The sequence below is a fragment of the Cupressus sempervirens genome, chromosome 10, assembly GCF_028749045.1.
Source record: "Cupressus sempervirens isolate cs-2001-9-10 chromosome 10, ASM2874904v1, whole genome shotgun sequence".
In the NCBI taxonomy this organism is placed as follows: domain Eukaryota; kingdom Viridiplantae; phylum Streptophyta; class Pinopsida; order Cupressales; family Cupressaceae; genus Cupressus; species Cupressus sempervirens.
In genome coordinates this window covers 191,666,180-191,738,268 of record NC_143127.1, presented here as the reverse complement: position 1 = coordinate 191,738,268, position 72,089 = coordinate 191,666,180, and the positions used below count along the sequence as shown (strand labels likewise).

The window sequence follows — 72,089 nt, the reverse complement described above, 5'->3', positions numbered from 1 at the left end:
TAATTTGAAGCTTGAATTGGAGAATGAAAAGAAAAAAGAGGAGCTTAAGGCAAGGATAATTTATAATTTGTTGAAGGAACTGGGGAATGAGAATAAAAAAGAGGAGTCTTGTGCAAACACAATCCAAAATTTGAACAAGAAATTGGAGAATATGGAAAAAAGGTGGAGGGTATGTGTAGGATCATGGTCAACCAAACTATGCTCTTAAGTGGCAATAAAAAATTAGAAAATTAGGGTTATGTCAACTTGACGTGCAATTTTCTACTTGTTATTAACTTTATATCAAAAAGTTGAGAGAAAAGAATCTCTAGAAAATTGAATCTAGTTTCTAAACTTCTAGGACTTATCTCAAAAAATTAAAAATTGAGTGGTCAAAATTTGGAATTTTATTGTAATATTACAAAAATTTCAGAACAAAAATAAGAAGTAGACGTATGTCTAATCAACTTAATCCAAATCAAATGATAATATTTTTAAATAATATTGTAGATATAAGTACTAGACTCATACCTAGATCTGACACATATTTTTGGCTATTTTTATTCTAAATAAATAATTAATAATTAATTCTTGACTTTAGTATTTTTGAAATTAAAAAACTCTCATGTCTGACCATCCTAACTAATTCAAAACTCTTCAAAATTCAATTTTTCATTTTTTTTCCTTATAGTAGAAGAAACATAGAATGTGATGCATCTTTTGGATTTAAAAAATGTTGTACCAGTTGAAACTTATAATTTTTTTTCAAGTAGTGTGTCAGTCAACACTTTATACGTAATTCCATTAGAAAATAAGTAATAATTACTTACTATACTCATAATTTGACAAACATAATATTCATGGAAAGATAAAAACATTCTTAAGAAACCCTTTTCATTTAATGAAATTTTGGTGGAAAAAACTTATTAGCTACATGTTTGAAGTAAAAATCACATAAAAATATGCCAAAAGAACATTTTTAAGATGTTTTTAAAGTTGACCATATAGGTTTGGTATCAAAAGATATAGTAGACCTTATAAAGATATTAATTGTTTTCATTTAGTATCAGGATGGATGGGAAAAAAGTTGGAATAGATTTTGAAATGGTTTGAGATATTTCGAAACTACAAATTTTTCAAATCACCACTTTTTGACACACCATGATCCTACACATACCCAGGAGTCAACTACAAAAACAATCCTTGATTTGAGGAACGAATTGGAGAATGCAAAGTAAATGGAGTCTAGTGCTACTACAAGCAGTAACACAATCCACCACATGAGGAGGGCATTGGAGAATGTAAAGAAAAAAGAGGAGTCAGTAGCAAAAAAATTTCTAAATTTGATGAAGGAACTAGAGAACACAAAGAAAGAGGAGTCTACTCAAACACTCCATGATTTGAAGAAGGAATTGGACAATGTGGAGAAAAAGGAGGAGTCCACTGCAAAGACAATCCATGATTTGAAAAGGGAACTCAAGGATGAGAAGAAGAAAGAGGTAACTACTTCAAATATAATCCAAGGTTTGAAGAAGAAATTAGAGGATGAGAGGAAGAGAGCATCTAATTGGCAAGGGAAACTAGAGGAAATAAAGAAAAAGAGTGAAAAAGAGATGTCTAAAATGAAGAAAAAGATGGAGAATGTTATTGCACAAAATAGAATGACATCTTCTAAAGACCATCATGTGAAGGATACTATAATAAATATGGTTAAGCTTATCAAAAAAGAAAATTGGGACAAAATAATGAAGAACAGTGATAGTTTGTTGGAATGGCTTGATTTAAATAGCAATCTTAGACTTCTCTTTGAAAATATAAAAATAGATGTTTAGGCTAAAATAGGAATCTTCAACAATTCTATAAAATTTCATGCCAAATAAATTTTGAGTAAAGAAAGAGGATCTAGTGACAAGGATTTGGCAAACCATGGAATAAACAACCATTTGAATGCCTCTATAATGTCCTTTGTTGTCTATCATAGTTGTGAACAAGTAATGGAAATAGACGAAGCTCTCAAATCTACTTCCAAAGACTTGATGAAGATGAATCACAATATACTAAACTTGCTAAATGTTAGATTACCAAATCCAGCTAACTCAAAGGGAAGATTCATTAGAAAAGAAGATTACATGAAAATGTTGCAGAATACCATGAATTCTGATTTAGGCAACTTTTCTGACGAAACCACTCTAGAAGGAATTGGAAGTTGCATCAAACCACTATCAACAATGAATGCAGTTATAGATAAATTCCTTAATTCATCTAAAAATATCTATCTAAAGTATTCATTATTGACAAGGTTACAACTATTTAGCTACAACCTCAAAGAAATGGAGCTTCCAAATGATGTAGAATGGAGGGCCATAAAGAATTTCATTAAAGCTCGGTCATCTTCTCAAACTATTATTGTTTCTATCAGTGGTAGTCATAGTTGATGGTACTAAGAAGTAACAACTTTGTAAGTGAAGTACTATAATCATTTTGTTACGTGTTTCATTTTAATTTCAAATTTTGGATTTAATTTCAACTTTGTTTAATGTTAATTATTATAAGAATCAAGAGCTAGCATATTAGGATAGTTGGATAGCCAAGCACTGGCATATTATTACTACACTGATCAGATGAAGAAAATTTCCCTACTACTACTTGAAATAATTGTAAAATTGGCAATATGATTGTACACACATAATGTATTATGTAGTAATAATCTCATTATATATACAATTACAAATTGACCTGGAGCTATTGTTGCTCCCTTATATCTACAAAAAGGAATTTAGGGTCATTTCAATTTGACATTGAGTCATTTGCAAAGGGTTGTAATTGTTTATAATTGTTAAATGTATTATGTTACAAGTTGATTTATAATTATAAATTATAAAACATTTTTTTAAAAATAGAGTTTATTTTGTTAAATGCATTATGTTACAATTTCTTAAAGAAACTAGAATCAATGAAAATCTAAAAGTAAAAATGTCCAAAAACTAGAATGAATGAAAATATCAAGTTCAACATGTACTATTGTATTAAAACTAAAATCAATGAGAATCTCAACATGTGTAGACTCTAAAAGTAATAACTAGTTTCAATGAACATCTCAACATGTTATTTTGTAACATTAACATGTTCAAAAAAAAATTTATGCATCTATAAAAGGATAGTGAATGAAGGCTATAAATTAACTTTTAAAAACATAATTAATTAGTAGATAAGTCTTAGATCAGAGCTACTAGCCTACTACTTGACTCATGTAGAAGTTAGAGCTTAAAGTTGAGAAGCTACTATAGTTTCCACTCTACCTAGACTGGATCAGCATCAATATCATCAAAATCCTCCTCATTTATTGCATATAACATTTCATTGTTCGTTTCATTTCTTTAGATACACTATCAACATTCGTATGCATGCCAAAGCAAACATCATCTTCATTGCTTCCAATATTAGGACATGAACCACTACCACTACCACCACCACTTGAGTTTGAAATGTTGAAAATCCCTCTTCTTTGACATTAGTTTCTCCAAATTCTGAGAGCCCTGTCATTAGGGAAACTATCTACCTCATACCTAGAATCATAGAGCCCCAAACAAGTATCCAAATTTTTGTCTAATTTGTTTCTAACCTTTGAATTCAAGAAGCCCAAATTACTAAAAACTCTCTCATCCTCCACTGAACCCAATATCATTGTTAAACATAAATCAGTAAGTTTGAAATATTCTACTATTGACTCTTTCAACTGATTGCTCTCACCAAGATTTTTCCAAAGCTTTTTTACTACTCCCTCTTCATTTGGGTTCTCCATAAGATCATATTGTCCCCTCATTATGTTTGCAAAAGAATATGATTGATCTCTCAGTCGAGATTCATCTAAAATTCCATTTATAGTTACTCCATTGATTACTTTAGGTTTGCAAAAATGCTAAAACAAAGTCATCATCCTTCTTCCAAAATTAGTCAGACAGTTTAGAGACCAATATTGTGGAAAAAAATTGACATTGCTAGGAGCAGTTCCTCTAGAGGGAATCTAAATCTAATTTTTGACAAAAGATTCTAGCAAACTCGTTTGATAGAGTCAAGTATAGAGCTAAACAAATATTGTAAAACGTGAAAGTACCTTCTCTGGTTCTGATTCAACTTTGCTTCTTACTTCATTGGGGTTGGAGTTTGGGTTGACATGGGAATAGTACTATATTGGTATGTCAACTCCACGTACCTTGGCATAAACCTCATCATTTGCACCAATATGTAAAAAGTTTTCAGGATTGTTCAAATCTATGATTTCTATCCACTTTGCAAACTTCAATTCATCTAACGGTAGTAATCGATATAGAGTATCCAGGCTATTACATCTCATTTTACGCAGCTTATTATATTTTGTAATGTGCATAGCTCTTTGTTGAACCTTTTTAATAATATTTCTCATGTCCTATAGCATGGGGAGAATATCTGCTAAAGTTAAGAGTATCTTAACATTAGTTAGACTTGAATATAGCTAAGGGAATCTATTTTGCACATAGTGGATTAGTCTAAGCAATGATAGATATTTAGAGATTACTTGATGCACTAGTCCATCCAAAGAGATCCATCTATATCATTGTCTTTAAGAAGCTTCCTCCCCTTAGTAAATCCTTGACCAAATTGTTGAAATTCCCAAACTCATTTTGGACTTCAACAAAAGTATTGGTAAATCTCTTTGATTAGAGATTCCATTTTACTTATACAACCAAAATTGCTAACAATTCCAAAAGCTAGATTCATTCGGTGGGCCATGCAATTAATGAGAATAGTGTAGGGTTCCAAATCATTCTTGATCTTTTTGCAAAGACCACCTTTATGACCTTGCATAACTGAAGCTCCATCAACTCCAACACAAACCACCTTTTTGGCAATGTCCATGTTATCCAAACCTCCACATTCAATTAGGGTAGTCTTTAATAATTCATATAATTTTTTAGCTATTGTACTACAATTCAATTTAGTAATAGATAGTAGAAAGGGTTGATGAAAAAAATCATTTATAGTATAAACATGCATGCACACCTAGGAAGTGTTATAAATTGTTGTAACTTCATCTATGGACAATGCAATGAAATTTGAGTGTTTTATTTTTTCCTTCATATCTTCTTTTCTAACTTGTGCAAGACATCTAGCCCATTCCCATCCATTGTTTACTAACCAGTGACTATTCAGATAGTTTCAAAATTTGAAAAAGTGCAATAAGGTAGTAATAGAAGGGTAGTCCATCAAATGATGTCCTCTACTCAAAATATAAAAGACCACACTTAATTGAAATATTTTTCCCATATTTTTCACTTCCATTGCTTTCTCAATGAAATCTTTAATGGAACCTTCTACTATAGAACACTTCTCTCATAATTCCTAGTGTAACTTGTATATTTTAGCATTCCTGATATGAAAACAATTGTCCTTTATTTTTGAAGTTAGCATGGATTTTTCAACTCCAGCTATAGTTTCCATTTTGTAAACTTTACCGACATGCTTTTCTATGGTGTCAAGTTTAAGTTGCATCTTCTTCTCCTTCTTTGTTATCTCTTTGTAAATCATACATCTATATTCTACAAGAGGCTTACCATCAATTGGATTGGCCACTGGTTCAATGAACCATTAATTTTCTACCCATTCTAACTAAAAATTCTTTTTGAATAGATCCCAATGAGATCGATCTTTCTTTGATTCCAATTTTCTTTTCCCCTTTTGTGCATGAACATGATTTATGGAATCACTTTTGGTTTTCTCACCTGACTGGCCCAAGATGAACTCCAACTCTATAATATTAGGTTGTAACTCCCTACTTAGGTAAAGTGCCTCCAAATTGTGTTCAAGTTCATCATTCACTAAGATATCAGGTTCACCAACTTGAACTTCTTCAATACGGTCTGAGTCTCCAACTTCTGATGAATCTCCTTTTCCAATAAGCATTGAAGATCTAACTTGTGAATCTTATAGGTTGCCAACATTTCGACCACCAAAATATGTTGCTATGGTTTTGTTTTTTGGCAATGGTGGCCTCTTTTCACTTTCAGGGATCCTACTAGAACCCCTATTACCCCTCTTGTTTGACATTGCAAGTCGGTAAAGGCTGCAAAAAATAAATCAACTTAGTTGTTGAGCTAAAGACTCAAATAATGATGACTCAAAGACTGTGAATAATGATAGTAGACTACTTAGACTACATATAAATTCTCCAAAAAAAGGTACTATTGCTATTGTAGTGTAGTCTACGGTACTACCCAATATAATTTGCAAAACTATAGGCTATCTTAGCATGTGAGATATCCAATCACTAGTGGATACTAGAAAGTAAAACTAAAAAATAATCAGTACCACTTTAGTAGTACTATAGTACCACTATCGACATAAAAAAAATAAAAAAATCACTTGCCTTTTATGAAAACTAGGGTCTACGAGTCAATGGGCAATGTAATCAGCACTCTAAAACTTTGGCAGTAAAAATAAATGCTAGTCTCTAGACCAGAAAAGAGTGAATTGTGTAGAATAATAATATCTTATAGTGTAATCAAGGTTGGTGTATTATGCAGGATTAACAAGTGGGAATGTCAAATGCAGTGTGAAATGCACCTTCCTATGCAAGCGCATAGTAGGAAATAGTTGGCTAAATGGGGTTGGTGGTCGAAACACATTGGGAAAATGGTAGGTGGTGCCCAACCCAAGGGAAAATTATTTGGTTGTAATAATGGTGAAAGAACATGGGCCAATAAGAAACAACATGCAAAGGATGGCGAAATGTTTAAAATAAATGTATCCAAAATGTATTTTGCATTGGTGATTAGACTGATATTTTTGACCAATCATGTGATAAGTAATGGGCAACTACCATAGGCATTGGACCCAAATTTGATAAATATCTGGTGATGCGGTTGACCTATGTTGCATGCACTATTTTCCAAATGATGATCAACCCATGAGATGAGATCACCAAATGGCTAAGATTTGCCACTAAAATAATCTCTAATGATTACAAATAATGGAATCCTCAAAATTTCTTCAAAATTTGGCTCAAAAATTTCATTGTATAATGTTTTTTCCATTTTGGATGAGTTGATGTGGGAGGTCAATGAAAATGAATTTTTTTCTATTTCATAGGCACTATATAAGGGTTGACTCAAAATGATAAATTATGCTAAATCATAGTCGATAGTTAGGAAGTCAAGTGAAAAGGTGATATTCTCTATTTTGGAAGGTGATTCACACCAAGGGTGTGAGTCATGATTTCTCAAAAGGGGAAGAACCTAGCTTATAAAAATAAAAAATTTAGAACTTCGCGTGTGCTACTATCTAGTGGTTTAGATATGACAATTTTTGAGATATTAGGGAGCATGATCAAGGTACCCCAAAAAATGTTGATACCTCACCAAATAACAAGTACTGTATGGGATGTGCCTTGAAATGGAAAAAGAATTTAATCTTTTCAAAATTTGGGACTTCACACCTTATCTATCTTGGATGAGGCATACAAAGCAATCTGGCTTGATCATAATGAGATATGAGATTGATTATTATGCATTTATTTCCATTTATGGGGCCCACTTCTTATAGGTTTTTTCAAAAAATTGAGTTGTGCAAGTTGGTTTGATTTATTTATCTTGCACAAGAATCTAAATAAGTAGTACCTATTTCTTTCACCCTTTGTTTTTAGACAGAAGCCAAAGTCTATAAGTTTTGTAGATAGATATAAAATAAGAAGAAGATAATGAGACATGGGGTGAGGGGGGACCATCTCAAGTTGAGATTGATGAATGGATAGAATATTAGAGTGATTAAGAGTTATGGGATACCCTTGAGTGAGGAGGGATCACTACACATATCACAGGAATGAAGGGTTATAATCCTAAGATCTCTAAGAAAATTGTGGAATTGTGGGATGTTGGAAAGGCCACTATGGGTTTCTTTTCTTATGTTGTGATGTTAGAGTTGATTTTGTCCATTTTTGGGTTAAGTATGGAAGGTGTGAAGATTTGGAGGAACACAAAGATGTCTTTCAAGGAGGCTCTAGAGAATTTTTTGACTTGAATGAGATAATTACTAGATTCCACTCTAGGTCTTACAAAGAAGTGGTTAAAGAGGTGTGGCTAAGTTTGATCAAAGTGATCTTCCCATTTGTCACTTGCAAGGGAAGATATGAATGGTTTTATTCTTAGATTTTTTCCATACTTAATCATTTATGGTGGAATGAGCCATTCTATTTTCCTTTATAGATTATTTACATATTTTCTATTTATGTGGAGAAATTTAAGACTAAAGTTTCTCTTCCTAAACACCAAGGGCTTCTATATAGACTATATGAGTAAAATGGCTTTCCCTTCCATCTCTTCCTCATTGAAGAAAGCTTATTCCACTAGTACTCCCAAGACTACCTCTAGTTTGACTATTACGATTCTTCCCCCATAAAGATGAAAATAATAAAGATGACCCCTCTAAGACTTATGAAGAAATTATGGAAGTTTTTGATAACTCTAAAAAGGGATCTTCCTTGGCCAAGGAGACTAAATGGACCCTACAAATCTCCTCCTAGCTTTTCAGTCCCCTCTCCTTAGGCTCCACTATGTACCCTCCCTCTCTGGTCATTGATTTGAGTTATCACAGTGACCCTCAAGCATCTTGGGAACAATCTCTCAACCCTAATCCTAAAAAATGGGAATGACTATAGATTTGGAAACCCCCATCCTCCACTTAAAAAAGTTGGTTTTCTACTATAATAGGTTGAAATCTCTTGCAAGATGACTTTTGTTCTAGATAGATATATCCTACAAGAAAATTAATAGGTTAGAAGCCATTGTACAAGTTGAGCACAAATATATAGATTGGACTTGAGGTCAGAGGGTTGAATCTTATCATGGGAAGTGGGTCAAGAGGTTGGTGATAAATTGCAAAATTGGGAGAATCTTAAGGAGCATGTGTTGGATCTTCCAAATAGGTCTCCCTTGGAGGAAGAGATAGGTTAAATATTGAAGGCTCTTGTGGCTATGAATGAAAGTTCAGGAAAAACTTGGAAGTCAAATTAATAATTTTATTTCTCACAATAATTATGTTCAGGGTCAAATGGTCAATGCCATTGTTGGCTTGAAGCTTCATCTTGAAAAAGGATTGATAAACAGGAAGTGCAATGAGGAGATGTCAAGAAAAATGAATGGTAATCAAGTGGCCTCCTAGGGGATGAGTGAGATACTTCCTATTGATCCTCCTAAGATCTCTTTCTAAGAGAAACTCAAGAAGTTGTAGAAGTAGTTGATTAGCCTTCTGATTTTGCTTCTGGTTAGTGTATGTCAAGTCCCTGGTATTTGGTTTCTATTGTTACTAGTTTCTGGTGTATGTGGGTTTGGTACAACTAGTGTAGTATTTCGTAGTTGGTGTGTGTGGGTTTTGTTGGTTCCTTGCTACTGATTGTTTGTTTTTTTGTTTATCTTGGTCTATGTTTTGGCCTTAGTGGCTATGGCTAGGTTTTTGTATTTTTGTTTTTTTGTGTCCCAACTTGGTTCATTTTTTTTTTTTGAATTTAGTCTTTTCCTATAGTTTAGTAGTTGTTGATTCTATTTCTATTTTACAGGTGTCACTTCTCATGACCTTATCTTTCTGACCTTGGACTTGGTTTTATTTTTGTTTTAAGTGTTTGGGATCTATCCCACCTTACTTAATCAAAATTTATTTGGTTTTTATAGTTCATATTTTGTGCTGAGGGCTTTTTTCCTTCTAAATTAGTTTCAAGGCCCCTTCAATACACATTTTCCCTTAATAGTGTCACCACTATGTGATCCGGTGGATAATTCTAGCGAAAATTGAAGTGTCTTCAAATCTCCAATTTTTTGCATCATCAAAAAGATCTCATCATCCTGATTCCCATGCAACTTGAACAGAGCAAAAAGGAGTCCGTTCATGCAAGTTATCCTCATTCAAAGTTTTGATCAACAAGTAGACCAGAAGGTTAGATAAGGGGAAAAATCAAACCATCTTGAAAGGTGTCAATAATGGATTTCAAAATGAAGAGCCTGATGAGAGCTTTCCAACGGCGTTCATTTCGACAAAAACGGACTACATATGTGAAAGTTATGGCTATTTGAATTTTGGAGGCAAAATGTAATAGTGATGTGATCATCATGATATCAGCAGCTCAAGTGATGACACATGTCAAAAATATGAGCAAATAAAATAGTGCCACATGGCACGTCAAGCTCAAATTTGGTGGTATAAAAATTCGTTGAGGAGGTTTGAACCCTCAACCTCTAATTCCCTACTTTCCCTCCTTGCCACTAGACCACATGGAGCATTTAGCAACTTTGTAACAGATTTTTTATTTAAACTATGAATGCCGCCAAAGCCGTTTGAAAAGATGCATAGGTGGGAGTTGAACCCTCAACGTGGCCACCCCTAAAATAGCTACGTGCTAATACATCACTAATGTGGCTTGTTAAATGCATGACAAATGTGTTATTTAACCTATATCAAACATTGAAGCCCCCTTAAAATAGATTTATTTGTTATTTTTAACAACATTAACCCCTAAAATTATATAAATGCCAAAATGTAAAAATGGTAAAGGGGGTTATTCGAAGGGGATGTTTTGTTTTATACCCTTAATTGGTTTTGAGCCAATTTAGGCAAATTATTTTGTATAAAAAGAGGGGTAGGATGTCATTTGAAAAAATAGGAAATTAAGGGAGACTTGAGAGAAATTGCTCTTGGTGAAGTTTTTTTTCTAAAGGAATAAGGAGATTTTTCTAGGAGATTTTTTTTTGGAGCCATTTTTGTACTTCAGAGAATTGTTATACTATCGAAGTGCTAGAAGAAATGGTCTTCTTTGGTACATATTTGTAATTGATTTCTGGAGATTAATCGGATCGGTCATACTCTATTGGAGCCGACTCGGAGACGTAGTCACATTTGTGGTGAACTCTGAAATCAAACTTTGTTTGCACTTTCTATCTTCTTCTCTCTCAATTATGTTTATTTCACCTCAAGCTTTTGAGTTTTTGATGCTTAATTTCATTTATGTTAAATGTATTAAGACTTTCGCTAATTTGATTTTATTTAAGCATTCAATATTGCAATTAGTCTAGATCTGTCCATCAGATCAAGTGGTATCAGAGCTTAGTTGACTATTATTGCAGTTGTTTTCTTGAATGCTAACAAGATCCAAGATTCAAAAGGGTGAAGGCAAGCTTGAAGAATTTAATCCTAAGATCGAGAAGTGAAGAACATTTTCGAGGATGTCTATTTCTGGAATGGAGGTTCCTAATGAGATTAGTGAGCAAGAATTTTGAAGAGCATTCCTGGAGATGAAGGCTAAGGTGGACATTCTTCTCCAAGAAAGACACAAACGACAATTGAGAAAGGCAAATAAGGCTAAGAAGAAGGAGGAAGCAAAATCCTCATTAAAGGATGACAAAGCCAAAGGAGTAGGAGGTGGTAGTGACCCTCCTGAACCTCCATCCCCATCTTCATCATCTTCTTCACATTCTCCTTCTTCTCCATCTTCTCCTCATTCTACTTATTTTAATCCTTTCAACAGTGGGTATAAGCCTAAGATCAAACTGGATGTAAAATTTGACTTGCCTAAGTATTGTGGTGAACTTAATACTAAAAAATTGGATGATTGGATTTAGCAAGTAGAAGTCTACTGTAGAGTCTAGAACCTATTAGATGATGTTGATAGGATTTAATTAGCTACTCTTCAGTTAGGAGGTACAGCTTTAACTTGGTGGAAGAGCAAGACTAAGGTAGAAGTTTCATAACATGGTAGAGTCAGTTTAACTTGGGCAGAGTTTGTTAGTGCTCTTAAGAAGCAATTTTATCCCCTAGGACATATGCAATAGTTAATGATGGACTGGCGAATGTTTAGGCAAGGGAAAGGTCAAACTGTCCAAGAGTACACCCATGAATTTAGGAAAAGGGCTATTGCTTTGAATGTTCCTTTGTACACCCAAGATATTTTGTTGAAGTATATAGGAGTTCTTCATTCCTACCTTAGACATTCTATTTTGGTATTGAACCCTTGTGATTTGGATGAAATGTCAGTTCAAGCTACAAACTTAGGGGTAAAGGATCTTTTATTGATAAGTTTGATAATGATGTAAGGAAATCTTCCAAGAATACAGAGACAGAGAAAGGAAAGAAGGCAGCTATAGTCAAGAAGGATCAGAAGCTTTCTTGCACTCATTGTGACAAGAAGGGTCATGATGAAGAACATTGTTGGAAGTTGCATCCCAAATTCAAGCCTAAGTGGGCTCAAAAATTTGATCAAAAACAGAAAGGTAAGGAGAAAGCAGAAAATTTTGGTATGGATCTTGGTTCAGATTCAAATGATGAGACTAAGACAACAGCTATGGGTTTGAAAGGTAAAGCTTTTATTTCTAGTGTTTCTATTGCTAGTTGTGCTTCTACTTCTACAGTAAATGATTTGTATAAAGATAAGAAAAGGAATGAGCTTTTTCATTTAAGGGTTGTTGCTAAGAACACTAAAATTTATGCACTCATAGATAGTGGTTCTCAAGTGAACTTGATTTTTGAAAGTGTTGTAAGGAACTTGGGATTAAAAACTACATTACATAAGAAACCTTATCCACAAGGCTAGATTTGTGAAAATGATAAGTTGCAAGTAACAAGACAATGCACCTTCAAATTCACAATCACTAGTAAGTTTGTTGATGAAGTACAATTTGATGTGGTTCCACTGGATATCTATGGGATAGTGCTTGGTAGCCCTTATCTTTATGATAGAAAAGCAATTTTCTATAGGGAAAGGAATCATTATCACTTGTTTAAAGATGGAATTCAGTATGTTGTACATTCTCATAGGGTTAAGACTAATCATTCTTTTGCAAACACAAGGTAGTTAAAGAGGGTAAGTAATGCAAGTAAAGAGTTAAATCTTATGTCTATCAGTACAGGTGGCTCTACACTTGAACTTGGAATAGCTAACCAGGGTTGGATGTTGCAGGATGCACCCATAGTACAACATGAGGGAATGATGATTGAAAGCATTGATGGTTCCTTGGGTAAAAGTGTTCCTGTTGTGAAGGATCGATATGTTGTTGACTTATTCTCTTTCATTTCTGCATTATTGTTCAGCTTGATGCTAGTCAATGTTTGTTGGTTAGTGGCTATGACAATTGATGTAGATGCTTATGGAAGTGATAGAATAATGTTTATGATCAACAATGTTGTTGCAGTCTTCATTATTCTTGCGAGTCAGGTATTCAGATGTACAGATGATACAACACAAGTGGGGAGGCCAAGTCCTCACTTAATGTCAGAGTAAATGTCACTTTTGGAGGTCCTAAAGGTCTTTAGTGGGGAGGCTTGATCCAGTGGATAATTCCAGTGAATATTGAAGTGTCTTCAAATCTCCAATTTCTTTACACCATCAAAAAGATCTCAGCGCCCTGATTCTAACCCAACTTGAATGGAGCAAAAAGGAGTCCATTCGTGCAAGTTATGCTCGGTCAAAGTTTTGGTCAACAAGTAGACCAGAGGGTTACATAAGGGGAAAAATCAAACCATCTTGAAAGTGGTCAACAATGGATTTGAAAATGAAGAGCCTAATGAGAGCTTTCCAACGGTGTTCATTTCGTCACAAATGGACTTCATATGTGAAAGTTATGGTCGTTTGAATTTTGGAGGCAAAATGTAATAGTGATGACATCATCATGATATCAGCAGCTCAATTGATGACACATGTCAAAAATATGAGCAAATAAAATAGTGCCACATGGCACCTCAAGCTCAAATTTCATGGTTTAAAAATTCATTTAGGAGGTTTGAAACCTCAACCTCTCATTCCCTACTTTCCCTCCTTGCCACTAGACCATGTGGAGCATTTAGCAACTTTGTAATAGATTTTCTATTTAAACTATGAATGCCACCAAAGTCGTTTGAAAAGATGCATAGGTGGGAGTTGAACCTTCAACCTTGCCGCCCCTAAAATAGTTATGTGCCAATACACCACTAATGTGGCTTGTTAAATGCATGGCAAATGTGTTATTTAACCTGTATCAAATAGTGAAGCCCCCTTAAAATAGATTTATTTGTTATTTTTAACAACATTAACCCCTAAAATTATATAAATGCCAAAATGTAAAAATGGCAAAGGGGGTTATTCGAAGGGGATGTTTTGTTTTATACCCTTAATTGGTTTTGAGCCAATTTAGACAAATTATTTTGTATAAAAAGGGGGTAGGATGCCATTTGGAAAAATGGGAAATTAAGGGAGACTTGAGAGAAATTGCTCTTTGTGAAGTTTTTTTTTAAAGGAATAGGGAGATTTTCCTAGGAGATTTTTTTTTGGAGCCATTTTCATACTTCAAAGTATTGTTATGCTATCGAAGTGCTAGAAGAAATAGTCTTCTTTGGTACATATTTGTAATTGATTTTTGGAGATTAATCGGATCAGCTGTACTCTATTGGAGCCGACCTGGAGACATAGTCACATTTGTGGCGAACTCTGAAATCAAACTTTGTTTGCACTTTCTATCTTCTTCTCTCTCAATTCTATTTATTTCACCTCAAGCTTTTGAGTTTGTGATGCTTAATTTCATTTATGTTAAATGTATTAAGACTTTTGCTAATTTGATTTTATTTAAGCATTTAATACTGCAATTAGTCTAGATCCGTCCATCAGATCACTATAACACCAACATGCATTAGAAAAATAATATCATAGTTTAGTACCACTTCCAATGATGAATTTTACATTATCTATATAAGTACAATAATTTTATTCAAGAGCCTATATCGCAATAGTCAAGTGTCAACCTCTCATATATGAGGTCTTCAGTCTAGATCTAGTTGAGCTTAGCACATAATAATAATAATTAATTTTTAAAATTATAAAAAAATAAATATTATATAATCTGGGCTCTAGTAGATTACCTATCAAAAGAAACCTGCAAAGTAGAATTTTCTAACCTCAAAAAGAACTTAAATCAGTATTTGAAATGTAAAAGTATTTAAAAAATAGAAAGTAACCATAAATAGGAGCTACTCTTAGTGGGAAACTAGTGATGCATGTTACAACCAATCATAAGACATGTTTAAATAAATATAATGAAGCCAAAATTATTATTTAATTTAGTCAGTGTGTTTTGTGATGTGGTTGAGGGAATGTTTTATTTTTAGGTTATGAATTAATGTTTATATTTTGATGTTTATTTTGCAACTAGATATTTCCATGCCACTTTATTGGAATAATTTTAACTCATGATTTGGAATGACTATTTGATGGTTTTCTCCACTACCTCTTCTACTTGTAGGGTGATTTAGATGGAGATTTTGATAACAAGTTTGTAGGCATTGTTAATAGATCAAAATGATTATTCAATTATGTTTGATTTACTAAATAATGGATTAGGCTATTCCATAGAGTAGATTTTTTCATTCAAAAGAGTTTTCATCATAACACATAGTTGTAGTTTGAATTTTAATTTTCAATTTTGTTTCAATGCTTGGAACTCCTTATATGGTTTTAAGGATCTCAAACTTTCAGAATTATACATCTTGAGATGAGTTTACATGAAATTTTAATGTGCATTTGTTGTTTACTAATTAGTTTATTTCATAATATACATTTAAATAGACAAAAGTAATTTAGGGAGTGAGAATTGACAATAATAAAATAGTTTAACTTTAAGAAGATCATTTAATTGCACCTAAAAGTTGAAGTCTAAGTTATAGACAAAAACTACTATTTTCTCCAAATAAGCTTCTCAACACATCTTTTGTTGTGAATAAGAAAACATTTTTTTCATCGCTGACAAGATTTTCATTAAATATTTCTATAATGCTCTATTTTTTGGTAAATAAATAAAAGTTACAGTGTTTTGAGTTCACTCAAACCCAAGACCTCCCACATGAGAGGCTCACAAGTTACCACTATGTTGTAGGCTCTTGCATATTGCCAAACAATATTGACTCTACTAGTAACCTTAATTTGAATAGAAAAGCCAATAGTGGCATGTTGTGATGGTTAAGTTGTTGTGTTGCTATCCTTGCCATCAAGGTTCAAATCTCATGGGGATGAGGTCCCCCATTTGTGGCCTCACTGGTTCATAGCTCCAGGTCAAAGCGTTTACCCCTCTTTAAAAAAAAAAAATTTGAATAGATAATATGTTCTTTGGTTTTCTTTTATTTTTCCAATCAAATCCTTGATTGAACAACTTATTGAAAATATAGCACTCCATAGAAAACTATGTGCATTGCCAATTTTCAAACTATTCTTCTAAAGCTTGGTAAGGGTTGTAGTTGTGTAGAGCCCTAGTTGTGGACACATAATGGACTTTCTAATCTACTTATTTCAAGAGTTTTTTGAACCAATAAAGTGAAGCTTTTGGATATTGGGTTAAGTTAAATTCTTATAATCTCTATAATGAAGACCAAATTGAACTGTATAGCCACTTGCTCACTCAAAATTATCCAACAAAAACCATACAAAATAACCTTGTATATTCAATCTAGCCCTGTTATTCAACATTGAATATTTTAGAAAATAATATTTTTTTTTTAAAATAATTTTTTTTTTGATAAAGACTTACCTTATTGCTCTTTGATCAAATGATAAATATGTTGAATATGTTGAATGAAAATCAATTTGCCAAGTAGCATTAAGAAATTGTGCCACCACAATGTATCATCATGTTTTTTCGTCAACAGCTATGTAAATATATTCAAATTTATTAGAAATTACCAAAGTAATAAGGAGGTTGTCTGATGAAAATACTCAGCATAATTAAAAAAAGCTTTTGTGAGCTCAATTCACTACAAAAATGTCTTACCATTCCCTGTCATGAAAACTACTGTGTTTGATATATTTTAACAGCTCTCCTATTCCACGCGGATACACGTGAAGCCAACTCGATGCTGCCTGTTCTCCCAAGAATTAAATTTTAAGCGCTGCCATGTAATATATCATAATATTTTAAAGTTTTTGTCAGAATATATCATAATATATCATGCACTTGTGAGCCTTGGAAAAAATGGTCACAAATGGATTCAGAGATAAGTTAAGGGCGGGCAAACCTTTAACAAACATTTGAATTGATCATAGTAATGTAGAGTGAGATGTTGTTGTCTGCATTCCATTATTAAACAGATGAATCTTCGACTGTGCATTTTATTATATCTAACTAGTTGCTATCATTTTTAGGTACGGACCACATGGATATACAATACTAAACAATTTCTCTGTTAAATAATAAATTTGATGATTTGTCACATGTAACAATAAACTCGTGGACGATCATTTTGGATAAATCTTAATTATCTTGCATGATTAAGAAAAATAGTTGATTTCTATTTTAAGAAGCTAAAGTGAAAATGATTATCTCATATAAATAATCTTAGTGAAAATATTTTTTGAACATTTTTGTCAAGAGTATTTGTTATTTGATAAAAATAAGTCTTATACAATGGATTGCACAAGTGCTGATTGGAAAAATATTAGATATGTTTAGTTAGTTGAAAAAAGTACACTTAGAAAGTAAAATGGATTGGAAATTAAGTTTTCAAAATATATATTATGTTAAAAATTAATTGTTATTAATTAGTTGATTTAAATTCTATATAATATCAAAATAATTATTTTTGATGAAGAATATTAATTTGTTAGTCTTTTTTCTTTATAATTTCATACTTTATATTGAGTCTTTTAGATTTTAATATTATTTTATAATATTTTAAATTAAGCAATTATTATTGAATTGTTTAAATTTGAATTTAACATATAATTTAAGTTTTGTGTTGTTAGTTGTACGTTGGTCCTTTCTTATCTAGTTATTAATCTCACCAAGATCAAGCAATCACTTTTCCTAAGAGAACAATTAGGGTGGATTTTAAGGAAAATCAAATTACCAAATCTAAATATTCTTTAATAATAGAAGGAATGTGTCAAATTCTTATTTCATACATATTCTCTAAAAATATTTATAATAATGTAAAATAATATATCACATAAACATTTGCAATATTTATTAATATTTATTAATAATTATTAATAATTATTTGAAAATAAAACTATATTATATTTTAAATTTAAATCAATTAATTAATATGAATAAAATTATAATATTTAAACAAGTTATTAATTCTTTTGTTTCAACCAATTAGATTTAAGAATTTCTATCGTCATTTTAAATTTTTTATTTTTTTAAAGTATAGATGAGAGATTTTTAAGTTTTAGAATTTCTAAAATTATTTTATTTTCAATTGATTGGTTGATATATTTGGGATGTTATAAGAGTGACTTAGAGGAAGCACTACCCTATTCTAAGACCATATTTATGAATGCATAACTAACATATTTAATAGTACTAAATTCCAATGTAAACATTTAAGCTTTTGGTAAAAATTAATTTGCAATGTTCATTTAAAGTTGTAGAAAGATAAAATAATAAATAGTCATCTTTCTCTTTATTGCAATCATCTAAAATATTTTTAAATGACAAATGGATTAATATCTCTTAGTTGATGCAGTGCTTTGCGCAGCTCTGAAGATAAAAGTAGCTTGTTTTTTGTAAAAGTCTTTATTTTTTATTTTGTGACACCTCAATACTCCATGAAAATAAATCTGAAAACCCCATAAAACCTTTTATCCTATGTATACTTCTCTTGCAAGTAGCTTGATGGCCAACTTCTCGCCACATATGGTGTTTATTTTTTCTTCTTTAAATAGATGTTATCCATGCATTTTTATGGTAGAACTCTGTTTCATTGTATTGGATGAAAAACTCTACCAAGTCCACTACAATGAATAGTGGAAAGGGATGGATAGCCTTAGTAGTGTTGTGCATGTGTTGGATCTCTTTTGTATCTGCTCATGCAGGGAAAAAAGTACTAAATGGGAGTATGTTTCCTCCTAAGTTTATATTCAGCACAGCCTCTGCCACATACCAGTATGAAGGAGTTGCTATGGAAGGAGGAAGAGGCCCAAGCATCTGGGATACTTTCTCCCATATCCCAAGTTTGTTTTAAATCTTGTACACATTTATTGATATGTATTTTCCATTTTTGTCCTCCAATCTATGTATGAAATCTTATCCTAAATGAAATTATGTGTAGGCAATATTGCAAATGATAACAATGGGGATGTTGCTGTGGATCAATACCATCACTATAAGGTAAATCAAATTAATTTTTAGATTCATGTAATATCATAATTGTATCTTTTTTCTATCTTAATGGATCTAAGTTTAGATTAACTATTATTATTTATTGTATTTAATTAGTATTATGCATTAAGTTTCAATAGATTTGAACTCAAGACCTCCCTATATAAAAGGCTCATAAATCACCATTGCATTTCATACTCTTGCCTTCATGAATGTACCTTCTCAATGTATTTAGCGTTGAGAACATGTGTCTCAACCTTGCAATCTTCTTTTGGAAATTTCCAAAATTTGTTTGTGGAAGTTTTCCACTTTTTATACATTGGAAATTGATTAATGAGTTGTAAAAAATGAGTCTTGTACATAGTAGAATATAGATAGGTCATTTTTAAAACCTTGATGACTCATTTTGTGACTTTTATGGGGGTCTAGACTAAAAGACAAAATTGTGGAGAAGATTACTATTTTAACCTAGTCATTTTTCCATATTGGAAATGTAAATTTCAAAAATGGGTAACATGTGGCATGGTAGTTTTTCCGGAGTGCTTGTGGAGGTATTTGTGTAATTGAGTTTAGTTTGCAAGACTGGTGCTAGAAGGAGTCTCTCCGAGTTCGAGTTGTGGTGATGCACTCCTTTAAGAACTTGCATTAGAAGTGTATTGTAATCATCTTGGTTTGATAATACATTGTGGGGGTTTTGGAGGGTGGGATTCTTCTCCTGGAAGGGTTCCCCCATGGTAATCACTATGTTATGTGTTCTTTGTTATTTTGATTCTATTAATATCCATTTCTTGAGATCTCTACAATATTTAGTTGAATTTGCATAATCATCCTCTCAAAGATTAGCATAGGAAGCGATTGCACGCACCTTTTCTTCCTTACAAGTGGTATCAGAGCCGGGCCAATTTTGGTTCTATTTGTTGGGTACAAGGTTTTTTGAGCTAATCAAGGTTTGAGTGGGAGCTTGTGTAGAGTATTTCATTTTTGTGTTGTAGGATTGTAAAGATGGCAAGCATGTCAAGGAGAATTGATGTTGAAAATTTTTCTCGCACAAACTTTGAGATGTGGAAGCTAAAGATGGAAGATCTATTTATTGACTAGGATCTATGGGATGTGATTGATGAGAAAAAGTTGAGGTCCACAGATCTGACATTAACCATACAATATGATGTGACCGACAAAAAAGCTAAAGGTCTCATCAGATTGTGTCTTGCAGACTCGATTCTGATTAATGTCCATGAACAACCTATCATGAAGAAGCTTTGGAAAAAGCTAAGTGAGATCTATCAAGAAAAATCACTTGTGAATAAGATTTTCTTGAGGAAGAAGTTGTATTCCTTGAGAATGGAAGAAGGTGGAAAAATTTTCGAGCATTTGGAAATGTTTAATATGTTGGTGACTCAATTGACCTCAATAGGGGTGCTAATAGATGAAGAAGAAAGGTGTCAAATCTTGCTATGTTTATTGCTAGACTCATGGGATAGTCTTGTGACGGCTATAGAGAGCACTTCAATTGTCTTAAAGATGGAGGATGTTGTTGGTTCTCTACTTTTTGAGGATATGAGAAGGAAGGTCTCTCTGAATGCCAAAGAGGCTTTGAGTGTTCGATGAAGACCAAAAGAAAGAGGCAATAATGAAAAGAAACATGGCCATTCTAAGTCCCAAAATAAAAGGAGATCAAAATCCCCTAGTAAGTCCAAGGCAATCTGCTAGAATTGTGGCAAACTTAGACACTTTTGAAAGGACTAAAAAGAGGAGAAGAAAAAGAAAAAGAAGAAGAAGAAGTAAGATTCTGATTCTGAGTCTGAGAAGAAAGATGGAGGTGCTTTCATCACAGCCTTGGCCACTCATGCAAGTGAAAATGCATGGTTAATAGACTCAGGTGCATCTTTCCACATGACTCCTAATAGAAACTGGTTTAGTAAGTATGAAAATTTTGATGGTGGTAAGGTGTATTTGGGTGATAATTTAGTACTTGATATTGTTGGTCATGGAAGTATTCATGTGAAATTTTTTGATTGTAGGATTAGAATATTTGATGGTTTCTCGCATATCCCTGGACTAGCAAGGAAATTTTTATCTGTTAGTAAACTAATAGATGTGGGTGTGCATGTATAGTTTTTTGAAGTAGGTGTAAAAATGGTGAGAGATGCTATGATAATAGCAAGAGGAAGTAGATTGGGTACATTGTACCAGCTTGATGCATGCATAGTTGAGTGTAATAGTACTTCTGATGAGATTGTAAAAAGGACTACTCAGTTGGAGAAGGAGAAGATTTCTCTTTCAATAGATGGTCATGGCTTTTGGGTACCCAAGGGTGCTCTGTCTACCAAATTAAAGTTTCCTATAGAGAAGACCATGTTATGGCACCAGAGACTTGGCCACATAGGTAAGAAGGGCCTATGAACCTTGTTTATGGGTTAAATGATTGCAATCTTGAATTTGATTTTTGTGAGCATTGTATCTATGGTAAACAAAATCGCATTTAGCTTTACTCGAGTTCTCATAAGTCTTCATGTATTTTGGATCTAATCCAATCAGATGTATTTGGTCCAGTTGATGTTCCTTCTATTGGTAGATCAGTTTATTATGTTTCTTTCATTGATGATTTCAGTAGAAGAAGATGGGTTTATTTCCTTAGGAGTGAAGTTAAATTTTTTAGTCATTTCAAAGAATTTAAAGCAATGGTTGAATTGCAGACTGGAAAAAAAATAAAATGTTTGAGAACTGATAATGGTGGTGAATTTTTCTCCAATGATTTTGATACATTTTGTAAAGATTGTGGTATTAAAAGAGAGAAGACAACTTTGTATTCTCCACAATAGAATGGAGTTGTAGAAAGAATAAACAAGACCCTAATGGAGAAGGCTAGGAGTATGCTAAGTGGTGCTGGACTAGAACAAAATTTATGGGTTGAAGCTATAGCCACTATCTACTACCTGATAAATAGGTCTCCTACATTAGCTCTTGTTGATAAGACACCAATGGAAGCATGGTCAGACCACAAGCCTTCACTTAGATATCTAAGAGTATTTGTTGAGAGGCATATGCTCATGTGCCAAAGGAGAAGAAAAAAAAAATTGGACAACAAAGCTATCAAATGTATCTTCATCGGATATACTTATGGTGTGAAAGGATACAAGCTTTGGGATCTTGTTGCACAAAAGGTAATTTATTCCAGAAGTGTTATTTTTAGAGAAACTAAGTTTTCTTATGTTACAGTGTAGCCAAAACAGATTGAAGAAAAGAAAAATGTGATCCAACTTCCTACTACACCTGAGAAAGTTGAGTCGAGGCCCTTAGAAAGACGAGATGTTGAAGAGAGCTCTACAAATTTTGAATCATCAGAGGAAGAGGGAGAACCTAATCATGAACCTGAACCTTCTGAACCTAGTTGTTCGAAGATCTACTAGACAAAGGAAACACCCTAAAAGGTATGGGTATTCTCCTGATGACTAGAGATGCATATTTGCATTGAATGCTAACATTGATGAATTGAGATCTATACAAGAGGCTCTTGGTATGAATGATTTAGAGTCCTAGAAAATGGCCATGGATGAAGAAATGGCAGCTCTTAAGAGGAATTAAACATGGGACCTTGTACCATTGCCTAAAGGGCAGAAGCTTGTCAGTTGTAAATGGGTGTTCAAAAGGAAGATGGTTTTAGATGGAAGCATTGAGAAGTATAAAGCACATTTGGTTGCAAAAGGTTACTCTCAAGTTGAGGGAGTAGATTATGGTGGGATTTTTTCTCTAGTAGCCAAAACGATATCCATTAGATTTTTGCTTTCTATTGCAGTAGCTTATGATCTAGAAATCGAGCAAATGGATGTGAAAACTATTGTCCTTCATGGAAATTTGGAGGAAGAAATTTACATGTCATAGCAAGAGCAGTATGTGGTGAAAGGTAAAAGTTATTTGGTCTATAAATTGAAGAAATCCTTGTATGGTTTAAAACAAAGTTGTAGGATGTGGTACCAGAAGTTTGATACATATGTGTTGAGTTTGGGATTTGTGCAATCTAAATCTGATCATTATATATATTTCAAATCTGATGGTGATGGTTTCTTGGTTATTGCCTTGTATGTTGATGACATGTTGTTTATTGGTAAAGGAAAAGGTTTGATTGTAGAGTTAAAATCTCAACTCTTGATAATGTTCGAAATGAAAGATCGTGATGCAACTAGGTGCATTTTGGGAATGGAGATTATAAGAGATAGACAAAATAGAAAGCTTTGGCTAGGCTAGAGTAAGTATGTCGGCACTATTTTGAAAAAAATTAATATGCAAGATTCAAGACCATTGAGTGTTCCTATTACTGTGGGAACAATGCTTTCTAGCTCAAGTGTCCCCAATCCCCATTGGAGATGGAAGAGATGAGTCAAGTACCATATCAGAGTGCTGTTGGGAGTTTGATGTATGCTATGGTCTATACAAGACCAAACATTGCCCAAGCAGTCGGAGTATTTTCCCATTATATGTCCAATCTAGGAAGAGCACATTGGGATGCAGTAAAAAGAGTTTTCAGATACTTGCGGTGTACCTTAGAGTACTCAATATGTTTTCATGGAACAAGAAATGAGCATTCCTTGGATATTCAAGGCAATGTGGATTTAGATTGGGCTAGTGATGTTGATAGAAGAATATCCACCAACGCATATGTGTTTACATTATTTGGTGGTGCAATTAATTGGATGAGTAAGCAACAAGCTATGGTTTCTTTGTCCACTACTAAGGCAGAGTATATGGCAGCTACTCATGCCTACAAAGAAGCTATCTAGCTAAAGAGATTGTGTTTAGATATAGAGTTCAAACAGGGTGCAGTGACAATTTATAATGACAGCCAGAGTGCAATCTGCCTAGCAAAGAACCCAAGATTTCATGCGAGGACCAAGCACATTTATGTACAATATCATTTTGTGAGAGATATGATCGAAGATGACAAGGTGAAGCTAGAAAAGGTAGAGACTTTAGTGAATGTTGCTAATGCATTATTAACTAAACCTGCAAGCACAGAGAAATTCAGATGGTGTTCAGAGTCTATGGGCCTCTTAGCCCTTACCAATTAAGTCCATGATATTTTTGGATCCCCTGACTCTTGCAAGGTGTTTGACAAGTGGGAGAATGTTGAGAACATGTGTCTCGACCTTGCAATCTTCTTTTGAAAAATTCTAGAATTTGTTTGTGGAAGTTTTCCACTTGTTTATACATTGGAAATTGGTTAATGAGTTGTCAAAAATGAGTCTTGTCCATAGTAGAATATAGATAGGTCATTTTTAGAGCCTTGATGAATCATTTTGTGACTTTTATGGAGGTCTAGACTAAGAGACAAAATTGTGGACGGGATTACTATTTTAACCTGGTTGTTTTTCCATATTGGGAATGTAAATGTCAAAAATGGGTAACATGTGGCATGGTAGTTTTGTCCATTGTTTTGTAAAACCACAAGTGGTTTCCAAGTTATAAAATCACTATAAAAGGAGGGCTTTGGGAGTTTTTTGTGTAATTGAGTTCAGTTTGCAAGACTAGTGCTAGAAGGAGTCTCTTCGATTTCAAGTTGTGGTGATGTGCTCTTGTAAGAACTTGCATTGCAAGTGTATTGCAATCATCTTGGTTTGATAATACATTGTGCGGGTTTTGGAGGGTGGGATTTTTCTCCTAAAAGGTTTTCCCCATGGTAATCATTGTGTTATTTGTTCTTTGTTATTTTGATTATGTTATTATGCATTTCTTGAGATCTCTGCAATAGTTAGTTGAATTTGCATAATCGTCCTCTCAAAGATTAGCATAGGAAGAAATTCCATGCACCTTTGCTTCTTTAAATTTAGCATTTCCATATTGAACTATATCGATTTAAATTTTTTTTGGTTTCTAAAATGATTAAAGTTTTTTTGGTTTCTATGACTTAAAAATTAATTGATTTAAATTTTGTTTACCGGCATAGATGCATGATTGTTAAGCATACAATTTTAAGAAATTATTTTTCTAAGGTTTGATTGGTCAAATTCATTTAGCTCTTATATTAGTTTTTACTAAGGTGAATATGATTCATTAATGTTTAATATTTTTTAATGCAAATGATTTGGTTTAAATTTTTTATATTTTAATCTTGTATGTTTTATAATATAATATTCATCATTCAATTAAAAATATTAAAAGGTATCTTTTGTATATTATATAACAGTTTGAGAAATACTATTATATATTATGATTATAAAAATATTATTATTTTCATATTTTAATATATTTCTAATATAATATTATGAGACAACATATATACAATAGAACATATATATTAATAAATATATTTATAAATAAAATTTAAATTTAAATTATAACTAATATCATTATAGAAAACTATAATTATCTAAAAAAATGTTAATTAAAATATTTTATAAACTATAATAAATTTGTTAAATTAAAACTATATTTATATTAAAACTAAAGGCAAGTACTAAGCCACTATGCACTTGTTTATACTTACATTTTTATGTACAGTCACAAAATTTTGACTTCTTCAATCTTTCTATTTTAACATAACATAGTCTATTTTTTTAATAGCAATTAAAAGAATTAAATAGTTTAAAATTAACTCACCACATGTAAAAAGCTCATAATGCAAGGCTAGCTTTAAAATTTGCTGCCCAGATATCAAAATAAGCCTCATTTTGAGCATTAAAATTGTCACTTTCCCTCATAGCTTTTGATAAATTTTCCCCTTCAAATATCTTTGGTTTGTTCCCAACTCTATCTAGCACTTCAAAATTTTAAAATCTAGTTCCCGATTCAAAAGTTCTCATAGGTTAGTGGAAGGAACCAAAATGCATATTTTTAACTTGATCATTAACCATTGACCATTTAAAAGGTTAAGGTTCAGGGTCCAAAACACATGTTTCACTTTAAAATCTTAACCTCTCAATCACAAAGAGGTTAAGATAAATTTCTAAAACATGTGTTTCACTTTGAAATCTTAACCTCTCCATCAAAAAGAGGTTAAGATAAATTTTCAAAACATGTATTTTGAACCATTAACCTTAAACTCTCATCCAAAAAGGTTAAGGTTAGAGGCTCAAAACATTTATTTCCTTCCTCATCATTAACCTTAACTTATTGTCTCAAAGGTTAAGGTCGAGCTCCAAAACATGTATTTTAGAGGTGGTTATTAACCTCTCTAATCAAGTTAGTAAAAGAAGAGAATTAAAAGGATGAATCACTAGTTAATGTTATTGTTTACTATTCAATTGTAGATAATCCAAAAAACCTTCAATGTGGGAAACTATGATAGTAAAGAAGAGAGAAAAGAGTGGTTGATCTCATTCATCAAGATGATGAAGAAATAATAAAAATTGAAAATGTAGCTATCACAAGATCTAAAGCAGTGGATTCAACACATCTAGGAAAATATGGCATTTGGAGATGTGACTATAAGAATGACAATGCAGATTCCGTAGTTAAATTGAGTAGAGATCAAATAATTATGGCTCGAGTATATGCAACCATAGTCATAGATATGATAAAGGTTCAAGAAGTTAAGTTTGAAGAGAATGAGCAAGAATTGTTTGATTTAATTCTCCATCATGACTACAAGATATGTACAATATTGGCAGGTGTTTTTAATCCAACAACCTTTACTATTATCCTCCAAGATTCTCCAATGTAGAAGTTTAGGGAAACATAGTATTTAGGGTAAAAGCATAGATCTGTGTCACCGTTTGTGATACAAAAACCTGTTTTGGTCAAATCTCATTTCTCTATCAAAACTCAATTTTTAAAAAAAACTAAAAATACCCTTTTATAGATTTCAGATTCAATATCATCATTATATAAATTTTTGAGTGTTTTGATTAGTTATAATATGCTATAATCTAAAAATATTATAAGTCGATATTTCAACATTTCAGAAGATGCTCTCTCAAAAAATGAAAAAAAATAGTAAATCATATCAAAAAAATAAAAATAAAATATTTATCACTAGAGGAGAGAATCCTCTTCATGAATATGTAATTTTTTTTCAAGAAGGTATAGATTTGATAGGGAAGTTTTGACGGGAGGAAAAAATTGTTGGATTCTGACAAGGTCGAACTTGAATACTTGTAACAAAGAAAATATACATCAAAAATAATTATTTCTTTTTTTGCGCACTAGCTATACATGTCATCTATAAAATATTTTCAAATCATAACAAAAAAGATGATTTGCACATACTTGTTTGACGGGAACTACATCCTATATTTTTTACAGTTAAAAAAGGGACTTCAAAATAAAATAAAATGAATAAATTCTTAGTCAAAAAAATAATAAAAATTATAGGCATAAAATTCATACAATTCTACACATTTCATCAGTTTACATCATCTTCATATTTTAAACGCAAATACCATTTTTTTTGTCATTAATGTTGAACTGTCACATTCTGATATCACTTTTCTTTATAAAAAGGTGGCACAGGTTTGTGCTTTTACCCTTTAGTGTTTCTATTATGTGATTCTCAGTCCAATTGAAATGTTGAAAGATAGAATAAAGGGAGAAACTGACTTGTATATGACCAATTTAAGGTAGAATCCAAAGAATTAAATTATGAGAAGTTAGTGCTCCTAGCATACAACGAATCCCATGAGGATGAAATCCGATGCCATGCAAAGGAAGTGTGTAGTATGATATCTATTTGGTAATAACATCAATTGTTTGACAAAAATGCTCCAAACTTGAAAAGATAATGCACATATTCTATTACCAAGTGTATGAAAAATACTCTATGCTATTAGCAATCTTTAGAAAACATTCTCATATTGAAAGGCCTATCTTGAGTAGTGAAGTAAAATGATTCCATTTGGAGACACAAATAAGGTGCCATCCTTCCTACCTGAGTCATAGTGGAAGCACTCAAATGATGGTTAGGGAGCCATTGGAGGATATTTGTAAAGAATCACATTTGTAAAAGCTCAAGAAAGTAATCATGCTCACTATTTGATCAAATTCTACCATTCACCAAGTATTTAAATGGGCTCATCCAATGGTAATTTAGATGCAATTCTCATGATGAAATATCACATGTTGAGGCGTACAAACTCTCAGAAACCCCTCAAAGGCTTGTGGACATGCTAATTTGAAAATTTGATGCTCAATGGGTAAACAAAATCATCCAATATGATCAATTCCATGGAGGGTATGCATGCAAGATTTGATCATATCATCATATGACCTTTTCTATTTTTCAAAGGACCATAATCTTGGAAGAACGAGATGCTTGGCAATTCTAAATGCAAATGGAGACTTGATGAACATATGGTCACTATTCGATGGACATGTCTAAGGTCCAAGTTTCAGGACATATAGGTTAATTTTGTAGAGGTTAATTAACCTCACCCAAATCACGTATTCGGGAAGTAGTTATTAAGCATGAGAGGGTAGTTCTTAACTCTATATCTATAAAAGGGTTCATTTTCGGCTTTGTAAAGGGACCTTTTCTGAACTTTTAAATAGGAGAAGACTTAGGTTAGAATTTTGGTGAAAAGATAATATTTGGAAAGTGTGTACAAATTTTATCTTTGTAATCAAAAATTCCTCTTAGGTTATTGGTGCAAGAAAATAAAGGAAAATGCTATTTGAGTTCTCTTCTTTCAAAATCTAAATTGTTAAAAATGTTGATTCTCTATGTAGTGAGCATTCTCACATTATTGTGCAGATGTTTATGAATCTTTGGATCAGCATTGTGCTAGTAATGGTTCTAAAGCGTAGATCTTGATTGTTGTTATTAGTTGGTTTAAGTTAGTCCAAGAAAGATTTGAATTCATGTGGTGCATTCATCATCAATGGATTTCTATTTATCTTTTAAAGTTTGATTTTGTCTCTATTTGAAAAACCTCAAAATTATATGATAAGATGGAGCTAACCCTCTAAATGCAAAGGAAGGCCGCATATCAATGGCCTATCCAATTGTTGTGAATAGTTTTCCATATAAACTTTGTTGGGCCATTTTTATATTGGCAAATTTGTTTACCAACAAAATTTAGTTGGCATATATTAGAAATAAATTCTTTTATCTATGAGGAAATGAAAAAAAAAAAAATTAAAAAGATGAAATTTATTAGTGTCCTCTTAAGGTAGAAGTAGGACATGTTTGAGTATGGAGGGTAATGAGTGAATCAATTTTGCTAAGGTCTCATTAAATTTTTTAGCTTGTCACATAAATAGTTTATGGTATTATAAGACAAAATACTTTGAAAGTAATGGGTGGTACAAAGTAGTAGTATAGGTCATGGAGGATAGACAACATGATATCTTATCTTGAACCTCATTAATGCTAATGGTTAATAATTTTAGTTTCAAGCTAATTAGGTTAACAATATGTATTAACTAATTTTGATTAATAATGGTGTTGCTGGAACTGATAACTAGATTTATGGTTAAATATTTTATATTTATTATTCGATTCAAAAAAATTAATAAAATTAATTTTACTTTTATACAATAGTAAAATAATGTGGGTGGCCAAAATAATGACAATGGAATTTTGCAAGGTTGTAGGTAAAGGTTTGTCTCTAGTTGTAATTTCCTATTTGTCTTGTTATGCATATATGCTCAAATCATTTGGACATTTTTTGGGGGTTCTTCTATCATTCAAGGAAGGCTTCAACATGGTTTGGTTGTATGTGAGATTCTTTTAGTATGTTTTTGGGTATATTTGCATATTTAAAAGCCATTTCACTATCAAGGTCTATGGTGTGTTTCTTTCCATGTTTATATGTAATTTTATTTGTTCTTATTAATTTTTGACTCAATGATTTTGACTTCTTATATAAACTTTTGTTATTTTTTCTATTATGTAGGCCTTATATAGCTCTAGGAGACCATTTTATGGAGAACCGAATATGTCTTAAATGATGATGTTGATATTGGAGGTAATATGCTCCCTTATATTCATTTGAACCCAATATTTTTTGTGATTAGTGATGAAATAGGAGAGAGTTCTTTTTGATTTTGGGGTTTCAAGTCTACAAGGATAAATGGATGTCTTGTAAGGAGCAACAATAGGTATGTCCTTTGAATTGAACATATTATGTTGAGGAAAATATTAGGAACATATCTAACCATGCTTTGATATACAAGTTCATGAGTATTTGACTACCACTTCCTTACTTGTAGTCATGGGTTCAAATCACATGGAACTTAGATAGAGAAATCAAAGTGCTACCTCTAGTGAATGGTTGCTTCTTGATGCTTTTTTCATAAATGTTATAGGAAAATAAGGCATTTGAATGGGGTCATTTTTTTAATAATCAAGTAACTCTTTTCATCAATCCATCAATCCATGACATATTAGATTCCACCTACTGATGCATCTATATTTCATTCTATGCCAATAGGATAATAAATTTTTACTAGGTACTAGGGTACTGACCAAGTCTTCCTAAATAATTATATTAGGGTACGAGCTTTTCTAACTTCTATCCAACAAGTATTTGGTCCATGATAGTGAAAGACTAGATAAGTTGGGGATGTATTTATTCTTTCAAGGGGCTTGTTGATTGTGTTCTCTCAATATGTTAGGGTGTTATGTCATACTATATTCCTAAAAATAATGATAGTATCGTTAAAATTAAAATTCAAAAGATAATCTCAGGAACATAAATGAGTTTACACATATTCACTCATATGCATCACATAAACAAAAGTCAACTAAAACCATTCCATAACCTATTAAACATATACCTGATCAACAATCATTAACATGTCCAAGCTATAAGAGACTCATTGTCCATAATTTATATTCATTAGATTTTTTTGAAACAAATTAATTAAAAGAAAAAAGTACATGCAAATGAAAGAATTATATAAAGTTGAGAATATGAAATGTAGGAAAGTGAAGCACAATCCTTAAATTTTTATTTTTATTATGACTCTAAATGGGAACATCTCTAGTTTAGGAATACATAATTCCAAGGAGCATGCATTACCTATCCTAAATTGCATAGAGATGGTTATATCACTAACAATATTACACTTTCTTCAAAATTTTCAATTTGTTCTGATCTTAAGAAGAGCTAAAAAATTCTTATTTATGGTCATCTAGTACTTAATTTAGGATTTATAATAGCTACCATATATATAATATCTACAATACCTACATTATAGATTATTTACAAAGTGTATAGGTTGTAGAAACATGTACATCACTTCTATATTTATAAACTTGAATGTGAAAGAATGGAATGGGAATATATTAGAAAGGGAAAGTATTGGGACTCAATTTCCAAGGAATGGTCATCAAGTGTTCATATCATGCTATATCATCTCTCTAGTACCTTCAATCACTTAGTCCATCAATTTTATGCAATGAATTCTTATATGGTAGCACTTATTGCACCCTTATCATTAAATATTGACTAACACCTCAAGAAATGGTATAGTATAAAGGTTCTTTATCTCAATATCCTATCACATCTTTGTGAGGCTATACCCATCAATCATCAGATAAGGAAACTCTAACATACTTTTTTGGGAATGGTTATCAATTTAATCTGAATGATGAAACAAATCTTATAAATGTAAAGGATAAAATATTTAACATATTCTTTGTAGAATTCCAAGATTCGACGCTCCAAGATTTGGTGAAAAAATGGATGAATGAATATTGTAGTCTACGGAATGGTGGAACACATTCCTTGGACGGAAAAACTTAATTATACTTCTTCTATGCATTCATCATATCTCCCAAAATATCTTCATAAAACACATTTATAGAATCAACATGGGCCTTATCCACCTTTAATTGATATTGGTCCCCCTATGTGGTGATTTTTATCCCTGTCATAACTTTTTTGATGTTATAGATTTCTAGTGCAAAATTAGTTAGTGTCATCATAAATTTACCATAAAAACATATAGTTAGCTAGCACATTTTTTCTTGTCTCTAATGAATAAGATGAGAAAAGAATATCTACATGTGCAAAACCATCTATAATATTTTCATCTAACAATGTGGTGTCCTACGAAAATAAATAATAGTTTACTATAGGATTTTGGATGGTGGGAGAATGATGCTACATTAACTCTATCATCTTCTTTAATAATTTTATCCTAAGTCTTGGTGATTGGTAAAGGACTATGAGGAGATCTGTATTCTCTTCACCCAAAATTATAGACACATTTAGTACATCCTTCTTGATGTTATAGTTTTCTCTTAGGGTGTCATTTTTCTTGGGATGGCTTTGTATGCCAAAAAAGGTACACTTCTATGAACCCTTATTCCCAATGAATCCCATGAAGAGAGAGAATTGAGAGGCAGCTTATAGGCCTATATCAATGATGTACAAAGGTGACAAATAGTATTGTGGTGGCTCTCAAATTAACCAAGCTATCCAAACTTTGCAAGGTTCACCATAGAATGAGTGATTCAAAGATAAGAGCAAGAATTCTAGTATCCAAGAATCGATATGTGAATGCAATGTAGGCTAAATGAGAGATGTAAATGAAAGATATTATAACAAGATGAGGGTATTACAAAGCCTTTCTACTTAAGCTATGTGAGATATTTTTTAGCATAAAAGAAATAGAAACTAGATATGCCATGAAGCTACAATGAGAAAGCAAATTTACAAGTGCAAAAATGCTCCAAGCTCTTCAAAGCTGCAAATTTTCCTAGAAATCCTATAGCATAATGTTATTACAAAGAAAAAGGGATAGAAAATTAGGAGAGAGCCCTCCCATTTAAATAAAAATGGACTATCAAGATTAAGAGGAAAAAAGAGGCATAATCAAGGGTGGAGAATTCATCTTGAGTGATCCACGTGCACAAGCATCTCACCTAATCAAGATCAATAGTTGACTTTAAGAGGAAAAATATGTACAAAGGAAAATTAAAGCTATTTTGAAAATAAATATTCCTCTTAGAAAGAAAATGGGGAATTTATTTAATTAAAATGGAGAAAGTTCTTTCAATTAAATAAAAGACAAAGGATATAGTAGTCAAACAATAGGTTATAATAGAATGAATAACAAAGTAAGGATTTGATCAAAGAAAAGAAATAAATAAATTATGTAAAAAATGCTAGAAAGGGAGCTCATAGTCTAGATGACCATTTTTGGGTGATTACAAGAAATTCATGTGATTTTCCCAAATTACTGTTATCTTGATGACATCTTGAACTATATTCAAGCCCTGAAATAATTTTAGAAGAGACTCCATAAGCAATCCTCTATCTATGTTTACCTATATAGAGATGTAATCATCTACTTATAGATATTTTTTATTCATCATCCATAGGTCTCCATTTCACCTTGTAAAAGTAGTGCCTCTTATAATATGAATCTATATTCAATGCTCTCACAAATATTGCTGATGTGAACTCCTAAGGTATATTCTTTAAATGGACTTTTGATGTTTGTGCTTATTTCTTCCTTCTATACTCATTTTCAAAGTACTCATTTCTTGAGTGTTTAGCATCATTAAGAGGATCCAATCTCTCTCTCTTTTTCCCTCTTACCTAGGGGAATCAACATGATGGTGAAATCTTTGTTCTCCACATATGATTCATGCATGTAGTCTAGTGGCATGGCAATAATATTCATTAATTCTCCATATGAACTTCTCTAGAAGGAATAAATAATCTAAACATTTTTAGGTATCTTGGTTAGAGGTTCAAATATATCCTTCATCATTTCTATAAGTGATAAAGGGGTATAAAATATTTTAGCATCTTACTCATTGGAGTCTCTACAAACCACAAAGGTTACTCATTGGATATAAGGGAGAGAATGACACATCTTATCACGTGTTGTGCTTTTTTATATTCCACAATTATTTATAAAAGTTAGTTGAAATGATTAGTAAACAATCAAAAATAAAATATACCTACTTTGTTGTGGCCCTAAACATGAAGTTGTACATTTAGGGAACAAACTACATGTTGTTAGCCTTGTTAGTATTCTATGAAAAATTACAATTCTCACCTCTATATGCCTAATAAATTTAGACCATTAGATATTTACTTAAAATTTCTTTACATCACTGCAGAACTTCTTCAACTAGTAGGTATTCGAGTTCCTCCACAACTTCGTGTTGTAGGAGAAGACAATGAATCATGGAGGTACAAGAAACTATTATGAAACAAAGCATATGGTTAAGGGTCTAAAGGGCCTAAATATTATTTAATGAAACACATGAAGGCATTTGATTATAATATGGTGACTCAAATAATTCTAAGTCCTAGTGGACCTAATAATGGTCATTGGAGCTTTTTATGTAACTATGGCACAAATGATGTTATTTAGATCAATAGTACTTTCCCAAGTTTAATCGATGTTACAAGGTACAAAAAATCCATATGATACATTTTCAATATTTAAATGATATGTTTAGGATATGACAATGCCAAAGAAGGATTTGAATGGTGTATTGAACATTCAAAAGTCGAATGAATAGATAAGTATCATCAATTTGTAGTCAAATATTCATAGATATAGCAAAAGATATGGTGAGAAAGAAAACAAGTATTTATGTTCATTATCAAAATAAGGATGAATAAATTAGTTCCAAGAGAGTACATGATTGAAAAAATATTGGTACTCTTGACAGCTCTTAGAGCTCTTTCTTCTAACTCTTAAACTTTGACACAAGGTTAAATATAACAAACTAGTAGGTGTATTTAAATATATAATAAATTTGATCCAATGAGCAAAATTATTTGGCCTAGTGTAATATGACTTTGAAAATAAATGCTTCAGTTTGAGGTAGAAGTAAGGTCAAAATATCTAAATAAACCACCATAATAGTACCCAAACAAGTAAAAACAACAATATAATCCTTACACAAAGTTCAAGTCAGGGAATCCCCAAAGCAATTGAATTCTTAGTAGGCCAAATAAAGCCCTTACTTTCTCCTACTTGATTATTATGGAAATAAAAAATTAATCCAATCATGTAAATAATGATAAAATTAATATTGATTTAGGTAAGGGGAAGTTAATTTTTTAATTTTTTTTTTCTTGGAATCTTAATTTGTGGATCCACTAGGGTTGGATCTTCATATTGATATCCTTGTTGAATTTGAGAAAGAAACATTTGCAAGGATTTTTTTTCACAGTAATAAAAAAAAGGATATGATAGAGATAAATAAATTATCTCATAAATCATGAATATAGCCTCTTCCATCGATTTATGTCAAAATTTTATGTGATCAAAGAGAGAGTTAAATTTTCTAATGACAAAATGGAGTTAAGAAAGGGCATAAAATTTCTATTTTGGAGAATGTCGATAAAAGTTATCTAATATAAAATGTTGGAAAGGATGTTAAGGATATATAAATGGACCATGAAGACACAATTATAAGTTGAGGTTTATGCTATTTATTAATAATATATAACTAAGAATACATATGTTAATAGGATAAGGCAGTTGAACTAGAAGGCATGAGAACTCTAAGGTCTATCTATAGGAAATTTAATTTTGATGTACCAAGTGTGAAAAAAAGAGAAAAGCAATAAGTGATAGCTCAACATGAAAAAATAAGAGTTTTATTATTAGTCCATCTAATAAGACTTGTATCCATGATTAGTATGAATATAATTATTCTTTGGATTCTTTGTTTTACTTCTTATTTGGTTCAAGCAATTTTATAGTAAAGCGTTCTAAAGCCCCTTCAAAACTCATTCTACTCTAAATTTATTAGTAGGAAAGCTATTTGTGTTACAAATATAAGCACAACATGCATAAAGTGGAACTTTACTGTTTGACAAAATATATATTTTATATTAACGCTACTTCCAAGGATAGGTTTTTTATTATATATATGAGTTCTATAATTTGAATTAAAATAGTTTACTATTTGCCTGAAAAGTAGAATTTTATGATGTGGAAAATATTCTCAAATTTTTTTGAAATGTAAGGGTATTTTGTACATGAAAAATAATTGTAAATTTTTTGGGAAAGACATGTTCAATGCATGTTATAACTTGGCATAAGACATGTTTTTAAATGAATATAATGAATCCAAAATATAAAAATTATTTTCATTAGTGATTTATGATGTGCCTATTTTAGTTGGAATGAATGAACTACTTTTAGTTTATGTGTTCATGTTGTGATTCATATTTTTGTTGTCTATCTAGATATTTCTATGCCACTTTTGAGGGGTGATTTGAACTCTAATTTTAATGACTATTTGATGGTTTTTTTTAGTACTTATAGTATTTGTAGGCTGATTTAGATGGAGATCTTGATATAACAAGTTTGTAGGTAATATTAAGCTATCAAATTATCATTGCAACTATGTTGGATTTACTAAACAATGAATTCAACTATTTTGAATAGTTGCACCTTTTTTCTTAGAGCATTCATCATAACAATTAAGTTGTACCATTGTCTTCTTCTTCTTTTTCATATTTGGTTATTTCTTGTAGTTTTGGATCCAAAATTTTCTCTACGATCTTTAAAGATGAGTTTACAAGAAATTTACTTGTACCTTTTTTTCTCATTATATTATTACTATTTATATACATTTGTATATTAAAAAATGAAATTAGATGTTAATAGAACCAAATAGCTTGTAGGCATTATACATGCCCAAATAAATGATGGAATTAAAACACTTTAAAGTGAGAATTGACAAATATTAAAATGGCTTAAATTTTGTAACCCAATTGTGTGAAGCTAAAGTTCAACGTCCATGTGGGCATTATTATTTTCTTCAAATAAGATTCTGAATTCACCTTTTGTTGTGGATAGAAAAACATAAATTTTAAGCTATAATAACATTTTATTTAAAACTTTCTACTACTTTATGATTTCTAGAATTGAATAAAAGATAGATGACTAGATTATGATATAGTTATTTACTAGAGCATAATGAAGTTGAGAGTCAACCAATCTTGAATATACAAATAACTTATAATTGAATATAAATCATTCTGAAATATATAATAAATTTATTTTTATTTTCATATGTTTTATAAATCAGAAGTATTGATTGAACAACTTATTGAAAGATAATACTCCATAGAATATCACATACATTTAGACTTTATGCAATATCTTTCCAATGCTTGGTAAAGATTGTCGCTGTGACATACCTCTTATTGTTGACACATAAAGAACTTTGTAATCTATTTATTTCATGAGTTTTTTGAACCAATTAACTGACGCTTTTGGATATCGAGTTAAGTTATTCTTATAGTCAATGTAATGAAGACCAAATCTAACCGTATAGCCATTTGTCCACTCGAAATTGTCTAACAACGACCATGTGAAATAACCATGTATCTTGGATCCAGCCCTGTTATTGAACCTTGAAACTTTTAGTATATAAGAATAAAATATACAAATAAATTATAAACTTGAAAAAATGTACCTTATTGCTTTCTGAACAAATGATAAATGCTTTGAGTGATAATCAATTCTCCAAGTATCATTAAGAGATTGTGCCAATGACAATGTATCATCATTTTTTTCATCAACACCTATATAAAATATAAATTTATTAGAAATATCAAAAAATTTATGAAAGCTTTCCAATGAAAATATACATCATTAAAGATACTTTTTATGAGTTCAATTCATAGCTGTCCTTAAACATCTTATACTAATGACAAAATTAAATTTTAAAAAATTCAACTTCAACTATATAACACTTTAAACATATGAATCAAGTCTTCATATATAATATTTAAGCCTTCCATCAAATTCACTACAAAATCACTTACAAAATCACTTACCATTCTCTGTGATGAAAATGAGTGGATTGTCGTATTTATGTTTTATATACTTCAACAGCTCTCCTATTCCTCGTGGATAGACGTGAAGCCAACTCGATCCTGCCTGTTTGTCCCCATTTAAATATTAGAAGCTGGCCACGTAGTACTACATAAAATTGCTTTACAGGTTGTCTTTAATTTTTTTTTATCAGACTTACCACTGGGCCGATGAGCATTCCATTCCTCTCAGCTGATGACATTTATATAGCAATCCATGTCAGAGTTCAACTTCATTTTTCATAAAGCATTGCCAGAACAGCTGAATAACGTCCTTAGAAAAATTAAGTCAGGAAAGAAGTGTACCTGTTAGATTTGTTTGAGAGTCCAATGTATAGCTTGTGTTAAGGGCATTGGGTGGCGTCGAAACATCAGCAGCGTAAAGAGCCGTATAATAATTCAAGCCCAGAAAATCAAACGAGCCTTTCACCATTGCATATTCACGGCCACTAAACTTCGGTAGACGATTGCCAACAAGCTTTCTCATCGACGAGGGGTATTTCCCTTTTGTAATCGGATCCATATACCTGACATTTCGCAAGGCCGATCAAATTCATATGAACGTGCAAATAAAACTTTATTTATTTTCTTGTGTTTATTGGGATAAGATGCTTTGCTTACCAACCAAACATGAAATCTAAGGCCCTTTGGGTGGCTTCCCGGTCAGCGTGTGATTTTGAATAGGGAAGAAACCAGTGGCTCACTATTGTCATTCCGATCAATCCCTTCTGTATTGCCTGTACAAAACATATTGTAGATTTGGATTACAACATTGATATTCCGAGTAAGGAAATTTTAAGGAAAATAAAATTGTCACCTGATATTTTCTCTTATAGGCACGTACAGCAGCTGCATGGGAAAGGATAAGATTATGGGCTACAATATATGGTTCTGTTGCCGAATTTCCTGTGCTTGAACTTCCATTAGAAGAGGAATGGCGGCCAGGTGCAAATGTGCCAATATCATATCCAAAGCTAGCGTAAGAATATGGTTCGTTTAATGTAATCCAGTGCTTTACTCGATCGCCAAACTCTTGAAAGCACAATTCACTGTAAGCTTTAAAATCATTCCTGCAAATATTAGAAAAATGGATTAGAAAATGTATATCCCATTTTCGGCATACGATATAAACATATGAAGTGTTACATACACAATTTCTTTACTCAGAAAGCCTCCATATTTATCTTCAAGAGCTTGCGGAGTGTCCCAATGAAAGAGTGTCACAAAAGGCTTGATATCTACAGTAAAATTTTGTTATTGCCTCTTAATTCTATTAGAGTAATTTCCACATGGACACTAGCAAACGATAAACGTTTTACCATGTTTTAAGAGTTCGTTAATTAGGTTATTGTAATACGCCACTCCAACTTTATTTATTCCGCCTGTGACCGAGCCATCTGTGACCCAACAAATATAATCGATTTAAGAGGGCCGCGAAAAGAAAACTATATGCATCCATGCTAATTATGCTTAGGCAAAGGAAAAGCTAAGGGAGCTCACATGGTAATATCCTTGACCAAGAAATAGAGAACCTATATGCATCCACGCCCATCTCCTTCATCAGCTTCACATCCTCCTGTAAATTAAATTTATGTCAATACAGTTCAATATGGAAATGCTAAATACATTGAGTAGGTACATTCATGAAGGCAAGAGTCTGAAGTACAATGGTGATTTGTGAGTCTTTTATATAAGGAAATCTTGAGTTCAAATCTATTCAAACTTAATACATAATACTAATTAAATACAACAAATAATCATAATTAATCTAAACTTAAATTCATTAAGATAGAAAAAAGATACAATTACGATCTTCCATGAATCTGAAAATTAATTTGATTTGAATCAAACGTTTGAAAAAAGCACACCTTATAGCGATGGTATTGATCCACAGCAACATCCCCATTGCTATCATTTGCGATATTCCCTACATATAATTTCATTTAGGATAAGATTTCATACATAGATTGGAGGACAGAAATGGAAAATACATATAAACAAACGTGTAAATGATTAAAAACTAACCTGGGATATGGGAGAAAGTATCCCAGATGCTTGGGCCTCTTCCTCCTTCCATAGCGGCTCCTTCATATTGATATGCAGCAGAGGCTGTGCCGAATATAAAGTTAGGAGGAAACATACTCCTGTTCAGTACTTTTTTTCCTGCGTGACCAGATACAAGAGAGATCCAACACATGCACAACACTGCAAAGGCTATCCATCTCTTTCCACTATTCATTGTAGTGGACTTGGTGGAGTTTTTCATCCAATACAATGAAACAGAGCTGTGCCATAAACGTGCATGGATAACATCTATTTAAAGAAGAAGAAAGAAACACCATATGCGGCGAGAAGTTGGCCGTCAAGCTACTTGCAAGAGAAGTATACATAGGATAAAAGGTTTTATGGGGTTTTCAGATTTATTTTCATGGAATATTGAGGTGTCACGAAATAAAAAATGAAGACGTTTACGAAAAACAAGCTGCTTTTATCTTTAGAGCTGCGTAAAGTGCTCCATCAACTAAGAGATATTAATCCATTTGTCATTTAAAAATATTTTAGATGATTTCAATAAAGAGAAAGATGACTATTTATTATTTTATCTTTCTACAAGTTTCCATGAGAGTACTAACTTTTTATATAACATGTTGAATTGTTAAGGTGGGTGGCACTTTTAAACGTATAAGACCAGAGCAAAAACTATTTAATGTACCCAGAGTCTTCTAGGAAACTTCATTGAAGCTTTACGTTTAAAAAATAATGCTAATTTGATTTCTAGTTGCACAGTTTTCAGAATTAATCTATTAATGATTCAATTGAAAGTGATGTTTATAAATTTTAAATTAATTTAATAATATGTTTTTTCTGTGATATTAATTTTGAATAAGCGGATAATTCGTTACGCATGGTCTACTATTGAGTTTTTAATTCGTTAGACGCGGATTATGTGAACTTTAAACATTTGAAAAAACGTTCAGAAGTTTGGGATCAGCCAAAGAAGAGATGCACAGAAACGTTGATTAAGAGAGAAATGAGGAAGCACGAGCAAAACGATTATGACTAGTTATATCGTGAAATTCTCAAAGTCCAACCTTGTCTTTTTGTCTTTATTTTAACCTTTGGAATATCAGATTTTATTACAACCTAACCTATAGTTTTATCAGGTTAGAGTATGGCGCGTCAATTTCCAATGCAATAATCTTGTATTAAGGTTTGAATTTTATGTTAATTATAAAAATTAGAGTGAGAAAATGGAAGTGCAGAAATACCTCTTCTACAACTTTATTCCTCTGACTGCATTTTGTTTGATTCCAATATTTCTTGCCAATAATAGAAAAAAATTAGCCTCTCCAAGGGCCATGTCCCTATTATTCACATAGATTGAGGTCTTCTCTACTTCTTTCACTAATCCAATCTTCAAATGGCCTTACCCTTTACTACTGTCATCAACATTTACAATCATAATGCTGACTATCTACTCCATGTTTCCTTCACGGTGTAGGGAATTTATTGCCTCATCATGTTCTACCTCTCCTCGTGTGTCCTCGTCAACATTAATGTCCTTTATTTTAGATATTTGTTCTTTCCTCAGCTTTTCTATTTGGTCTATCTCAGTGACCATTCCTTTTCCATCTACTTTATCCTTTTCCTTAGTAGGTTACTCAACATCTTTATCTTCTTTACTATCAAATTTCTATTCAACTTCTTCCTCTACTTGCTTCCTTATTAATACCTCTACCCTCCTTCCTCTTTCTTCATTCAGCTCACAAAGATCATAAATATCTCTCAGCTCATACGTTAAGAAAATACAATCTAATATTTAGTTGACTCCATATAATTGATTTTGTTTTGAAAGTTTCATTTAACTAGTAAACAAAGTTATTACATTTTATCTTTTGTGTTTGTATTGCACTTTGATGATGTCGGTTAACGTCAATGGTAGTAATGAAACCCCTATTTACAAGTTCTTGAAATCAATCAAAGGTAGATTTTTTGGTGATAGCATAAAATGGAACTTCACTAAGATTTTGGTTGACAACAATGGAAATGTAGTTGATAGATATGCACCCACAACATCTCTATTGAAGATTGAGGTACTTGAAAATCAAATTTTGTTATTTTGTCATTTTGTTCTATGAAAATTGCACTTATAATCTTTTCAAACTAGTTTTATTTGTTTGATGGCATATCTTATATTAATAATGGCTAATATATGTAACCTTATGTTTGCAGAAAGATATCAAGAAACTATTGGGTGTTGCCTAAAGCATTGAGAAACTATGTTATAGCTATTCTTCATATTTACACTAAATGTAAGAAGCAATAATTTAACTGAGACATGGTTATATTATGCCCATACAAGGCAACATGGATTAGTAGTTACCATTCATAATACATAATAATATTTTTGAATAATTGGAGAGTGCTCATGGCTCACCTTTTGAGTATCATTGTTTGATATGAGTGTCTGGTTTAGGTTTAGGATTTATATAATACAAATTAAGCTATTCATGGATATAGATAAGCTAGTCATGGCTATAGATTCTCATGGTGTTGTTTAATTAATGAATCTATAAAGAATTAGAAGAAAGAAAATGTAAGTTATTTTTCTAAATTAATAGCCTAATGAATCTTGTTTATAATAATTTTGAATCCACTATAGTCTACCATTGTATTTTCTCTTGTATACTCTACCTAAAATGTCTTATACCATTAGTTCTTTTGTCCAACTTACCAAAAATGATCACTTCATAATTATTTTAACTTCTTCAATCATATGCTTAACATTCTTTTTATAGCTATGCTAAATAGTGTCATGATTATTCAATATATGGTCTTGTTACTTGCAAGCGTGGCTTCCCATTGTATGTATACAATTTAGAGGAAGTTGGAGAAGGTGGGGGTGTACTAACTCTAGACTTATTTGTTATAACTTCTTCATCAGCCTCTAGTCATTGTATTCTAAGTTCTCAATTCTTTTCCTTATTTTTTGAAAATTAAATATTTTATTTAAGATTCCTTATAATTTTAAGATAGAGAAACATATTCTAGAAGTCAACTTCCCCCTATTTCACTTGCCTTTGAAAAATAGTCTTCAAGTCCCTATATCATTTTTGGTTGAGTAGCATGTAGTAGTGAGTAGATATTTGACATGTATATGAACAAGAGTAAAATAATAGTAAATAAGTTATTTTTTCCTACAATTTATGTCTTTGTGTTCACAAATCAAATAGAGGATGACACAACTAGATTAGGGCAAAGGTGCTTTATGATGGATTTAGAATTGGATATGGAAGTTATAGCCATAGGCTACATTATCATCATTTGTTCAATTATTCTCAACAACACATAAAATTTGGAGATGAAGGTACAAAAAATGTTGAGGAATAGGCTATGATATATCATCACTCTCCATAGAAAACTAGTTAAGAAATTAAAACTTATTAGGTCAACACGATTGGAGGAAATTAAAAATCTCTACTCTAAGTTTCTCCACATGAACCAATATTTTTCATCTTTACAAAAGGTTTACCTTGGCCTGGTGACATAAATACCATACTTTGACTATTCAACATACCAATTGCCAAAAATGATGGCTTCATCTAATTCAACAACTTTAACCTTACTGTTTTCACTTCATTTTTTTTCACTTCAATTGTGTTTACTCATGGATAACTCATTGCCTCTGCATTAAGAGACTTCAATTCTATAGTATCTATGGCCTTGCATTGACCCATCACCATCTTCTTGTCATCATGAATCTCTTTTGAAACTTCATTCCTCTGATTTCTTGTCAAAATAGTACATGTTGTCTACACTTATTTTCCCACTAAATATTGCTTTATTGATTCAAATTTCATACATAAAAACATAAACAACCTTCCTAGATTGAAGAACATTCAATTTATAGGCCAAGCCTCTTGACCTTACATATTCACCTCTACTTGTTCGATCAAAACACAACTGTGACTGATGACCTTCCAAATTTGCAAGAAAAGTTGCATGACAACTTCTTGACAATTTTTACAACTTTTCAATATTTTCAAACAAATGACTTCAAATGCTTACCAAATGTTGATGAATCATCCAAGAACTCTAAAGATCATAAAATTGAAGATTTTTGGTCAACTCATAGTATTGACCAACATTGACTGACCTACAACTTGCCCATAGGTCTTATTACAATATGCAAAAAAATTGCCTTAAATGCATTCTAGAATGCTTGAGATTGAATTATTGCCATGTGTCAACTTGGACACTTATTAATCACCTAATCTATTCAAAATTTGATGTCTGACCATCTTGTTTAGGACCTTGGGTCATTCCACCACTGCCCCACTTTGGTTTTTTATACATCGAACATATAAGAATTCATTTTTTTTGGAAAATTTAACAATTTTGAGTTTATTGGAACATTGTTGAACTCTTTTGCTTCTCCATCTTGAATTTCTACAAATTCTTTCTTTTTGTTTCTATGATTGGATTTTGGGAGGTGATACTTGAAGTGAAATCTTTGATTTCTAACTTTTTTTCTTGCTTCCTTGCCAATTTCCTTAGTGCAATAAATCTTTAACCACACATAATGAAATTTTATGTAAGAGAACAACTTTTCATTGATTATAATATGGTGAATTTGAGTACGGTGACCAAATATTTCTTTCAAAACCATATGTGCAGATATAAACATTAAGTACAACATGTCCAATATTTTTGTAAATATATACATTAATTAGACAAAATTTTTGTTTCAAAACCATATTCGTAGATATAAAAATTACGTAAAACATGTTCAATATTTTTGTAGATAAACACATTTATTACACCAAATTTTTCTTTCAAAACCATGTGTGCAAATATAAACATTAAGTACAACATGTCCAATAATTTTGTGGATATATTTTTGTATGAAGAAAGACCATGCCTAGCAATATGAACCAACAACAAAATGATGAGATAATTGCCAGATTTTGGTCTTAGTTCTAAAGAAAAGTTGATAAATGTATGTTGATCTCATATTGGTTTTGACGAGCGTCAACACACTTAAGCCATTTAATTCGTTCATACCAAACTAGTAATGCATACCAAGTACAACATGTAAATATTAGACCATGTCGAGTTGCAATGAGTGGCGAGTCACTCAATTGTCGAATAGATAGACCATAATATATATTTGTTTCTGGATTTGATTGTGTAGAGATTTTCTACCATCAACGTTTCGAATCACACTGCGTGACCCATCATCAGGATGAAAATAGAGCAAGAGATGAAAATAGATAGACCATGCCAAATGATTTAGGAGTTGAGTAAGCAGTGGATGCCAAGCAATGCAGGTGCCAATTCTGAATAGAATTATAGTGTATGCCAAGCACCAGGGACTTCATATGCTGAGTACCACAAATTGGATATATTTTTTTGTTATGGCACAAACAACTATGTAAACCATTTTTCAGCCGACCTAAAGATAGATTTCAACCTTTTGGAGATAAGGACTAATCTATATGCAGATTTTATTTACAATTGCATGTAACCAATCAGAAAATGGGAAGGTTTAAGTGGAAAAATAGATGAATCTTAGCCATAGATTCATACCTTACCCTAAGTCTCCTAGTCTTCTTAAGGAGGATGAAACTGTAAACTTTTTATGAGTGTGTAAGGGATTGAAGAAGAGATATAGATAATTTTGCATGTACAAATAGAACATTCATGGAGACTTAGAAGTTATGAACAAGGAATGAACTATAGAATAAGTTAGAGAAGAACAAAGGATAAAGAGAAGGATACATCATTAAGACATTTGACCATGAAAGGACAAATTGGACATTGTGTAGACATGATCTGTTATCAGGCAAGCAAGTACCAATCACAGGATCTATGCTGAGACATTTTAGTAGGTGATTTTAGTTAAATCTCTTAATAGAGTAGTCCTACTAGGCTGTATGAAATCCTTTTACACGGAGGGCTTACTTAATTGTAATTTGAAGTCCTCTAACAAGGCACACTTCTAATAGGGTTTTGAAATCCTCTAAGAAGGTGAGACTTAACAGTCTTTGTAAGCCTTTAACAGGGTGGGCCTTTCGTAGGGAAAATCATGATCCATGGTCAGACCATTGTAACCTTAATTGGATACATTTTATTCTTGCAGCAGAAAAGATTTGTGGGTGTCATCCCCACCCTAGTTTTACCTTCTCACTTGGAGGATTTCTAGGTAATCATATTTGGTGTTATATGTGTGATTGCTTACATATTTACATCATTTAAGTGTATGTACTTTACATGTCATTATAGTTTATTTATTGAATGAATGAGATGGATGTGTGATGAAAGATTTATGGGTTAATATTTTGATTGTTGCTATTGTAGAGAATGACACACTATACAAAGAGATAGACACCACCAAGCTATTTGCAAATGATAACTCTAGTAAATTTGATGCAATAGTTGTAGATCTAATGGAGAAGAATTGAATCCAAGCTGAGGAAATAAAAAATCTCAAGTTGGAGCAAGAATCACAAGCTATGCTGCTATGTGAGGTGACTAAACAAAAGAAGAAAACCCTGGAAGACAAAGCCATGATTGAAGAAGACAAAAGAATTCTAGCAAATAGACTAGAGGAGAAGTCAATAGAGCTCACAAAGATCTCCACTAGGTAACTGGATACTCTGAGTCAAATGGTGAATGCCAACTATGAACTGAATGTCAAGGACATTGAGATTACTACATTGAAGTTGTAGAATGAACAATTATAGAATGACCTAAAAAGAGAAAAGGAATTTTCTGAAAGTTTCAACAAGCCAAATGAAGCCATCAAATACTTTGAGAAATTGTTGAGATCCCATAGATCGAACAAAGATACATTAGGATTGGGGTACACAAGCACTAAAAGGGAGAATCATCCAAAGTTGCTAAAGAAAGGAACAACAGAGGTAAGAACTCCAAACCTACTTATCATAATTGTGGAAAGAACGGACACATTTCTAATGTGTGCAAGAGTGACAATAAAAATTACAATGTCAAGTATAAGAACATTGTTCATTTTCATAAGTGCAACAAACAAGGTCATCATGCACATGAATGTAGAACTAGTACCATACATAAACAAAAATTTGAAGCATATTGCTAAAATTGTTAGAAGTATGGACATAGAGCTTTTGAATATAGATCCAAATCCATGTGGTCATCAAATAGGCTAGAAAAGTTAAGAAGCTATATAAACTCTTATAATTTGGATTACATTACAAGATATAGCTGTCACTATTTTCAAGAATAAGGACATGTTCCTGAGAATTGTATTAGGACACACTTTAGTGGTAACTACGAAAGGTGGTTGAGTCAAACCACATGCTTTAGCTCTTTGAAGATTGATCACATTAGTAAACATTTTCCAACCATGTCACATGTACCAAGTTGTAAGTTTGATAAAGGAAAAGGCAAGGAAAATGTTGAACACATGAGAGATGAGATGAACAAGACATGGAAAAAGAAAGATGCTTACAACACATCAAATGTAAACAAGATAACTTCACCCAATGGGTTAGGTGATCACACCTCATCAAACTAGGCAATCAAGAGGTATGTGGGATTGATATTTAAAGTGGTAAATCATACATCAGTTCTCAAAAGAAGTTAATACTGAAATGACTACATTAGCATGAATGAAGATGCAGGATGCTATTGAAATTTCAAGATTAAATCTTTAAGTTTTCATGTTGTTGCCAAGCATGGAAAGCTTTTAATGAATGTTGGGTGGAATGCTAGTTGATGCCGAGCTAGCAACCTAGCTAGTTGATGCCGAACTCATAGTAGTTGTTGAGTGATGGAAATATCTATGAATTTTGAGTAATTCTAAGATTGGTTGATCCCAAGTTTATAGTTGTATAAGCACTAAGCATTAAATGCAAGGGCTTTGAAGGGTTTATCGTCATTTTTCACTCATTCTTTGTCATTTCAAATTTGAGCAAGAGAAAATAGAGGAGAAGATGACTTAGAAACTTGTTCAAAGCATTTGCAAAGATTTCAGCAATGATCTCACACTAGCATACATATTTTACAAGGTATTTATCACAAGCTGAGCCACTTAGTTTTACTTTGCACAAACCCTAGTTTGACAAGAATGGCATCTAGGTCAAAAAATATAGAAGAGAAAGAGGTTTCGAATGTTCAACTTGTTAGTAATGAAGTGAAACAACCCATATTTAAGGCCATTCGTGACATTATCTACAAACATGATCCTTCTTGTACTTTGCCAATGATCTTGCCTAATGTTATTATGGTTTAGGATGTAAGGAAATGCTATAATAGAAAGATTGCTAGTATTGGAGACATATAAATCATATAAGCTTATGATAGATTATGTGATAATGGTGTTTTTAAAGAAGAATATAAAAATTTTGAGAGAAAGGGTTTGACCCATGCCCTTGATTTTCCTACTATTTTCAAGACTAAATGGATTAGAATTGTGTTAAGCTAAATACATGATGGATCCTTATGGCTAGAAGGTAGATCGATTAAGATATCAAAAAGGATAATTCATAGGGCTACTAGCTGCCCAACCCAAGATCAACCCAAGACTCTAAGAAGCAACTCCAAGGAAGTAATAGAGAGAAACATTGGAGCAAAATAGAACAAGAGAGGGATGCCAATTGATACTATCACTAATCCTCTACTAGACTTTTCTATTAGGGTAATCTCACAAAAATTCTATAAATCTAGCAAATTCAATAGTGTACCTTGTATAGCTATAGATGTTGGCTACAAAATTGTGAAGGAAGATCATACTTATGATATGGCTGAGCTACAATTACAAAAATTGATGGAAAATCTCGGAGCAATCAGAAAAAGAAAGAGTGCTCAATGTAAATTTGGTTCAATACCTATTTGTATATTCTTCTATGTACAAAATACATTTCCATCCTTTGTTACAATAAGCTAGGAGAAAAATAGGTCAATAGTAGTAAATATAATGAATTCCTTAAGCAAATGCATGAAAAATTTGAAATATTGATGACTAGCTATTTTGAAGATTTTAAGAAATCTGTGAAAGAAAGAATGAGGATGCCAGTTTCTTTGGTTGAGAAACATTACAATGATATATGCTTTCTTTTTGATGCTGACTACACATATGTGAAAGCTGGCACACCAAGGGTTAGATGGTTAAGACCACTTGGGTATGAGATTAATCTTGATGAAGTATCAATAGCAATAATTGCACTCCTAGCAGAGGAAATTGATAAGATTGCAAAAATCTTTGGGAATTATGATGTGATGAAATCAAAGATTGAAATGGACTTAAAAACTACCTCCACACTCAAGAAGAAAGATAAACTAGTAAAGAAGCTAAAGGCTAAATTTGGTGAAGGTGCAAAGGAAGGTGAGGAAGAAGATGAAGAGGATGAAGAGGAAGAGAAAGAACAAACACAAGGACCTCTTGCATTAACTCAAGGCTTGGGAGAGGATAAAGAAGAGGAGGAAACTTAATGTGTTGAGGGAGAAGAAGCTAAGGAAGTGCCTACTCCTGCTAAGCCAAAGAAAAAGGAAGGCTAAGGCATAGTCTATGGCTAAGGCAAAGAAAGTTATCAAACCTAGCACAGTCAAGCCTACTACTCCTACCACCAGAGCAAGCACATGCAAAAATACACAGAAGGCTAAGGAGAAGACTAAGGCTATAGATCAAGGAGGCCAAGTGCAGAAGAAACAAAGAAGAAAATGTGTGGCACAACCAGATTTAGATGAAGAGAGGCCATAATTAGATGAAAACAATCAATTTCAAGTGGTAAGCCATAATCCTCCATTTGATCTTGAAAACATGTGTGAAAATGTCAAGAATAATGTAGATTTCTCTGGTTTAAAGAATATTGATTTTGATAAATTGGATAAAGATGAAAAGAGTCAGGTGGAGAAAGCATTATATGCCATGATGTCAAAATTTTAAAAAACTCCACTAGAATTTGCCAACACAATTCTGAAAGGTTTATATGATATTGTTGAGCAAAAATGGCATTATTGTTTAAACTTGGAGAAAAAAAATCTGAGAATAAAAATTAGCTCAAGTGATGCTAGAGCTAACAAAGGGATAGATTACTAAGGCTATTAAGAGGTATGTTGTTAGGTTTACACCTTAGTATAGAGCCTTTAACATTCTTCAAAATAATATTGAAGTTGTGGTCAAGAAGTCAACCTAAATATGGAAACTAATCTATGGGTTAACCAGTATGAAACAAGGAGAAGCCAATCCTTTAGAAGGTAAGAATGATAACAAGGTTGATGAACATGATGATGAAAAGGAAGATAATAATAAGGAAGATGAGAATAAAGATAATATAGTTGGGGAAGAAACACAAAAGCAAGATGATGGCATGGCTACAGTTGAACAACAACAAGATGAATAGAGTGTGCAAGACACACAAGTGTCGAGCATCAGTCGCCCACATGAAATAGTCAAGTCAACTAAAACTATTATTGTCAAGGATGTTCATGATGCTTCAGCTCAGAACATCAATCCATTGACTATAGATGACTTGAAGAAAATATTGGACCAATCTACACTACAAGCAAAGTTGTGTGAGAATCTAGTCTTGGTTAGCATATATGAGCTCTAAAAGGTAGTAACTGATATCGCAAGAGACAAGGTGAATCCAAAAGAACTACCTTTTTCCATTCCTTCAGTTACTCAAGTGAAACCTTTGATTCAAACTATAGTACATACATCTACTAAGATTGATGCACTTGTGAAAGTTGTCACTCTTGAGAAGAAGTAGGTAGAAGAGAAAGACAAAGTAGGACAAATAGATTCTTCTCTACCTAACACACAAGAACAAGGTGTTGTTCATGTCGTTGTATTAAAAAAGAGCCAATCTGAGGAAAGTGATAAAACACCCAAGTAAAGGATCAAGAAGCTATCTAGGCATTGGTAACTCTACCTACATCTACCACTTCTACAAAAGTTCTTCAGAAACCAAGCACAGAAGCTATACCATTGCAAATCTTAGTGCCAGGCTCAAGCTCTTCAAAAACTTAAAAGGTAATTCACTATGGAGATATCACTTTAGATGAAGAGGTTATTATTCCTATTTTTTATTATGATACAATGACATTAGATCAAATAAGAATTTCGCAACAAGCTTTAGAAAAGAAAAAAGCATCAAGAAATGCTTAGGAGAGAACATAGGCAGAGGCAAGCACTTCAAGACATAAAAGACATCTTTCTAGATGCATTTAGTTTGCCTACTCTTGAAGAGACCAAGACACTACTAGAACAACTATAAAATATAGTGGAAAAGGTAAATAATGAAGACATTGATACTATTGCTAAACTCTTTGAGTGGTCTAAAAAGAAATTCTAGAGAAAGGTCAATGAGAAGATATATGGTGAGACAACACTGACTCAAGTTGCATTGGCAACAAAGGCTGAGGATGTGAAGAAGGTACTTGAGAATATATTCTCATTGTAGACCAAATTGTGTGACCCTACACTCTTCACCTAAGAGTATAGACATCATTTTCTCAGTCAAGAGAGAAATATAAACATATCAGGTACAAGGCTACCTCTAAACCCTGGTCAGAGTGAGAAGCATTTTCATAAATTGCTTCAAAGACAAACAATTAGCTATATTAACACTAGAAGAGGATAGCATAAGAGCCAAATTGACATGTATACAGGCATCGCTCACCCCTCATATGGAGATACTGCACAAGGAGCTAGGCTATGTAGAAACTTTTCTAAAGAAAGACCCCAATATTTCTACTCTAGATGGCCTAGTACACCTTGTTGTCGAGCTTGCTATCTATCTCAAGTCAATAGATGTTGCATTTGACAACTAGGATTTAGCTCTTAAAATTATAATGGAGGCCCATAAATAATTTTTGGACAAACACACTATACATGTATAGCCCATTTGACATAAGTGTCAAAAAAGGGGAGACAGATAAAAAGGGGAAGACAATAAAAACGGGGAGAATATCTTATGGGGGAGAATAAAGAAAGGGGGAGAAATAAAATGTAGTGATAGAAATAGAGCATCATGAAAGAGTATAAGTGCATTGAAGTCAAACAGTATCAATAGAGACAAATCTACTCAGAATGGAGAATAGATTTTGGATACAGAATAAACATATTAACTTAGGCGGAGTTATAAATTTTGAGGCATATGGGTTATTGCAAAATATTGAAATTTTGAAGTTTTGTATACAAGTTGAGTCATGGATATGTTATACTCAAGAAGATTAGATTGATTATGTATATTCAAGTGTTTTTGTCACTCATGTCAAAGGGGAAGATTGTTGATCTTAGATTGGTTTTGACAAGCGAGTGTCAACACACTTAAGCCATTTACTTAGTTCATGCCAAAATTTTAAAGCATGTCAAGTACAATATGTAAATACTAGACCATATTGAGTTGCAATGAGTGCTGAGTCACTCAGGTGCTGAATAGATAGACCATGTCGAGTGATTTAGGAGTTGAGTATGCAGTGGATGCCAAGAAATGCAGGTGCTGAGTTAGAATAGAATTACAATGTATGCTGAGCATCAAAGACATCATATGTCGAGTAACATAAATTGGACATATTTATTTGTTATGGCAGAAACAACTATGTAAACCATTTTTCAGCTTACCTAAAGATAGATTTCAATCTTTTGGAGATAAAGAAAAATCTATATATGTGGATTCCCCTTGTAATTACATGTACCCAATCAAAAAATGAGAAGCTTTAAGAGGAAAAATGAATGAATCTCAGCCATAGATTCATACCTAACACTACGTCTCCTACTCTTCTTAAGGAGGACAAAACCCTAAACTTCTTATGAGTGTGTAAGGGATTGAAGAAGAGATATAGAGAACTTTGCATGCTCAAATAGAGAATTCATGGAGACTTAGAAGTTATAAAGAAGGATTGAAATGCATAATAATTTAGAGAAGAAGAAAGGATAGAGAGAAGGATACAACATTAAGACATCTGATTGTGAAAGGATCAAATTGGACATTGTGTGGAGGCGATCTGTTATCAGGAAAGAAAATGCCAATCGCAAGATCTATGCTGAGACATCTTAGCAGGTGATTTTAGTTAAATCTCTTAATAGAGTAGTCCTAGCATGCTATATGAAATCCTTTAATAGGGTACTTACTTAATTGTAAGTTGAAGTCCCCTAACAAGGCACACTTCTAATAGGGTGTTGAAATCCTCTAACAAGGTGGGACTTAATAGTCTTTGTAAGCCTTTAATAGGGTAGGCCTTTTGTAGGGTAGATCATTATTCATGGTCAAGCCATTGTAACCTTAATTGGATACATTTTATTGCTTCAGTAATGAATATTTGTGGGTCTCATCCCCGCTCTATTTTTACCTTCTAACTTGCAAGGTTTCTGGGTAATCATATCTAGTGTTATATGTGTGATTGCTTACGTGTTTACATGATTTAAGTGTATGTGCTTTACATGTTATTTTAGTTTATTTATTGAATGAATGAGATGGATGTCTCATAATTTAATTTCTGATTCACCCACCCTCCACCACCTTATATAAGTTTACTCTCTTCCCACTTGTAAATCCAACAATGTAATTGTCCTTGCAAAAAGTGTAAGGGCTTAAAGAATCAAAGAATTCTAATCAAAACAGCCCAAAGTCATTATAGGAAACATGGTCAAGTTGAAGGGGGCCATAATTTTCATTGATTAGTGAATGTAGATTTCCAACTAGAGGAAAATGGAGGTGTGAATATGCAAGTTAAGGATAACACTCCCATGTAAGAAGATAATAATGTGCTATAGGACATTATTGAAGAAGATGGTATTGGCATAGCTGATGAAGATGCTCACAATGATGGTACTAGTCCATTTGATAATGATGATGAAGATGGTAGTGATATACCTATACTTGAGAAGGTACACAAGACCCTGTACGAAGGCTTACAAACAACTCTTCTCTTTGCTATAGTGTTGTTGGTGAACTTGAAGGTTATGAATGTCTTATCCAATGTAACAATGTCATGTATGCTAAGGTATGTCATTTTTGTCATCTTCAATGTTAGCATACCATTACTATTCATTATATTAACAATTCATATTTATTGTTGTAGTTTGATAGGTGAGTTTTTGTTACCACCATCAAACATTTTTCCTCATTTGTGTTGAGAATTATTACCATTATAAATTTAATTGGAGTGAAGTATCAGCCAATACATGCATGTCCCAATGATCACATTCTATATCATAAACAATATGAATTTGCAACAAAATCCCCTAATTTTCATATTAGTAGATATCAGTCAAATCAAATAACAAAAAAGGTGCCTCACAAGGTTCTTGGGTACATTCTCATTATTCCATGTTTTGAACGATTATTTACGTGCACTAGATGCACTAGCTAGGTATAATTTAAAGAGATAGAAAAAACATGGCCACACTTTAAAGAAGAACCTCATAATCTCAACTTTTCTTTATCCTATTTTTCCAGTAGAACCCATATTGATGCCCAAGATGTATTTTTCCATGTGGTCCTAGTTATTTTCTTACAATTATTTTTACACTCAAAGAAACTCCATTCTCAACAATACTTTAGGTAATAGCTAACATAATTAAGTTAAAATATTTTTAATTACTTAGCAAAAATATGTACCCTTGTATATCATTAAAATATGTTTAATTACTTACCTCTTCCTTACTGCCCCTTTCAACATTTGAAGGGGCATCTGTTGTGTTCCATATAATTGCACCTAATTCATCCATCAATAGTTTTGATCTTCATTATGGTGTGTAATGTCCTGTATTAGAATAATTATTATTTGGTGATAATTATCTTGAAAAAATCCACTTTAATAGATTTCCTTCTATTGATTATTATATAATGATGAATGGAAACTTCTAAATATTCAAGTTTGATAAGTTAAATAATAATATTATACAAGGGGCCATGTATATGGGTCTAATTTTGTAGTCAGATATATGCCAACTCTGTATATATTTTTATTCCATATATTCAGAATTACTAAAAATTATAGTATTATCACATTTTCCCTTTAATTAATACTTTCTTGTATTCCTATGAGAAGAAAGAATATAACAATTTTACACATTATGAAACAATATGAGCAATAATAGAATATTGTGGCCCTACTAGTGCAACATTGTTTGTTTTCATCCACATTATAACACTTAACTTTTATTTTTTGGATGCTTCTAGCTAGTATCCGATTTGACTTACATCCATTGCAAATATCTTTGCTAAAAATATATTCTTTAGCTCATGATGAAGTGCAGACACTTCCTTCTCCCGTCACTTTGATATTGTCGAGTGCATTGTTGACAACAAAGAGCTTCCAAACATCTTCAACTATGCCAAATACAACTAGTAAAACCTTAATTTTCTATATTTTGTAATGTGCTAATCATGCATTATTTTATTTTATTTTGGTGGATTTTATACTCATGCACATATACTAGTGCAACATTGTTTGTTTTCATCATAACACTTAACTTTTATTTTTCGAATGCTTCTAGCTAGTATCCCATTTGACCTATATCCATTGAAAATGTCTTTGCTAAAAATGTATTCTTTAGCTCATAATGAAGTGCGGACATGTCCTTCGCCCGTCACTCTGATATTGTCTAGTGCATTTTTGACAACAAGGAGCTTCCAAACATCTTCAACTATGCCAAGTACAACTAGTAAAACCCTATTTTTCTATATTTTGTAATGTGCTAATCATGCATTGTTTTTTGTTTTGGGGTGGATTTTATACTCATGGACCTATTTTGTGCACTAATAAATAGGCTTTTAGTTGATAGAACAATAGAGATCAGTACTACTAAAGATGAAGTATTTTCTAGAGCAACCCATGTGACTAGTACTATTTCATTTGCAAGGACATTGTTGGTGAATAGGAAAACTATGTTTAAGTTAAAATTATGAATCTTCTAGGTCCTTTAAAATTGTTATTATTTACAGTGTAATTGCAGTTTACTTACACATAATTCATTTTGGACTAATAATCGCATGACGTTTTTGTAGGAAATGATGTTTTCTTTGATAATCTGTTTGATATGCCATTGAAGCTATTTGGATCCACCATACGTAAAAGGTACATTGTTTCATATCATTGCTACAATATATTTATTTTCTTCTATTTATTTTACTATATTAAAGTTATTGATCTAACAATTTTATTTGAAAAATATGGAATGAACAGGGTCCTGAATTTGAAAATCAACTCATTACATCTTTCGAGGACATTTTTGGAAAAAATATTTTTGACACTACCCCACTTCTTAATAGAGCATCCAAACATATAAAGACTGTAAGGGATGAATATAGAAGGGATCTAAAGGATAACCTAAAGTATGACCATCCTTCTATTATTACACTGATGGAGTGGAATGAAATAATAGAAGATGCAAAAGAGATAAGGCTACATGATAAAGGAAATAAACCCAAAATGGGCAAAAGAAGGTATGCCATGATAGTATTAAGTAGAATGTATTAATGCACTAATTAGTGATGTTTGTAAATATATAATTTGACATGTTTCAAACTTATCATAGAGTGCATGACACATCAAAGGCTACAAAAGTGAGACTACAAAAGGTTGACCAACACAAACTTGGATTTGGTGGCTATATGAATCTTCAGTCTCCACTTGTATGTAGAAACAATGGAAATATATATATATATATATATATATATATATATATATATATATATATATATATATATATATATATATATATATATATATATATATATATATATATATATATATATAACATAAATTGGTAAAATGAAAAGTAAATCATATGAGACACAAGTAAATTGGTCAAATAAAAAGTAAATCAAATTAAATAGTTGAAAATTTTATTTTTTGGTGTTAGTTTCCAACATAAATTGATTGCATAACAATACACATAACATTTCACTCCAACCTTTATATCCTATCACAAAACCTACATGTGATGAAGGCCATGATGTGCATCATAGTGGTGGAGGTATGAATTTGCTATTGGAAATTAATTACCTAATTATGAATACAATTTAACATCTTCAATTACAATTTGACATGTAACCTTTTTAAAAATGTTTTAGACAATGTTGAACATCATGGTGAAGGAGTGGAGCATGTTCCAAGTGTTTAGCATGTTGAGGTGGGGGCAGATCAAAATGTTATTATACATGATGTGGCATTATTAGGTAAGAAAAATTCATGTTATGTTCTACTAGTTAATTAAATACTTGTAACAATTAGAAAAAGAAAAAAGAGTATGCCAATTTAACCCATTTACTTCTTATGGCAACACAATCCCCTTTAGTGTAGTAGCCTCGTGCTCCTCAAAATAGGAGGAGGCATCATAATTTGACATTACACGTGTCACAAGAGGAGGAGAATGAGAAATTTATTGATGCTCCTATCAACCTTTACCTTTAGAAAGCTAAGAAAAAGAAAAAGAAGAAATGATTTCTTATAAATGTTCTTTGATAAACCTTATTTGATAAACATTATTGGGTAATGAAAGAATGTTGTTTTAAGTAATTATCTATGAATGTTATGTATTAATATTGATTTTTATGTTGTGTTAATGAATATTGTTATGTGTTAATAAATTCTTGATTGGTATTCCATATCAAGAAATTTTATATCATATTAATGCATGTAATGTGATTGTATTGATTGAATGTTATAGTTCATAAATGGATGAATGAATGAATAAAGTATGTAATTAAATGATAATGAGGAATTTAGATTGATATTAGGAGGAGGGGAGGTGAGGCTAGATGAGCTTCCACCTTCACATGGTTGGACTTGTTAAGTAGAGAATATTAAAGTATTCTTGAAACCAAATTAAACTCAAACTAACATACCTTGATTAATTAATCATTTTCATTCAATAACTTTACCACTTGCCTCATTTTGGGCCTTGGAGTTGAATCTAGGGTTGATGCTGAAACAATAGTTTTACATGCAAGATGTGGTTGTTGGTAGTAATGAAATGAAAATAATGGTGAGTAGAATAGTATGAATTTTATTTTGTTTGATTGTTTTGATTAGGGTTTCATTTTTTTTTTTTTTTATAGTTGGTGCAAATACAAGATCCACATTAAAAAGTACAAATATAATATTGTTCAATCACTACATTAAATTTTGATCAGTAGATCACTATGAATTTTACTCTGTTTGATTGTTTCATTTTATTTATAGTTAGTTAGTGGTGCATATTGAAGTTCAAAGTCAACAAACCTTGAAAATACAAATAACTTATAATTGAAAAGAAACCAATATGAAATATATAAAATTTTATTTTATTTTCTCATATCTTATAAATCAAAGCCTTGGCTAAATGACTTATTCAAAGATAATACACCATAGAAGCCATGTACATTGAGACTTTTATACACATCTTTCCAATACTTGGTAAAGATTGTAGTTGTGTCATAGCTCTTATTCTTGATATGTAATAACTTTGTAATCTATTTATTTCAATAACTTTTTGAACCAATTAACTGATTCTTTTGGATATCGAATTAAGTTATTCTTATAGTCAATGTAGTGAAGACCAAACCGAACCGTATAGCCATTTGTCCACTCAAAGTTATCTAACAAAGACCATGCAAAATAACCTTGTATGTTGGATCCAGCCCTGCTATTCAACCTTGAACCTTTTAGTATATAAAATTCAAAATTCAAAATAAGTTATCAATTTGTAAAAACTTACCTTATTGCTTGTTGAACAAATGATAAATGTTTTGAATGATAATCAATTCTCCAAGTATCATTAAGAGATTGTGTCAATGACAATGTATCATCATTTTTTTCATCAATACCTATGTAAAATATAAGTTTATTAGAGATAATCAAAATTTTTAAGAAGCTCCAATGAAAATATACATCATTAAAAATAAAGTTTTGTGACTTGAACATCACTGGAAAATTAATATTATCAACTTTAACTGTTTTAACTTATCAATCAAAGCTTAGTAGATAATATTTAAAACTGCAAAATGGCTTACCATTCTCTGTAATGAAAATGAGTGGATTGTCATATTTACGTTTTATGTACTTCAACAGCTCTCCTATTCCTCGTGGATAGACGTGAAGCCAACTCGATCCCGCCTGTTTGTCTCCATATAAATATTAAAAGCCGGCCATCGAATACGACATAAAATTAGTTTACAAGTTGTTTTTAAATTTTTTATCAGACTTACCACTGGGCCGATGAGCATGCCGTTCCTCTCAGCTGATGACATTTATATAGCAATCCAAGTAAGAGTTCAACTTCATTTTTCATAAAATATTGCCAGAACAGCTCAATAACGCCCTTTGGAAAATTAAGGAAAGAAGTGTACCTGTTAGATTTGCTTGGGAGTCCAATGTATAGCTTGTGTTAAGGGGATTGTGTGGTGTTGAAACATCAGCAGCGTAGAGAGCAGTATAATAATTTAAGCCCAGAAAATCAAACGAGCCTTTCACCATTGCATATTCACGGCCACTAAACTTCGGTAGACGATTGCCAACAAGCTTTCTCATCGACGAGGGGTATTTCCCTTTTGTAATCGGATCCATATACCTGACATTTCGCAAGGCTGATCAAATTCATGTGAACGTGCAAATAAAAGTTTATTTATTTTCTTATGTTTATTGGGATAAGATGCTTTGCTTACCAACCAAACATGAAATCTAAGGCCCTTTGGGTGGCTTCCCGGTCAGCGTGTGATTTTGAATAGGGAAGAAACCAGTGGCTCACTATTGTCATTCCGATCAATCCCTTCTGTACTGCCTGTACAAAACATATTGTAGATTTGGATTACAACATTGATATTCCGAGTAAGGAAATTTTGAGGAAAATAAAATTGTCACCTGATATTTTCTCTTATAGGCACGCACAGCAGCTGCATGGGAAAGGATAAGATTATGGGCTACAATATATGGTTCTGTTGCCGAATTTCCTGTGCTTGAACTTCCATTGGAAGAGGAATGGCGGCCAGGTGCAAATGTGCCAATATCATATCCAAAGCTAGCGTAAGAATATGGTTCGTTTAATGTAATCCAGTGCTTTACTCGATCGCCAAACTCTTGAAAGCACAATTCACTGTACGCTTCAAAATCTTTCCTGAGTATATAATATAATGGATTGTCAATGTGTATGCCATTTGGGTATAGATCATGCACAAAGGATATAAGTATATGAATGTGTTACATACACAATTCTTTTACTGAGAAAGCCTCCATATTTATCCTCGAGAGCTTGCGGAGTGTCCCAATGAAAGAGTGTCACAAAAGGCTTGATATCTACAATAAAAAGTTTGTTATTGCCTCTTAACAGTATTGCAGTAATTTCCACATGCACACTAGCAAACGATAATCATTTTACCCTGTTTTAAGAGTTCGTTTATTAGGTTATTGTAGTACGCCACTCCAACTTTATTTATTCCGCCTTTGACCGAGCCATCTGTGATCCAACAAAAATAATTGATTTAAAAGGCCCGGATATAGAAAACTATATGCATCCATGCTAATTTTACTTGGGAAAAGAAACAACTAAGGGAGCTCACATGGTAATATCCTTGACCAAGATATAGAAAACCTATATGCATCCATGCCCATGTCCTTCATCAGCTTTACATCCTCCTGTAAATTATATTCATGGTAACATAATTCAATAGAAAATGCTAAATGCATTGAAAAGTACATTGGTGAAGGTAAGAGCCTACAACACATGAATAATTTTTGAGCTTTTTATGTGAGGAGGTCTTTGAGCTTTTTATGTGAAGAAGTCTTGGATTCAAGTCAAAGCATAATATAAATTAATTACAACAAATAATAATTAATATTTTACCCACGGATCTGGATCTAAAAATAAATATGATTTGAATCAAATATTGTGAGAAGCACACCTTATAGTGATGGTATTGATCCACAGCAACATCCCCATTACTATCATTAGCGACATTCCCTGCACATGATTTCATTTACGATAAGATTTCAGACATAGATTGTAAGATAGACATGACTAATACTTATAAATAAACGTGTAAAAGATTAAAAACTAACCTGGGATATGGGAGAAAGCATCCCAGATGCTTGGGCCTCTGCCTCCTTCCATAGCGGCTCCTTCATATTGGTATGCAGCAGAGGCTGTGCCGAATATAAACTTAGGAGGAAACCCACTCCTATTCACTACTTTTGTTTCTTCCCGAGCCGATACAAGAGAGATCCAACACATGCACAACACTGCAAAGGCTATCCATCCCTTTCCACTATTCATTCTACTAAACTTCTAAACTCGTATAATTTTTCATTCAATACAATGAAACACAGTTATGCCATGAGGATGCAAGGATAACTTCTATTTATATAAGAAAGACACAACACCTTATGCGAGTAGTACTTGACCATGATTAAGCATTAGTCCTACACGCACTTTCTTGAAATTAATGGAATAACTTTCTTCTGTGATTTTAAACGTGAGTTTAGTAGTCCTGGTCACGCACTTGTGAGCTTTGGAAAACACGGTCACGAGCGTGGATTCAGAGATATGTATGAATTGTTTTAAGTAACGTAAAGTGACATGTTGTTAATGTCTGCTTGTTTTTATTAAACAGATGAATCTTCGACTGTGCATTTCATTATATATAACTAGCTGTCATCATTTCGAAGTACGGGCCACATGGGTACGCAATACTAAACAATTTCTCTGTTAAATACTAAATTTGATGATTTGTCGCATGGAGCCATAAACTTATGGACGAATCTTAATTATCTTGCATGGTTAAGAAAACTAGTCGCTTTCTTTTGCAAGAAGCTAAACTGAGAATGATTATCTGATATAAATCATGATCTTACCGAAAATGTGTTTTTAATTTTTTTATCAAGAATATTAGATTCTTGATAAAAATAAATAAAGTCTTGGATTGCAAAAGTACTAATTAGAAAAATATTTGATCTGTTTAGTTAATTGAAAAAAATAAACTTGGAAAGTAAAATGAATTGGAAATTAAGTTTTAAAAATATATATTATATGTTAAAATTAAAATTAATATTAATTAATTGTAGTGGATTTGGTAGAATTTTTCATCCAATACAATGAAACATAGTAATGTCATAAAGATGTATGGATAACATCTATTTAAAGAAATCTATTTTGGATTTTTTTGAGATCATGGAAAATTGGATGAGAGGAGTGGGAAAGAAGTTGCAGATAGTAAAATTTGTGGAGAAATATAGAGGAAACCTAGGATATGATAAGAAAGTGAATCAATAGGGTTTTGGAGGTGGGCACAAGAAATCTTTGAATGAAATATTTTACAAGTAAGTTGTTGATTAGCTAGCTAAGCCCTTCTTTGTAAACCCGAGGTTTCAATTCAAGTGTCAGGGCAAGGTGAATAAGCAATTGCCATATGATATTTGTGAAAGAGATACACCCTTTAATAGTGGGGAGGTTGGGAAGATTATAGAAAATCAGAAGGTAATAGATGGAAGATTAGTAAACAAGCAAATTATTGCATGTGGTAAAGGGGAGTGCACATATATAGCAAACAAATTTAAGCAAACAATAGGGGAAACAAGCCGAGCTACATTCAAACCAAATTGGATTAGGGATCATAGAAGTTTGTCAAGATTGGGCAAGTTTGGAGGAAAAAAGTAGGTGGGGAATCTAAATGAGGAATTATTTGATATTTTTGGTTAAGGAGATCTGGAGATCAATATCCCAAAGAGGCTATTGGTATCACATGTAGAGCTTTTGAGAAAAATGACATTTAGGGTGCAGATTTAGGAGAATTAACTAAAAAGAGAAGAAATTCAAGATTAGGTTATGCCAAATTGGAAAGGTATGAAAGAGGTTCTATACAATGAGAAAGTTTCCAATATTTTTACAATTTTATTTAATTTAGCTTCATCTAGGGATAGGGTTCATAAATTTAAAGGTTGGTTCTGTAAAGGATTGGAATCTCAACTTTTTCATTCACTCCAAATTTTATTTTGAGTCGTGTTACTGTATTTATTTTCCTACATTGGATAGAATTACCAGAGCTGCCATTAGAATATAGAGATCTTGATATTGTGGAATTTCTAGCAAATAAGGTGGCAAATTTCATCAAACATGATTTAATACCTTTTGAACAAGTGTTTCGACTAGTTAGGGTTTGTATTTTAATGAGAAACCAAAGATCCCCACCAAAATGTATAGTCTATCATTCAGAATGGGGTGACTAGAAACAAATAATTATAGTCCAAGGGCCATCTGAAATTGAGCAATATTTGTCATCTCTAGGGCATTTTACTTCGGATTGTCATGGTTTTATCTCAGATCAAATTACAGTATGTGAAGATTATAACTATAGCAAAAAAATGTAAGTTCTGGTAGCTAAACAATCAAAGTGATCTAGTGTTGATAGAGGGAAACACATGTATGATTGGGAATGCAAATGATTATGGGTTAGGACTGGGGGTGTTGGGTGAGGCATAAATTAAGTAGAAGGAGGTCACTTAGGGTTTTCGTAATAAGAAGGCTTTCTCAAAAATTTAGAGTAGTAGTGAATTAGTGGAGGAAATATACAAAAAGGATTTGAATGATAGGAAGGATAACAATTTTTACAATTCAGGACAAGAGTGGCATCTCTTTAAATAAATCATTTTTTACTTCTATTGTCATAGACCTTAGAGCTAAGAATAGGGAATATCTGATAAGGGATAGGAATAGTATTTGTTAGTCACCCTTTGGCCATCTAAGGGTAATAGATGATGGGGAGGTAAATAAGATATCAATTTCAACTAGAGGTTTGGAACAGTGTCAGTTTACGCCAGTGTTCCCATTGTATATCTTATTAGTGAATTTTAAAGATTAGTTTGCACTAATGGTGCAAATTGATAGATATCATAACATTTCATGTCGTGATTTAATTAGCAAAGAGTTGGTTGTTAAGGGAAAAAATAAAGAAATGGAAGGGGGAGAGTTGGATAATAGACAACATAATTACACATCAGGGCATGTGCAACAAATCTCCTATGGAATTATTTCTCCCTACATGTTAGGAGATTATGAAATTAGTTAGACTAGGAAGAAATGCAGAAATGGATCTTCTAAAATTGACTAATGAGATATCCTCATTCGTGGTTTCTAAACAATTTCACGAAATTGCAGATGAAATCATGATTTAAAATATTGCACATGTTACAGACTTTGTATCTAAAGAAGTTGTTTTGATCAATGGGAATGCAAATAGGGATCGACATGATAGAAGTACCTTATTGGAAATTGATATTTAGAAGAGGTCAATCGGGAGAGATTCTAATTTTGACTTCTCACAATCTTTCTCAATAATGTAGTCACCAAGGGTCAAAATTCCATTGATTTGTATGTGTAAGAATCATGGTAGGAAGAGTAAAAGTATGAAATCCAACGAAGAAATAGTAGCAAGAATTTAGACTACCTTGGAAGATAGATTTCAAGCTACAAAAAGAATAACTAGGAGGACTAAGTGTCCTCTAATAGAAGCATAAATATTATCACATGGAATGTCAGGGGTATCAATGCCTCTAGCAAAAGTGGTAGGGTTAAAGAACTTGTAGATGCTTCAAAAGGAAACATTATTTTACTTCAAGAGGCTAAACTATTAGATGTGAAATATCATGAATTAGTTGGAAAGTGGAAGGTATGGAAATTTGTCCATTTTCCTAGTACTGGGGCTTCTAGAGGTTTAACCACTCTATGGAGTCTAAGGACAGTCTTAGATAGCTTGGTGGATCTAGGTTTGGGGTGGAAATGTATTACATTTTAGTACTTTGACATTTCAATGTAAATTATCAATTTTTATGGACCAGCTAGTGGACCAAAGAATCTTAAATTGTGGAATGTGATGTCTACTACATTTAGATCTAATATGGAACAAAATTACATTAGTGGAGGGATTTTTAATGTGATTAGGAACATTAATGAGAAACAAAGAGGCATCTTTCTGTCCATCAAATTTATGAAATAATTTGATAATTTTATTTTTGAGAATTCATTGTTTGAGGTGGGGACATCTAATGGTATGTTTTCAAGTAATAACAAAAGCTATAGGTTTCTACAAATTGTGGAGAAAATTGATACATTCCTGTTAGCTCAAGCATGGAAACTAACAACTATCAAATTTTCATCATGAATTTTATCATTCCTGGGTTCTGATCATTTTCTAGTAGATTTATATTTAGAGAACATGGTGTATAAGAGCTTGTTGATGCAAAAAGCCTATTTTAAATTCGAAAGAATGTGGTCGAGGAACTCTTAGTTTTTTCCATTAATAAGAAAATTTTAGGTTAGTGCACCAATAGAAAAGGGAAATCGAATGTTCAAGTTTTATAAGAAGCTCCAATACCTCAAAAGTAAAATTAAAGTTTGAAATAAATAGGTTTTCAAAAATATTTTTGAGGAAGAAAAGGTAATTCAATAGGAGTTGGAAGATATAAATGAGGAGATTATTACTAATTGACTAAATTTGCAATTTTTCTCATATCAAAAAGTTTTTGAAGTAGTTGATAGCAGCCAAAAATATAGGGGGCTGACCCTGGAGTACAAATATGGTTGAGAGAACCAACCAAAGCTTACCTCCAAAAATTCTATCCTATACCAAATTTAAACATCAAAAACCATAAAACTTTAAGAGTTAAAATTTTATTAACCATAATCCTTAAACTACTATGAATAAAAAATTGAATAATAAACCAGCAAAATTTAAAAACATTGCTAACTATTGGTCCACTTCATTCACACAGTCTAGAAAACCCCATGGGGTGTAAAGTTTAGAGACATAATCATAAAAATAGAAATAAAACACAACATAACTCGGGTTAGATACTCTCTTCCTTCTCTTGGTTACCATTCTTCTTTTCCTTAGAAGCTTCACCTACCACATCCTCCTCCACTTTCATTGGTTTCTCTAGGATGGTTTTAAGCCAGTCCTCCACCAAGAGCCCATAAATGGATCAAACTATCTTAGTTGTCTTCCCAATTCCTGTTGCTCTTTGTTATCCTATAGGAAGTAGAAGGTTGTGGTCATGGAGTGCATAACCTTGGTGAAGAACTCCACTAGTGTTTCAAATCTATGGCATATAGTGGTATGGTTATCCACCAGGTCCCTCATAGCCATCGCAAGCCTCTCTAATAGCATCTTCATGTGACTATGTTTGTCTTTCTTCCCATTAACCTTAGAGTTAGCCTTCCTAGGAGAAGAGATGTCTCCCCTCACTATGAGTTGGGGTAGCTTCTAGGATATCAAAGACATGGGAAGGGATGATGGAGTTGGAGATAGGTTTGATGTCCTAGTGGTGTCTTTTCTTTTTAGTAGGTTTCTCCTCAATCCTAGAGGAGCCAGAGCTGGATTCATACTTCAGGGGGGTCTTGAATTTCTCCATCTCGAGATGCTTTCTAGTTCTCCTAGCACACTGCTTCCCCTTCTTGTATTTTGAGCCTAACTCACTAATGCTAACTTTAACCTAAAGGTTAATTTTGACCTTAGTGGAAAGATCTTTCTTGGGTCCCTTAAGAGTAGAGCTAGGGCTAGGGTCTAGGGAGGTCTAAGGGGTGATAGAAGCCAGGGGGTTGAGTAGGAGAGGGGGGTTCTAAGCTAGGTGCTAATTGAAAGTTTTATACATCATGCCTTGGTGGGTAAGGTAGAAGGATTTCCCCTCCTTGTGTTTCCTTCTAGCCTTACAAATACTATCCTCCAATGATTGTAGTGTAAAACATGGAAAGAAGATAAGGCCAATATTTTGGAAGTGATTCATGATAGGAAAATAATAATAATATAGTACCTAACAGCGATCTTCCAATGTAATGTATATGATAATCACATAGAAAATGGTATCCCAAGTCTTAGGGAGGGCAGCCCACACAAACCTACCATGAAGTCTCGTTGGTTCCTCCTTGGATTTGAAGAATTTTTGCAAACTTGCCTCCTCATTGATCTTAGCTTGCTCTGCTATTTCTTGCCATCTAGAAAAAATCCCTAGCCCTCACAATGGTTTCTTCAGAATCCCAAAACTCATGCCATTAACCATAACTTTTCTATCCTTCCAATTTTGATATAACTGCATTGAGATGACCTCATTGTGTTTAAACATGCCCTCCATATAAGGTAAAAGACCCCCTTTGCAAGTAGACCATCATTGCTTTATTGCTACTAATACACTCCTTCATGTCCACTGGTTCAATACAGTCGCTTGTGCCCATATTGTCATGCATTGCACAACCAACTCCTCTGATGACATAGCCTTGCACCAGATTTAGGAGTTGCAAAATATAAATCACCAAGCCACAATGGAGAAAATCCATAATATTTGCCAAAAAACCCAAAAATCTCCCAAAGCAATACGTGTGCGTAGATCATTTCTATCTACAAAAGGTCATCACCAGTTGTACCAATTATGGGAATTAACCAACCTATCTTTATGATAATTATGAAATAGATCTTTAAATCTTACTGAATCTGCACTCTGTGTCCTTTTATTGCAGCCATCAATGTTCACAATAGTTAGAACAAAAATGTTAATCAACATCCAAACATGCCAAAAAAACCCTTTATTGAGTGGCACATTCTCATGACCACATTTAGAAAAGGAGACCTACCACCCAATTTGATATTTCATTAGTCATTATTGATGGTACACTCCCTTTCCATCACCATTTGGGTTGATGATGGCAATAAAATGGCATCATCCCATTTCACTAACCACATGACACTGTGGCTAGCTTTGGCAAGGTCATCCACCACATTGTTTCTATCTTGATATACATGTGCCACACATATATCTTGATAATATTCCATCACCCTTCCTATTTCATTGATAATGGTTTTATTCAACCAATTGCATTTTCCATCTCCCTTAGTAGCTTTGACGATAGGCATAGATTCCCCCTCTATGACCAACTTAGTGACTCCATGAGTTCTCGACATTCTCAAATCGTAGAGAAGCACAATTGCCTTAGATTTATTATTAGAAACTTCACCATATTTACTAGAATATATGGCCACCAACTTTCCAATGCTATTTCATAGGATAGCCCCCATAGTGGTGTTGCCCATCATGGCTGACCCATAAAAATTTAACTTTATCCATAAATTTAACTACTCATGAAGCATGTGTCGATGAGTTTGACTCAAAACCACATAGTTAAATCCTGATAGCAATATCAAAATTTGACTTGTTGTGAAAATTATCTCCCACTTATCAATTGATGAGCTTAAGGGGCTTCCTAAAGAATGGTTCATAAGCCACAACATTTGGTGAAGATTTTGCAAATGGGGTTGCAAGCTTTAGGTTTAACCATGGAGGAAAATTTGTAGTTAAGTGCTCTCAGGCTGGAGTAGTACTGGGATGGGTGACCTCCTATGAAGTCCTAGTGCTTTACCTCTGTGAGCATAACCTAGATCCAATGAGTGCTAAGTGTTTCATTTATTCTCATGAGAGATGGATTCATGTTGAATCACTACTCATGAAACATGGTTCAATGAGTTTGATTCAAAATGACATAGTTAAATCCTGATATAAATATTACAATTAGGAGGGATGCCAAATTATTTCCTTTCTTGCCTAGATTTTGGATTTGTCAAACTATGTCACCATCAGTCCCATGTCCCAGGCCAAAGGCCAATTCTTATCAAATTCACTTAGGGGAGAGGGGGGCTTTCCATCACTAGATATTTTTGCATTCCTTTAGAAGCCTGAGAACTTGTTGAGGAACCCCCAAGCTAGTTGTGGCTTTCTCCCTAAGAATTTTATCATTCCTCTCCTTCCATATTTTCCATGAGACATAAGGTGGTAGAATTGACCAAAGGTTTTTGAGATCAGGGTGCATAGATGGGCCCTCCTAGTGGGAAAATTGCTTTAACTCATTATCCATACACCAACTAACTCCCCATAAAGAAAGAACCTCACTCTAGACATCCATGGAAAAGGGACAATGGATGAGCAGGTGTGGAATGGATTTAGCATCTTTCAGGCATAAAATGAAATAGTTGGCAAGTTGACAACCACATTGCTGGATGTTGTCAATACTGAGGATCGACCCATGTAGAGCTAACCACCAAAAGAATTTCATTTTAGGTAGTATCCAAGGGTACCAAACTTTTCACCAATTGGCATGTGCTCCTTCCCCAACCAAGCCGCTAAGATAAGTAGACTTAATAGTAAACTCCCCCGAGGGTGTGAGTTTCCACACTAAAAAGTCTTTAGCCAAGATGAGGGGAATCATGTAGGCGTGCAAGAGATCCTATAGTTCTCAAGCTAAACTCAACTCCCTTGGCTAGAGATTCTAAAATGTGATCCATGATTTTTCAAGTGTGATGAAGTCTTGAATCTAAGATCCATACATTCTAGTGTGCATCTCTCACAAAGGGGAAAAAATAGTTTGCTTGAGGGGGTCCTCATGGATCCATTGATCTTCCCAAAAGCCTATTCAATCACCATTTTCTATGATCCAGTGACATCCCTTTCTTAGGATATTCCAAGTGTTAATAATGTTATTACAAATCTTAGAGCCCTAGGGTAGAGCCAATGCCACTATAAATTGGTGGGAAGATAATCTCCCAAAGTATTTGCCCATTATGATGTTACACTAGCTACCCTAGGAATTCACCAACTTTGAACTAATTTTTGTTAATAGAGCCTTATTCAATTGCCTAATTCTTCTTAGATTCAAACCTCCTTGAGCTTTAGGATTACAAAAATTATCCTAGCTGACTAGGATCATTATTTCCTTTTCCTCAGTTCTGAACCATAGAAAATTACACTAAATTTTCTCAATGATATCTTTGAATCTTCTAGGGAGTTTCAAAATAGATAGGAAATATGTTAGGATGCCTTGTAGGGAGGCTAAGAGGAGTTGAAGTTTCCCAAAATTACTCAATATTTTCCCATTCCATCTCGTTGTCTTTCTTTACAAGAATTCCACAAGACCATTCCAAAAATAGTTTGGGATCTCCTTGACATTGAGTGATATATCAAGATAGGTATTAGGGAGGGTCTCCTCCTAGCATCCAAGGATACCAGTAACCTTTTCCTACAAATTGACACAAGTGTTGAAAAAATAAACTTTACTTTTGTGGTAGTCAATACATTAGCTAGAGACAAGAGCATACATATTTAAGGTGTCTTTCCACTCTCCGGCTTCATGGATGGAGGAGATGCCAAATAGAAAAGTATCATCCACAAACTTTTGTAAGACTTGGGGGAGGCACCAAGAAGTAGGCTTGATGCCCTTATTTCTACTAGAGTTACATAAAGAGACAAGGTTTCTTCTTAAAACTTCTACAACAATAATAAAGAGGTAAGGGGATAAGGGGTCACCTTGAAAAGGACCTTGAGAGGAAGAGAAGAAGTTACCTAAGGCATGATTAACAATCACCAAGAAGGTAATAGAAGCCACAAAATTCTTAATAATTTTTAGGACCCTCTCATTAAAGAAAGTTTGGTGAGAATGGAAAACAAAAATTCATGATTGACCTTATCATAAGCTTTAGAAATATCAAGTTTAAGTGCCATACCTAGGTTTTCAGATTTTTCTATTGAGTGTATCACCTCATGGGTATTTATGACTATGCCAAGAATCCATCTTCTAGGCACAAATCCATTCTGATGAGGACTAATGAATTTTTCTAAGAGGGGCTTGAGGTGATTCAGCATAACTTTAGCAAAGATCTCATAGATAGTATTATGAAGGTTGATGGGTCTAAAGTCTTCCATCCTTCAGGGATCCTTAGTATTAGAAATGAGAACGTTGAATGTTTGATTGAGTTCCATTTGTGTTTGAACTCCCTCTCCTCTTATTGTTGCACCACCTAGGCTCCACTTTGTGCGATTTGATTTTGGATGTCAACCAAATTCTTTTCCATATCCTTCATTCCTTTGGCTAAACTCCCAAATGATGATTTGCACCACACCTTAACCTCCTTATAGATTCTCTCTAGTTTTTAGGCAATTCAAAACATGGTCATACCTTCCACTGGGTCCTTCCACCAATGAGAAATATAGTCTTTGAAATTATTATGCAAGTGTTGCATAATCTTGTATCTAAAAGGCCACCATCTAGCTAGACTTTTTGTCTAGTAGAATAAAAGCATAGAAAAATCTAAGATGGTCTTAGGATAAGCCTTTAGGTTAGTATATTTAAGAATGTTCCATCCAACAGAGATGAGGGCCCTATCAAGCCTAACATGGATAAGGTTTTCCCAAGTCTTTTTTTAGACCAAGTGAAGGTCAAGCCCTAGAGGTCAATATCAATAAGATTATTTTTTCTCAGGAAATCTTGTAGATCCTACATACTATCCAAGAAGTCCTCTAGTCCCCCGACCTATTTCGAGGGGTAAAATAGGGTGCTGAAGTCTCTCATATATAAGATATTCCCTAGTCTTATGCAATCAGCCATAGAGGTGGCCTCATTCCAAACAACAAGCCTACTATTATGAGTATTAGGGGCATAAAAATTGAAAAGAGACAAACTAATAGATTGGTTGGTGACTTTGGTGGCAAAAAAATGGGTCCTAGCAGATGTATCCAATCAAAATTCCTTATCAAGATTTCACATTATGAAAATCCCACCAAAAGCACCATTAGCCTCACAATCAATGTAGCTAGCACTTGGTCAGACATAACTAGCCACTCTCGAGAAGATCTACATAGTCATTTTAACTTCCTACAAAAGAATCAAATCAGCCTTGAGTTCAATGATCTTTTGTTTGATTTCATACTATTTCTTGGGGCTATTCAACCTTGTCACATTCTAGGATATAACCTTCATCTTTTATGGCTCTAGGTTTCCTTCAAGGTTCTTTGTTTTCTATGAGCAATCTCCTTTTGTGTTTCCTTTCGGCGAATGATCCTAGTTAGAGGTTGACCAATCCTCTCATCAGATCTGACATTCACCTTGTTCCATCCTCCTTTCTCCTCCTTTGGGTCTGTCCATTCAAAATCCTTGTTAAAGAGATCTAGTTCCCTTGAAGTGGGTAAAAGAACTTCAAGAATTCCTGACAAGGAAACCACAAGGGTTCCATTATCGAACAGTGACCTAGCTCCCACACTAGGGAGTGGGCTACAAGAATCCCATTTCATCTCAAGGCCATATCATTTCCCAACAAACCCTTACTTGGATACATTATCTCTAGGGTTTGGGTATCCAAAATTTCCCACTCTTCATGCATAATCATCTCCAAATCCTTAGTCTACTTACTTTTGTTCTCCTCCCCTTTCCTGTCACCCTTGGCTTTCATAAGGCTAC

The 72,089-nt window shown here is 32.7% G+C and overlaps 2 protein-coding genes across 2 annotated transcripts; both read right to left on the bottom strand.

The window, feature by feature from the left end:
- Positions 1-37,214: 37,214 nt before the first annotated feature.
- Positions 37,215-40,094, bottom strand: LOC149533289 (beta-glucosidase 12-like). Its single transcript, XM_089807518.1, has 12 exons — positions 39,881-40,094; positions 39,724-39,782; positions 39,356-39,431; positions 39,175-39,252; positions 39,006-39,093; positions 38,673-38,925; positions 38,477-38,592; positions 38,162-38,382; positions 38,017-38,048; positions 37,820-37,922; positions 37,456-37,564; positions 37,215-37,380 (listed from the first exon to the last, which is right to left on the bottom strand). The coding sequence occupies exons 1-12, from the start codon at positions 40,092-40,094 to the stop codon at positions 37,215-37,217; spliced, it is 1,515 nt and encodes a 504-aa protein (XP_089663644.1).
- Positions 40,095-58,309: 18,215 nt separating this feature from the next.
- On the bottom strand, positions 58,310-61,100 carry LOC149533288 (beta-glucosidase 12-like). The gene is made up of 12 exons (XM_089807624.1): positions 60,887-61,100; positions 60,730-60,788; positions 60,388-60,463; positions 60,207-60,284; positions 60,037-60,124; positions 59,693-59,945; positions 59,497-59,612; positions 59,182-59,402; positions 59,041-59,072; positions 58,846-58,948; positions 58,551-58,659; positions 58,310-58,475 (listed from the first exon to the last, which is right to left on the bottom strand). Exons 1-12 carry the CDS (start codon positions 61,098-61,100, stop codon positions 58,310-58,312), a joined length of 1,515 nt encoding a protein of 504 aa, XP_089663750.1.
- Between the last annotated feature and the right edge of the window lie 10,989 nt (positions 61,101-72,089).

What these genes read in the sequence shown, in the direction of transcription:
- LOC149533289 (XM_089807518.1), bottom strand. Translation starts at nt 40,094, where the DNA reads ATGAATAGTGGAAAGAGATGGATAGCCTTTGCAGTGTTGTGCATGTGT. An exon ending in TACTTTCTCCCATATCCCAG is followed by an intron (nt 39,783 to 39,880) that starts GTTAGTTTTTAA and finishes AATTATATGTAG; the next exon opens with GGAATATCGCAAATGATAGC. An exon ending in GAATGCTCATCGGCCCAGTG is followed by an intron (nt 37,923 to 38,016) that starts GTAAGTCTGATA and finishes GGGGACAAACAG; the next exon opens with GCAGGATCGAGTTGGCTTCA.
- LOC149533288 (XM_089807624.1), bottom strand. Translation starts at nt 61,100, where the DNA reads ATGAATAGTGGAAAGGGATGGATAGCCTTTGCAGTGTTGTGCATGTGT. An exon ending in ATCAATACCATCACTATAAG is followed by an intron (nt 60,464 to 60,729) that starts GTGTGCTTCTCA and finishes TATAATTTACAG; the next exon opens with GAGGATGTAAAGCTGATGAA. An exon ending in GCATGCTCATCGGCCCAGTG is followed by an intron (nt 58,949 to 59,040) that starts GTAAGTCTGATA and finishes GGAGACAAACAG; the next exon opens with GCGGGATCGAGTTGGCTTCA.